The sequence below is a fragment of the Elgaria multicarinata genome, chromosome 9 (genome assembly GCF_023053635.1).
Source record: "Elgaria multicarinata webbii isolate HBS135686 ecotype San Diego chromosome 9, rElgMul1.1.pri, whole genome shotgun sequence".
NCBI lineage: Eukaryota > Metazoa > Chordata > Lepidosauria > Squamata > Anguidae > Elgaria > Elgaria multicarinata.
The window spans coordinates 76,971,897-77,043,985 of record NC_086179.1 but is presented as its reverse complement, the minus strand read 5'-3'; the positions used below and the strand labels follow the sequence as shown (position 1 = coordinate 77,043,985).

At 42.7% G+C, this 72,089-nt stretch overlaps 1 protein-coding gene and 1 pseudogene across 1 annotated transcript; one reads left to right on the top strand and one right to left on the bottom strand.

Annotated features, from left to right (window-relative positions):
- Window positions 1-21,936: 21,936 nt before the first annotated feature.
- Window positions 21,937-22,091, bottom strand: LOC134404348 (U1 spliceosomal RNA; annotated as a pseudogene).
- A 20,501-nt stretch (window positions 22,092-42,592) lies between these two features.
- LOC134404298 (ADP-ribosylhydrolase ARH1-like) lies at window positions 42,593-66,621 on the top strand. Its single transcript, XM_063135013.1, has 2 exons — window positions 42,593-42,700; window positions 65,711-66,621. Exons 1-2 carry the CDS (start codon window positions 42,593-42,595, stop codon window positions 66,431-66,433), a joined length of 831 nt encoding a protein of 276 aa, XP_062991083.1. The 3' UTR covers window positions 66,434-66,621.
- The last annotated feature ends 5,468 nt before the right edge of the window (window positions 66,622-72,089 follow it).

The following is a 72,089-nucleotide window of genomic DNA, read 5'->3' as shown; positions in this document are numbered from 1 at the left end:
TCAGCAAAGACTTGAAACATACCTACACCCTCGGTTGCTGTGTATACTTTGTTCTTTAGATACTCTGGATTGCTAGCCATGGTTACACTGATAAAAGAAATCCTTCAGTAAGCCCGTGTTTGAAAACATGACATGGGTTTGACAAATGCACAGTACTGGGGAGAGAACCTGGTGGTGGTCGGAAGGGCAAGGAAATGGAAGTGGAGCAAAAAGGGGAAGGATATGCCATGCTATCATTTCAGTTTCACATACTGAACTGTGTGTACAGTAGAACGTGGGCATCAGGGGTTGTGCCAAAGGCTTCATAGCAAAAATGTGGAGGAGGTATTTATAAAAGTGTCATTTTAATTTTATTTACAGCACTAGACCATAAAGATCAAATGGCCTAGCAAAGCAATCTTTAATCCTTTCAGATTTCATTCACCTGTAACCTCTTGCAGTGAGTCCGGACTGATTTCTGCCTTAAAACATTCTTTTGCTTCCTCCCAGTATATATTCTCTTAACAAGAAGTTGAAATATTGATGATATGAATGGAGCTCTTTGGCTGGGCAGTAGCCTTTAACTGTGGAATGCATGGGTCTATGCAATCTGTGGTAGATCTCCAACTCTGTGCTGTCTCTGACCTTGGAAGTTGTGGTTGTTGTTATTGTTGTGTTTTTGGAGCAATCCTATGGTACCTAAAACTCTCTCCCAGAGGCCACAGGATTTCTCTCTAAAGTAGTGTCACACCATAAAAATGGGTTCCTTTTAAACAGTCACAAGCATAGATCCACCAACATTTTTTGTGTGCATTGTACAGGTATCTTTTTGGATACCTCCCCACCTTTAAAGCAAACAGCAAGCTGATGCAGATGTGCTGCTCTCTGCTTTCAGTGTATAGAGCCAATGTGAAAGTGACTCCATGCACAGCCCTCGACTTCTACCAGTGTTTGCATTGTGTGTGTGTGTGTGTGTGTGTGTGTGTGTGAAGAAACGGGTCTTTTAAAGAAAATCCAAGTTTTTCCTATGCAATTCAGCCCCCCCCCCCCCAGTATGCAGCAAACTGTTCTGGTCCCTTGGCCCAGCACTTTTGCACATGAGGCAACCGCTTTACCAATAGGGGAAAGTAACATTCACACATTTTAATCATGGCCAAGTCATGTTTTTTTGTTTTCTGTTTAGTTTTGATTAAATTGCCCCATTGATTTTGAAAGGTTGTAGGTTCCATGAATGGGGCCATTGATCCATTTTGTCCAGTACTGTCTAAATGAACTGTTCTAATTTAGATCCATGAACTGGAGATGGCTGGATTGAACCTTGGAGCATATCCAGTGGAATTTTAGGATGCCTTTAGGATGTTTTTAAGGATGTTTTTAACAATGTATACTATGTTTTTAATCAATATTTTATGTGTTTTATACTTACTGTTGTTCCCCGCCTCGATCAAAATGGAGAGGTGGTTAAGAAATTTATTTTTATTAATTATTATTATTATTATTATTATTATTATTATGATGCATGCAAAGTTTTTGCCTTACCACTGAGTTTTACCAATTGGGGAGTTCCCTCCCCCCCGCAACGATTGACCAGTTCATGCATTTCCTAGAAGGTGGTTTCATTTATATGTACATGTCATCACTGCACTTACAGCTTACATGAGCAAATATACCCCAATATACTTGATTTCCTTCTGCAGCAAAGAGATATTTCTTCACCACACTGCAGTCATAAATCTGGTTTCCCGGCGATCTCCCTTGTGTGCATGGACCCTGATTTATGTTGTGAGTCTTCCAAATTGTTTCTTCTATGAGGGAAGAGAGGTGGATTCAAGAGACAGAATAATATGGCTGATGAGATTCTTTGAAGTGGAAGTGCTATTTGGGTGCTTGAAAAGACATCGCTTCAGTTGAGAAACTGTATATTTTACTGTGCTTCGTAACTGTGGGCAAGATCATCCCCTTGGCATTTATGCAGGAAAATGTATGGAACTAAGTTACTGCAGGCCTCATATGATTGGGGGCCTTATTGGGATGCCTTTTGATGAGAGTGCATCAAACAGTTCAGGGATTATTACAGGAGAAATATATAAAACGGAGAGAGAAGAGGAAGCCTCAGCAATCCATACAGCAACATGTTTTTCATCTGAGCTTTAAAGCAGTCAGGATATCTGGGAGAGCAGAAATCTAAAAAGACATCGTTCCTAATGAAACATAAACAATCAGGGTGAATTTATATACAGAATTTTAATGGGCAAATGCCACAACGTGACATCATCTCTTCATTGTTCTGCATCTACCTGTTATAAATGCAACCCCATGCAAGGGTCTCCAAAATTTTCAGGTTGGTGGGCACATTTGGAATTTTGAGAATGTCATGGGTGCTCTCACAAAATTACTGCCATGGGAGGGCTTGTCCATTCATAAAATGGCTGCCATGGTGGGCAAGGCCAGTCACAAAACTCTCCTTTTCCCGGAAGGCAAACTGGTGAGGCGAAAAGAAAAGAAACTTGCCCAAAAACATAAGTAGAAGACAGTGAGGGGGACTGAGCTCCGAAACAAAGAACCACCCTTTTTAAACTGAAATGAAGATGGCTCTGGAGGGTAGCCCATCATTTTGCAGTATGCCAGCCTCCCAGTTTTATATTGAAAAAATCTTTAAGAAATAAAATACAAGCCAGGGAACTTGGTGGCTACTACTAGAGGTGTCTTCAAGCACATTGGTGCCCCCAGGCACCCCAGCCATAAGGTGAAACAGAAAGGCAAACCCATGACATGCAAGCACCTTAAAATGGATGTTGCGATCTTTATAGTCATATTTCACTGGGTGGCAATGTATTTACAAGACTATTGGAATAATGATATGTGAAGCCATTCCCTATTTGTGGTGTTTCTTAGATAAAAACTGACAACTGGTATGGTGTTATGAAGAAGGTTGTAAGTTACATTCCCTAGCTTAAATCTCCATTTCATCCATGAGCTCACGAGGTGGCCTATTTTCAGTGTGGTGATGATAATAATACTGACTTACATTATAGAATTGTAACTTGTAAGGAGCATCGAGACAATTTATATGGAAGACTTTGAACATCCCTAAAGCAGGGGTGGGCAGAAAATAGTTCTCCAGATGTTTGGGACTTCAAGACTTCAAGTCCCAGCATTCATGACAATTGGCTATGCTAGCAGGGGCTTCTTGGAGTTGTAGTTCAAAACATCTGAAGATCTGCCTACTGCCCACCTCTGTCCTAAAGCACTTCCAAAACACAAACACACTTGTAGGCTGATAAATCTGGTCAGATTCCTGCAGGGAATCCAAGTAGGATCCCTTCCCTCCACTTAAGCGACTGAGGAAGAGAACTAGAACTGATCAAACTATCGTTCTGGGGGAATTACTTCTATCATAAGCACCTGTTCACCTCATTTGCATATAAAGCGGGGATGGGGTCTACAGCTTACACAAAAAGGCATGTGTAAAGGGGGCAAGCCTTCCTCTGCTCCAGCTCTACTCCAGAAGGATGTGCTGGGAAGTGCTAAGCTGTGTTGGCTGTGGTCTACTTCAGTGCATTCCCCCCATCAACCAGGCTTCTTTGGTGGAGGGTATCCAAATCACTGCATGGATGGCATTGCCATGGAGATCTCCTGGGAAGGATGCTATATTGACAAGTTATCAGTCTGTACTATGCTAGGGGATTATCTGATTATCGGTTGCCTAAAATATACATCTAAAGGCTTCTTTGTGCAGTTGCCGGGTATACATAAAATGGATGGGACTCAAAATGATAACTGCAGGTGAAGAAATTGATGGCTTTGTGGATTAGACCAAGAAGTTTCTCAAAAGCTGTGGATGGAATTTCTAATGACTGTTTTTGAATGCTTTCATTTGCCCGCTTAAAGTGAACTAATTTTCAGCATGTGACACACCAGTATGATATTGTACCCTGCCTCCAAAATAATCATCAGCATACTGTTACAATTGTTTTAATTCCCCCATATCTATTCAGCCAGGCCTGTTACATTGAACTGCCTTTTATTGGCAGAGATTATATAAGATTAATAGTAAATTGGTGCCACTTTATACATGGGGTTGTTAGCTCGTGTTTTTTTTAAATAGCTCTTAAACTTTGATTTAGATGGCCCACTCATTGTAAATAAGAAGTGCTTCATTTAAATATCAATGACTCTAACAAATGACCCAAATTAAAAGTAGTTTATAGATAGAACAAATAGTTATGCAGGCAGGCAGCTGATAATCAAGACTTGTGTGTTTCAGTGTCAGGGAAATGCAAGCATTAAAACCTAGAAACTAGGGTGACCATATGGAAAGGAGGACAGGGCTCCTGTGTCTTTAACAGCTGTATAGAAAAGGAAATTTCAGCAGGTGTCATTTGTATGCATGCAGCACCTGGGGAAATTCTCTCTCCATCACAACAGTTAAAGCTGCAGGAACCCTGCCCTCTTTTGTATCTGGTCACTCAGGCAGGGCTCCTGTAGCTTTAACTGTTGTGATGGAGAGAGAATTTCCCCAGGTGCTGCATGCATACAAATGATACCTGCTGAAATTCCCTTTTAAAGATACAGGAGCCTTGTCCTCCGTTCCATATGGAAACCCTATGGTTAATAGCACTCTTCCTTCCAGGATCCTGAAAGGTACCATTTAACATGGTCACAGTGGGAATCATGAGAAATTGTTCTTTCCACAAATGGAAGAGGAAAGGGAACCATCTTGACTTTTACTAGGGCTTCTCGGTGAGGTTTGGTCACCCAGGGTGTTTGCACCTCCCTCTCAGAAAGCAGCAGTTGACTTCAGCACTATTGTATTTATTTATCTGAAGCATTTTAATGCCATTCTTCAATGAAACGGACTTCTAGGGCGGCCTACTAAAGTAAGAGTGAAGACAGTCCAAGCCTGCAGGCTTACATTCTAAAAGGCATGACACAAAAGGAAAGGGAATTGGGAAGGAGGGATTTTTTTTTCTTCCTCTCCATTGCACTGGGGAGCAAAGTACTACCAATGCCACCAATACATTGAAGAGCAAAGTACTACTGATTGCTGTAGTTTGCACTCACCTAGTATTGAAGTAAACTACTGATGTTTGACAAGGTAAGGTAATGTGAGAAAAAAAAACATGCTCTATTAGTGGGGCATGGAGAGAGGCAGTTCTGAGAAACATTAGTAGGGAATGGAAGCCTAGGGAAGCATCCATTTGGGGATCAGTAGCTGTAAGAGTTGCTAAGAGTTGTTAAGCAAAGTTTGTTCTCCAGGTGTCTGATGCACCATTTTATAAAGCTTACAGCAGTGAATTTTTACAGGTAAGGGCAAACACTCACTCAGTGGATGACCCAGGCCTTAGCTAGACCTAAGGTTTATCCCGGGATCATCCCTGTTCATGTAAATGACACACAGGGGATCCCAGGAGCAGGCAGGGACAACCCTGGGATAAACCTTAAGTCTAGTTAAGGCCCCAGTGTCTGGTTCAGGAGCATGTGCTCTGGGCTTTCACTCTTGTGGAGTGGCCATTCCAACAAGGCTAGTTTTTCTTATAACCAGACCAAGCTCCACCCATCTCTTATAAATAGACCGAGCTATATTCCTCTCTTTATCAAGGTAACCCCCCTCCCCCCCACCACATTGGCTCTCCCTCTCTCAGCTGATGGAGTGAGTCACAGAACACAGGCTCTGTAAATTCAGCAACAGGATTGGTTGGGGATGTGCTTAAGCAACACCCCACCAAGGCTCAAAATGCTGTGTCCCGATTCACTCTGGGATAACTATTTAAACCTATCCTAGTAAAACTGGGAGAAATGGCTGAGCATTCTTCCAGGACACCTTCTCTGTAGGCATTGGTTGCATTTGATCACAGGGTTGTTTTCTCCACCCACCATCTCCGGAGGTGACAAGCCTACAGAGGAGGAACCACAGGAATGCCGGAATGGACTCTGAAGCTAAAGAAAACAAGTGGGTGAGCAGTGACTGTTTTTACAGGATTGGGAGAAGACAGAGTGGAACAAGGTCCTGGGTACTGGATGGGCAATGCCACCTTGCCCCTGATGAGGAGCTGCCCATCCATTGCAGCCAGGATACCGAGAAGCAGTTCTTGCAAGCAATGGAAGCTGGTGGCTCAGATTTTGTTGGGGCTGCAAATCCACTCTCGGTTTCAGTCAGAACCAGCCAGAAATCTAAAGGAATTTTCCAAGGTGCTGAGTCCAGTTTGGGGGGATTGGGTTCAGCACTTTGGACAGTTCCTTTTGCTAGTGCTTCTCAGTGGGGGCTTCTGATTGGTTTTGACTGAAACCCAGAATGGATTAACAGCCCCACAGAAATTCGAGGCACCAGCCCAACAGTGGCACATATTTAGTTCCTGATGTTCTGGGAATTGCAGCCAGAAAGTTGTGCTTGTGTCAATGGAGGGCTCCATTCCCATAGTACAGTTTCCCCATGTGAATTCATCACTGGAGCAATTAATGTACTACATAGTGTAGAACTAGGCAACCTATGCTCTCCAGATGTTTTGGGCTACAGTTCCCACAATCCCTGACCATTGGTCATGCTGGCTGGGTCTGATGTGAGTCATCATCCAAAGCATCTGGAGGGCAGCAGCTTGCCTACCCCTCCTGTAGTGTCTATTTGTAAGATGTGAAGTAACCCAAAGATGTTTTCATGTACAGCTGGGAGGCCCAAAACATGGGATAGTTCACTTGAAAGGTGGGTTATGCTTGGAAGGCAGTTAGGAAAGCTCTGTTTTCTGGTGGTAAGATGCAAGAAATCCTCCTGGCAGCCTTACAGTCAATAGGAAGTGGCAAAGACGAATGTAATACATTAAATTTAATACATTATTTATTTTATTTAATAAATAAAATATGAAGTGTGTAAAGTTTGGGAAATCTCACAGTAAAGCTATGCATTTAAGAGTTCGAGAACTGCAGACGTTAGCTGTATTAACACCAAGAGATGGCAATTACTGAAAAATGGTCTTGAAATCATGGCTGATCCTGAAGTGATTTTAGAAGGTGAATGGTTTTTATGGGAGAGGAAAAGCATTAAACTATTGGCTGAATTTCTTGCAATAGCTCTCATGGATAGTTGCTATATGTAAGCCTTACATGTAAGTTCTTGGGTACAGTCAGGTTTGTTCCATGATTAAACCACATTCTAGGTGATGATATGTGCTAAGCAACGGTCATAAGTGTTGCTAGAATTATTCATTTGTTTCTATAGTGTAGACTAGCAACAAGGGAGAGGGAAGAGGAAGTAAAAAAGTGTACGTGGCCCATTCAGGGGCATCTTTATCGCACCGTTTCTCCTACACACAGCAGGAGATAGTGGCAACTTCCATCTTTAAAAATAAAATGGACTTACTGGGGACTTATTTTTTTGTCACGCGAAGAAGGCTAGAAGGGACGGGAGGTGCGCAGGAGGCAGATGACATTGTGAGGGATCCACGAAAATCTGTGAGTGCCCAGTAACAAGTGTGCAATAAAATGCTCGTCTGATGGATCTCTGAGTGGCTCTAGACAGGTTTAACATACAAGCAGAAGGCATACAATACATATGCAGCAACAGTAAAGAGAGGCCACAAGTTAACACAAACGTTTGGCCTGATCGTACACATGTTCACTGAGAAGTAGGTTCCACTGAATTCCGTGGAATTCATAGGTTAATTCCAGTGAATAACTAGAGGAATACATAGCTCTATATGAGATGGGAATGTTATGACCCGGGCACTCTCTCCTCTATGCACGCACATGGCTTGTAGGACTGAAAGCTAAACAGGAGACCAAGCATCCTCAAAGATTTCATTTCGATTTTCCTTTGTTTTTATATGCTGCTTGCTTATCTGCTAACAGCTCTGCTAGTTGTGATAACGAGTAATGCACACATGTCTATGTTGTTTTCCAAGGCTGCAATCCAAAACTCAGTGCGTCAATGGGATTTAGGCTGCTGAAAGATTGCAACTTTTTCCCCAGTCCACTTGCCTACTAAGGAACCCCTATAGATAAAGCTTTTCTTTTCCCCAGCAAGGCCCCAACATAGAGTATAAACATCCAAGCCTTTCTCTCTGAGGAAAACCCATATGCACATAACCAAAATGATGTTTTTGAACCAAAAAAAAAAAAAAGATTTGCAAAACCATTCCATATTGGGAACATTTTTATTCAGAAAAAACAACGTCTGGGACATTCTGAATTTAAAAAAAATTGGCAGAACCCCCCCGTCTGTACTGAAGTCTTGGTATCATTTAAATATCAATATGGGTAACATAGGGCCCGTCTACACCAAGCAGGATATTGCACTATGAAAGCAGTATGAAAGCGGTATATAAAAGGCAGGGACCACACTACTGCTTTATAGTGGTACTGAAGTGCCCTGACAACTGTTGGGGCCCATTGACACATACCATAAACTGCTTTCATACCACTTTCATAGTGTTATATCCTGCTTGGTGTCGATGTGTCATAGGCCCCAACAGTTGTCAGTGCACTTCAATACCGCTATAAAACATTGGTGTGGCTCCTGCCTTTTACATTCAACTTTCATAGTGGAATATCCTGCTTGGTGTAGATGAGCCCATTGTAGGGTAAGGTAAATAGATATGTAGTGGCTCCTACAAGAGTACTTTGGGATTGTGAGGGATGACTAGCTGCATCCACATGCTTTCTCTAAATCCAATGGCAGGAGTTGCTGGGAGGTGACAGTAAAGTATTGGAAGAGAGAGCCATGGGTCACACAGGCTGCTCTATGCCCCCTAAGGTTGCCTGCTGTGGCAGAGGATGTTGTCCTATTGCTAGAGTTGAAGAAATGTTAAACTGCCAGTCTAGTTAGCTTTTCTACATGAAATATTGTGTCTCAGACAGCAAAATAGCTTGAGCTGGCCCTGCAGATTTGGGAGCCCAATTAGGCCAGTTTTGGCCCTCGGGCCTGAGGTTCCACCTGCTATAAAATGTGTTTAAAACTAAGAAGAGAGCGAGCAATGTCAGCCCTGGTGAGTCCCAGCATGCCCATATCAATCTAGCTGCTCATGCCAGGCCTATTTGCTACTGCCTCCATCACCTGCTACTCTCTGGGTAGTTACTTGCCCCGTCCCCCAGTGCTGCAGGGCCCTGGACTTTGGACCCAAGATCCAGGACTAGCAGCACCACAAAGATGATCTATGTGTACGGAGCACTTGTTCACACAAATGTTGCCCATACATGAGTGTGGCCTAGCTGAGAGTCTTCTGGTGGCCATTCATGTATCTAAGATGGTCATGCAAGGGTCATCACAGTTGTACAGGCATATGTTTTGAACATGTAGGAACAGCCTTTCATGTTTTGAAATGTTTATAGACTGCAGCACAGCTGGTCCAGAATACTTGCCAAAAGATTATGCAGTTATGCACAATTCCACATAGGGTCAGGCATGCTTAAACCCATTTATTTCAGTGGATTTAAGCATACTTGATTCTGTGCTGGCTGTTTGTGACTGCTGTGTCACACAATCAGGAGATAAGAAATGTTTAGCTTTGGTATCTTATTCAATAATATATTCCCTGTTCATAACATCCTTATTTCTAACAATACCAAAGCTTCCTAAATAAAAGGTTTGCTTGCAATATATGGAAAGGAACTGTATCATAATGGTGGCTTTAGATGAGACTGTTGGGCAAATTGTAGCTATCTATTAACATATATACTGAGGCATAAGCATCTATAGTGAGTGTTGTTCATGAAGACACCAAGTTAGTATACATTGATTGTTGTTGTTGTTGTTTATTCGTTCAGTCGTTTCCGACTCTTCGTGACTTTATGGACTAGCCCACGCCAGAGCTTTCTGTCGGCCGTTGCCACCCCCTGCTCCCCCAAGGTCAAGTCTGTCACCTCCAGAATATCATCCATCCATCTTGCCCTTGGTCGGCCCCTCTTCCTTTTGCCTTCCACTTTCCCTAGCATCAGCCTCTTCTCCAGGCTGCAAATGGTGCTGTACCAGAAATAGCATGTCTGATATCTGCTAAAGGAAGCTAACCTTGTGAACTGATAAAGGCTCGAAAGAATAACAATTTTGAGACTCTATATGGCTTGCTACATAGTGGCTAGGAGCCACTGTGAGGAGTAAGGGTGTGCACTGGCCATGATATTTGGTTCAGAACCTGATTCGGTGATTTAGAAACAACCCAATTTTCTTCAGATTGTTCAGGAGACCTCCTGGTTTGATTCAGGGCTGAATCCGAATTTTGATTCAGAAACCTGAAATTTCATGCCTCCCATTGATTCTCAATGGAAATTAACAAGTGACTATAACAGAGTTGGATGTACTTCACAGGAACGTTAGCCCCTTCTAATGGGATGAAACCTGCTTTTTGTTTGCTATTATTATTATTTTTATAGACAAATGGTTTCAGGAGGTTTTATGCTAGATACTTTTAAATTTTGATTTATTTCTTTGATTTATTTCTTTGTGGGCATAACAACAACCCCCTAAGGAGAGGAACAATTTTGTAAGGATATGAACAATGTTTTTTGGGGGAAGGAGAGTCTTTACATTTAGGGCAGAGAAGGGGAGTGATCCCCACAGTTTTTCTATTGTCATTTTCTATGAAAATGGCGGGCATAATAGAGGTGTCCCTTGGTAGGAAACCTGCAAAATTTCAGAAAGATAAGTTCAGAGATTACGGAGCTATGAAGATTGAAAAACAGTTTAAGATTTCCTTCACCACCACCCCTGCTCAACTGGCACCAAGGGCAATAGGATTGGGGTGGTTGATGGATGTGGAACACACAAGGGCAGAAATAGAAGGATGTTGTGCAGACTTCTACTGTTACTTTCTACTGTTAGTTTTACCCTACCCTGTGCCTGCTTACCCTACCCTGTACCTGTTTGCATTCTCTTCCCCTCCTTATTGTTTTACTATGATTTTATTAGATTGTAAGCCTATGCGGCAGGGTCTTGCTATTTACTGTTTTACTCTGTACAGCACCATGTACACTGATGGTGCTATATAAATAATAATAATAATAATAATAATAATAATAATAATAATAATGAACACCCAGCATTTCTAAGCAAGAACTCAGTGCTGCACATAGAATCACACAGTACTTCACCATCTCTGCTCCAATAACTCTTTTAGGGCACAATCCTAAGCATGTTTAACAGGGAAAAAAACCTGCACCTCCCAGCATTCCCCAGTGAGCATTGGCTGGCTAGGGAATGCTGGGAGGTACAGACTTTTGTTCTGATTAAATATGCATAGGATTGCATCCTTAATGTTCCTGGTCCTGGGAGTGAGAACTAGTAGCAAATATCAATGAACAGTAAAACAGTGCTGCAATATAGTACTTCACCATTTCTGCCCCAAAGCTCTGCAGGCAGAAGGTCCCATGTACGGTCCTCACCATCTCCAGGTAGGGCAGGAAAAACTCCTGCCTGAAACGCCAGAGAGCCGCTGCCACTCAGTGTTGACAAAATTGAGCTAGATGGACAAATAGTCTGACTCATTATTTGGCAGCTTCCTATGTTCTCATGTAACCGTCCACTGTGATTAGAAGCTGGAGCACAAAATGACACCCCTCCCCCACCCTGGCGGATTCCTTATAGGAAGAATGTGGGGAGAATTGTATCAACTTCTGCAGATGCTCTGTGCTCCTCCAAACTGAAATTGCTAACAAAGCTTTGGGAGGGTTCAAATTCAGCTTTGGGTCTGCTTTGGAGAAGTTCTGCATCAAACCTGACATCTCCCAAATCTGCCTGGTTTGGGATTCTGCCAAATCCAAGGCACACCCCTAGTGATAGGGCACATGCTTTGCATGCAAAGGGTCCCTGGCATCTCCCTGTAGGACTAGGAAAAGACTCATTTCTAACAAATGGAGAGCTATTGCTTCTACTAGGGCCAATGGTCTCATGCCATATCAGGCTGCTTCCTATGTTCCTACCAGGGCAACAGATATTGGTATAACAGCTGCTCTGGCACTGTAGATAAAATTGCCAACACAGCATAAGATGTGGTGTAGTGGCTAAGGTGATAGACTGGGAGTCAGGGGATCTGGGTTCTAGTCCTCACTCGGCCATGGAAACCCACTGGGTGACTTTGGGCCAGTCACAGACTCTCAGCCCAACCTACCTCACAGGGTTGTTGTTGTGAGGATAACATGGAGAGGATGATGATTATGTATTCTGCCTTGGGTTACTTGGAGGAAAAAGGGCGGGATATAAATGTAATAAATAAATAAGATTGTATTGCCTTCATGTTCTGTTTATAGATTTTGTGAAGACATCTGGCTAGACACCCTTGGAAACAGGATACTGGACTAGCAAGATTTCTCAGCTGATCCAGCAGGCTTCCTTTTATATGCATGCCAACAGGAGGTAGTACAGAGCCGTCAGGTTCCATGAGGCTGTTGCATGGCATCCAGTAGGTCACAGGAATGGCCCACCTAGCCCTTGGATATTATCTTTTTCTGTCGAGAAAGAATCACACCTTTGCTCCTGATCCTATCAAAGACATTCAGTAATTGGAGGTGGACAATTGGTAGCATATGAACCAAGATCTTTCCTATCCTTCATTCATGCTCAGTCCTGTCTCATGCTTTTGAGTAGGGATGTGCTCCGCTCCGATTAGGAGCGTAGAAGCAGTAGCAGATTGGCCTGCTCCGCCTTACCCAGAGGCGGAGTAGGAGCGGACCGTGGACCCCCTAGAAGCAAGGCGAAGAGAAGCGACCATTTTTCGGAGCTCCGAGTTCAGGCGGAGCGCTCCGGTCGCCATCTTGAAAACATTTCGCCATAGGATTGCATTGCGGCAAATAATCGCGCATAACTACGTTGTTTTTGAAGCTATCATTCTGAAAATTCTTGTGCACAGAGAGTCGTGGATGGGGGTCATTTTGAGACCACTCTCAACTTTCTGCGTTGTCTGGGTCGCGGGCTATATTTTTGTGAAAATCGGGTCAACCGCGCGGCTCAAACTGCGTTTTCGGCTTTTCGCCCATAGGATTGCATTGAGGGAAAGAATCGGGGATAACTGGGGGGGGGGTTAAGCTATCGTTCTGGAAATTCTTGTGCACAGAGAGTCGTGCATGGGGGTCATTTTGAGACCACTCTCAACTTTCTGCATCGTACGGGTCACGGGCTATATTTTTGTGAAAATCGGGTCAACCGCGCGGCTCAAACTGCGTTTTCGGCTTTTCGCCCATAGGATTGCATTGAGGGAAAGAATCGGGGATAACTGGGGGGGGTTTAAGCTATCGTTCTGGAAATTCTTGTGCACAGAGAGTCGTGGATGGGGGTCATTTTGAGACCACTCTCAACTTTCTGCATCGTACGGGTTGCGGGCTAGACGTTTTTAAAAAATCGGCGGGAAAAATACCTTTTTCAAAGGGCTGAGGGGCAGAGTCAGCTCCCGGTCATGATGATCCCAAAGTTGGAGGAGGGCATAGGCAAAACAGGTAACTTGGGATTCTGGGAAACTTCTCTTTCTTCATCTGAACGGGCTTTTCCCCGTGTTTTTTAACACAGTAGCCCCACCAAATGCACAAACACAACCTGAAATCATATACTAAGCCAAGAATAAGAGATAGAAACACAGCACTGCTCCCCACCCTAACCTTGGTGAACAACTGAATCGATGTGGTGCAAGGGGATGAGCTCCCCTAGGGCATCTCATCGTGGACGTGCCCCCACTCTCTCCTGCACTGGAAGGCCATTAGAGCCTTCCAAAGAGAGTAAAACGGTGGAGCAATGCCTATCATGAGTTGAAGTGAATGGTCACTTTTCAGTGGTGGAGCAATGCCTGTTCTGAGTCGAAGTGAGCGTTTTACTTCTTCTCAGAGCTGTGGCTGTCAGTGTCTTGAACTGGCAGCTACTTCCCCCTCCCCCGGGCACGTCCCCCTATTGCTGGTAAAAGACAGATATAGCCTTTTAAAAAAAGTTCTTCTTGTTGTTTATTGAGCAACACTGCTGCTTTTAATTCCACCCCTCCTTTGTTTATTGATTGATTTATTCCATTTTATATGCATTACTGGCTTATCCTTGGCTCACTTCCTTATGCCCCCAGAAATGCCAGCTGCATGCCTGCCTGCCTTCCCTCCCTCCTCCCCTGCCCACCTCGCAGGGATGTTGTGTGTGGGGTGCCCGATTTTCAAAAATTCGCCAAAAATCAGGGGATGATGGGATTGCTTTGAAACTTGGCATGCGTGTGTATATCCCCATGAGGTGTCATGGTGCCAAACATGAGGTTTCTAACTTGAACAGAAAAAAAGTTGTATAATTTTTTAGCTTTCAATGCAAGCCTATGGGGGGGGAAACGGAGCTCCGGATCCGGATCCGGAGCTCCGGGCGGAGTGGAGCGGAAGTGGGCGGAGCGGGGGCGGGGCGGAGCGGCCCGATCCGGAAAATGGCGGATCTGCAAGTGAAGCGGAGCGGGGGGTCTGTGCACACCCCTACTTTTGAGAGTCTTGGAACAATATAACTAGCAGCAGCGATAATGGTAAAACATATTTTTATTGGATTAAGTATTCTTATTCTGCTGTGAGCAAAATGCGGCTTCACTATCTTCTGGGAAACATGGGGAGAGTTTAGTAAATTGATCTATATTCATTTATCACACTTCTCAACTCATCTGCATGCCAGAATCCCTTCAGTTTTGATGTTGATACAGAGGACTGTTTAATCTAGGATAAGAGGGTAGAGTAAGAATTTCAGTGAACCAAAAGAGACTGAATTACAGGAAGAAAGTAAGGTGGGAGGAGAGATTTTCTGACAATTGGGAAGAGAGTATCTTCTATCAGTATGGTTTCATCCCTCAACAGGGTTCCCAAAGGCTTCTGACATTGACTAAATGGTCTCTGTTCTCTTGCAGCATGTGAACCAAGCCTTCAGAGAGTGATGCTAACTCAGTGAATATGTCAATGACAGCAATTCAATGCCAGCAGTTTTACTGCAAGGGGATTATCATGACAATCAATCCTTGGAAAAGATTTTGATTAGAAGCTTAACATAGGAGGTAGGATATGAGGAAGTGACAAATATACTCCACGGATTGACACTTTAAGAAGGGGGGGGGAAATCACAGCCAAATTTTGAGTCCCCCTATCAAAATGAATGGATCAATAATGTTCTAGAAACTTTAGCCATGTGGAAAGATATTGGACACCTTGGGACTGATAAAAAATATGACACCTCTGATTCCATAGACTAGGTCTGGACACCATCTGGGGTTAGGGATCTGGGATCTTTTGTGCTGTGCTGCCCTTTTAGAACCCAGCCTTGCTGCCACTGAATTTGTCACCATAATGGTTGCTGTGGTGGTGGTAGTGGCAGCAGCAGTATTGAAGTGCACTGACAACTGGTGGGGCCCATTGACACATACCATGTACCACTTTCATACTACTTTCATAGTGTTATATCCTGCTTGGTGTAGATGTGTCATGGGCCCCAACAGTTGTCAATGCACATCAGTACCACTATAAAGCACTAGTGTAGATCCTGCAGTGCACTTCAATACCACTATAAAGCACTAGTGTGGCTCCTGCCTTTTATATACCACTTTCATACCACTTTCATAGTGGAATATCCTGCTTGGTGTAGATGAGCCCTATGTCTTTATTATTTCCTCTTTAAACATTTTTACTCCGTTTTCAGTGCAAGTTTCTAAGGTTGCTAACAAATGAAAAAATCAAAAACCAATAGTTAATTTTTACAAAAGCAATTCAAAAATGACAGTAAGGTCAGTAAAACAAGAAAGGCAGGATTAAAATACATCATTCACTAAAAGCTTGGGACAATAGCATTGTGTTAATGTGGCATCTGAAGCTGGCAGAGATGGCAACAACTCAGTTTACTTGGCCCTATCGTTATGATGGCTCTATTTCTGAAAAGGACCCACTTCTGGTTACGACTTGCCTCATCTCTGAAGGCAATGGTTGAGAGATCATGGCCTCCAACAAAGATCTTAGAGAACCAGTGGGTTAATATGGGATCAGGTGAACTCTGGTACTGCTGCCAATCCACCTGGATGCACCAGGAAGAGAGGTGAGTCTGCAAGGTTCCTTTGTTGGAATGGCTGGAACCTCCTCCTCAGAGACCTGTCCCATGCAGTGGCCATGATCTGTTAATTCAGGTGTGTAGAGCCTCTTTCAGCTTAGGAGTCAAATTTCATTTAGGAGAAGCTTTCAGGGGCCACATTCTCATGGTTGGTGGAGCCAAAATACCCCCCCCCACTCACTCCCCCAAACCCCAGCATAGTCCAGGTTAAAACTCTTACTGCTTTAAGAGAAGCATTTCAGCCATTTAAAATGGGGGGGGGGAACTGCACAATAGCTGCGAAAACAGGGTTGTGGGAAAGGAGGTGAGGTCAGAGGAAGGGTGCAGGGTGATCTGTGGAACCCCAGGAGGCTGGATTTGACCCCCTGACCTGACGCTAGACACCCCTGCACTAATTTGTTCATTTTCCTCTTCCTATTTTGTGCTTTCCCCCCTTTTGTTATAATGTCCATTAAACTGTAAGCTGTTGCTTTAAACTGAGGCAGAATCTTAAGAAATCAGTTCAGATACACTGATTCCTGGGTTTCGTAGGTCAAAACCACCAAAATGACTTGTAAAAGAAAAGAAATAGCTAGTGAATGTTTATTTATAACATTCTATACCTCCCATTAGCGAAAGCTTTCTAGGTAGTTTACAAGATAAAGCTTAAAACCATAAAATACAATATAATATAAAGCCATAAATTTAAAGCAGAATAAAACCAGAGTAATAGGTAAAAGCCAGCAGCAGTGCAAAAATCTAAAAACGCCATTTTTAAAACTGAAGAGCTAAAAAGTCTGGGAAAATAAAAGACTACATTGTGTAAAATGTATAAGAACATAAGAAGTGCCACGCTGGATCAGACCGAGGGTCCAGTTACTCTAGCACTCTGTTCACACAGTGAACTGGCCATACCAGACACTAATCTGGTTGCTGAATTCTTGAGTACTCTTCAAGGGCAGCTCCATGCACAATATATTACAGTAATCAAGGCAAAATGTTGCCAAGGCATGGATAACCATGGCAAATTTGTCCAGGAGGGGTTCAACTAGTGCATCATACAAAATTGGCGAAAGCTGTTTAAAACCATGGATTACTTGGGTGGCTGTGTTTGTGTGTACACCCACACTCACACACCTAGGAAAAAGTGTTTGTTCATTTTAAGTATTTTTATTTCGCTCCTCATCCCAAAAGGCTCCCTGAGCAGTTTACATATAATCAGTAAAGCAAGACAGTCCCTGGCCACAGGCTTACAATCCAAAGAGACATGACACAGAACGAAAAAGGAAAGAGGAGGACAGGAAAAATTAAGTCTTTTAGCAAGGCTGGTAGAATGGCCCCATGTCTCCCTCAGTGCAGCCTGCTTATAAATTGAGTATTCTTCAAACAAATAACAAGTCTTTAATAGGTTGGAAAAAACCCAGCAAGAAGACTTGAAGCCTTTTCGATGTTCATCAATCAATTAAAAGTTAGCACCTCATTTGCTCTTTCTTTTGTTCTTTGTTACCAACTAGTCTATCAAGCCTGCTCTCAAAACTTGCCACAGTGAATGTTGTAAACATAAAACTCTCTGAAGATGGACACTGTAATAAAAATCAAACAGCTAACGCTAAGGAAAATCTAAGATAAATATCGACCTCTCTGAAAGTAGTATGACTCCAACACTGGTTGTTCCTGTGTTTCAGCAGTCTGGCTTGATCTATTGACCTGTTGGAGCACACCCTTGCTTGAAATGCTCGCAACAATCCCATCAAAGTCAGTGTGACTAATTATTGGTGACGAGTGCTAGTGTGCTTCCACAGGAGACTGAGGGCTCAGCGCTTTGCAGGTTCAAATCCGATATATGCAGCACTTTTGGTAAATGGACATTCTGGAAATGAATCGCTTGGTGACTTTTTCCTTTCTTAGCTATGAGGCAGGAGTACGGGCATAAGACCCAGCAATGAGGAAGCGGCAGGCCAAACCAAGTCAAAACCATTAGGCAATATGAGCTGAGCAAGGGAAACAACCCTTTAAAAATGAAAATGTTGTGGACAACAAGGCTAAATCCAGGTTTGGCAAAGAGATCTGTGATGATTCCTTACCCTTTTCTGTTTATGTGCATGCCCAAGAGAAGCAGAGGTCACAGGTGATAATGGATGGAAGGCAGTAGCATGCACAAGAGATGTGCACCTGAAATATTTTCATTTTGTGTCTGACATCCCAATTAGTCCCCTTTCCCCCCAATCGCTATTGCTTCGTTCATGTTGCTTTGTATCTGCTTGGATCACAGTGGAGATTCAGGCAGGATCTGTACTACTGCTTTAAAATGGTTTATAACAGCAGTGACAACTGTTGGAGCCCAGGACATACTCAATATACATTTTTCAAACCATTTTCAAAGTATCATATCCTGCTTGGTGTAGATCTGGCCCCAGCCTGTCTTCTGATGCCTATAACTTTGGTTTCCAATTGACACATTTTTAGGTGTTGTACTACTACAACAACAACAACAACAACAACAATAATAATAATAATAATAATAATAATAATAATAATATTTCTTACCCGCCTCTCCATTTTGATCGAGGCAGGGAACAACAATAAATGCTAAAATACATAAAACTGAATTAAAACATAATATATGTTGTTAAAAACATTCTAAAAACATTCTAAAAACATCTTAAAATTCCCCTGGATAGGCCTGCCAGAAGAGATCAGTCTTTATAGCTTTCTTGAATGCTAGTATTATTATTATTATTATTATTATTATTTATTTATTTAGCACCATCAATGTACATGGTGCTGTACAGAGTAAAACAGTAAATAGCAAGACCCTGCCGCATAGGCTTACAATCTAATAAAATCATAGTAAAACAATAAGGAGGGGAAGAGAATGCAAATAGGTACAGGGTAGGGTAAGCAGGCACAGGGTAGGGTAAAACTAACAGTAGAAAGTAACAGTAGAAGTCTGCACAACATCAAGTTTTAATTTTTGGGATTTTATTGTATTCAGGGGTATATAAAGATCACAAGAAAATAAAAACTAAACAGAAGTGTGCCTGCTACACAGGGAGCGTGTTAAGTTGATGAGTCTCCTCCAGCAGGCCATTCTACAGTCTGGGAGCAGCAGAAGAGAAAGTCCTCTGGGTAACAGTTGTTAATCTAGTTTTTGCTAGCCTGAAGTAGATTTTTCCCAGAGGACCTGAGTGTGCAGGGCAGATTGTACGGGAGAAGGCGATCCCGCAGGTAGCCTGGACCCAAACCATGTAGGGCTTTAAAGGTGATAACCAACACTTTATAATTTGCTCGGAAACTAATTGGCAGTCAGTGAAGAGATTTTAAAAATGGTGTTTTAAGGCACCAGACCTGTTTAGAACATGGCCCCATTGCCCCCCCCCTGTTGCCTCCCCAAATGTCTAAATAAATTTCCCCTGGAAAAGAATCCATCTGTAGCAGCTATGGAGCACCCAAATAGCAAAGTTTAGCTTGATTGCAAGCTAAATTTGGCTCTTTGGATGCTCCATAGTCAAAACAGAGGATGAAAAGGGTTAAATTTAGCTTGAAAACAAGCTAAATTTAATCTCCATAGCACTCTGTAGTTTTACAGAGTAGTTATGGGGCTAATATTCTTGCAAATTTAATCCAATTCTTTCAAAGAACAATAAAAAATACCGTTGCGTGTTGATTTCTAATGATAGTCATGGAGCTTTGGTTTCCAAACTGAGATTTGGGCCATAGCTAGACCTAAGGTTTATCCCAGGATTGTCCTGGGGTCAAACCTGTTCATCTAAGTGCCACACAGGGCATCCAGCGCTCAGGCAGGGACGAACCTGGGATGATCCTGGGATAAACCTTAGGTCTGGCTACTGCCTTGGATTTGGCTCCGAAGTCAAACTGAGCTGCCTCTGAATCAGGGCCTTGCTAGACCAGGCCTTAGCGCACCTTCCAACCCGGTTTCCCTGCTGTGCGTCCACATGACGCACAGGGGAATCCAGCGGCAGGCCGCGCTGAGGCCTGGTCTAACGCGCCATAAGCGAATTTGCTTATGGCGCGCCTTTTCCCCAGCTCCGGCCTCAGGCCGGAGCTGGGGAACGTCTAGGGACTTCCGTGGCTTTTCGCAGCTACTCGCTTACTCGCGAGTAGCCGCGAAAAGCCGCGGACCTGCCTGGCACAGTGCTCATACGAGCGCTGTGCCCATCGGCCCGGGGGGGGGAGAGAGGGGAGGGGGAAGGATGGCAGGGTGGGTGGCAAGGGGGCAGGGCGGGTGGCAAGGGGGCAGGGCAGGGGCGATCGCGCCGCGCGCCGCCCGAGCAAGCAGGCGAGCGGCACTTACCCGGGCAATTCCTCCCCATGCCAGGCATTGCCCGGGCAAGTGCCGCTTGCCTGCTTGCTCGGGCGGCGCGCGGCGCGATCGCACCCGCCCTGCCCCCTTGCCACCCACCCTGCCATCCTTCCCCCCCCCGTTTAAAAAACCCCCACTTACCTTCTCGGAGTCTTCGGGCCGCACCCGGCCCCTTTAACAACAACAACAACAACAACAACAAAAATGGCGGACGCTGCAGGGACTCGACGTCCCTGCGCGTCGTGCGTGTGGAAGCCTGGGGGAGGCGCACTAACGTTAGCGCACCTCGGCCCCGCCTCCCTGCCGGCATAAGCCGGCAGGTCTAGCAAAGCCCCCAGTCTGAGGTGTATCAGGTTATCTTCCAAATCAGGGTCCAAACTGAATCTTGTGGTCAGTACACACCCTTAGTTTTAGACTGTCAAGATATTTTCTATTCAGTCAGGCTTTGAATAGGTCTACAGTGTTTACTTTGCTGGCTGCTAATTTTATTTGGTTTCTTTTAGAGAAGTGCTTACTATTCTCAATTGTTAATGTCTCAGAACTCCATTATTATTATTGTGATGAGCCTTGGGGGCCTGAATGGTGGTGGAAGAAAATATGGTAGAGAAATGTTTCTATAAAAATAAATAAATGCAATTTGTACCAAATTTTCTGATACCTTGGATACACCAATGTTCTGGATTGTTCAAGGTCTAGAAATACTTTACAATAAATAATTTTTTTTTCCAAAAGCAACATTTCAAAAGGCATTTCTTTTCCAGGTTATTCCCCTTTGAAGCATTGCTTTAAAAGTGATTAGCTTTTTTTCTGCAAGAAATAGAAGATTTTCCTTGGAGTTGAGCCATTCTTTACTGAGCAAAAAAATAAAAAAGGCATTCAATTTTAAAACATCTTGCCTAAACAATCCAGTCCATTCTGTTTCTTTGTAGGATAAACCACTGCAGTTTACCCTGAATACTTAGTCGTAAATGTTCTGGAAATCATATGCAATCCTTCTTTGGACTGAGGTCAACTGTTTTCATTTGGTGAACTTGAGAGAACACAGAATTCATTTCAAAGGCTAGAAAGTTTTGAATTCTAGGCGAAACAAAGCAACATGCTACTCAGCTGGGAGAAATGAAAGCTAATGTGTATGGGGAAAAACACATAGTTTGCGGAATCAAAAGATGTGGAAAGTAGCTAAGCTTAAGAGAAAACTAGAGAGTGAGTGTAGATAGCAAATTGAACATGACTTTGAAATGTGGCAACAAAATGTTTCAACTCCTTTGATTCTCCGGAGGGAGCTGTGTTTCATTATGGGGTAAGTGGCGTAGGTATGTGGGCCTAATTCATATGTTGTGGAGCAGCAGGGGCCATGTTGAGGATTAGAGTGTGAGATATTTGAAGAACTGAAGAGTTTAAAGAAATACTACCAAAAGGAGAGGTCTAGTTTTCACACCAGTCTTTCAAGCTCAGCTATACCCCCTGTAATATGTGGAGCATAATAATAACCTCAATAATAATAATAATAATAATAATAATAATAATAATAATAATAAAATTTCTTACCCACCTCTCCGACTGGATCGAGGCGGGGAATAACAACAAACATAAAATTCTGATTAAAAACATGGCATACACTGTTTAAAAACATCCGAAAAGCATCCTAAAAACATACTAAAAATCTACCACAAATTATGCAGTCGAGTTTCCTGCATTTGGGGAAATCGCAGGGGTCAGCACACCCAGAGTGCAATGGATGAGCCTCAGCCTGGGAAAACCACCTTCGTGATCGTGGTGTCTCCCCTGCCAGGTAAGTACAAGTTACAGGATTGTTACAAGAATCACTAAAATGAAATATGGGAATCACTTTGAAAACTGAAAAAGCTCACTCTAAATGCTATGTATAATGTATAATGTATATGTATAAAGAGAATGTGTCTGTTTGTCCGTCCGTCCGTCAACTCCATAGTGCCGACCATGGAACCTAGACATATGAAACTTGGCATGCATACTAAGGGGACTCTCAGGGTGTGCACCTTGGGATTGTTTTTTTTAAAAAATGCATCAATTAATTTAAATTATCTTAAATGTGTTCATGAGGTTGAAGCCTGTATAACATCTCCCTCACCAGCACATAGTTTAGTAGTCCAATAGACAGAATTATATGCCTGCTCCTCCCCCATTTGTGAAGCAGCCTCTCCTTAAGGAAATGGAATAAACTGACCCCCCTCTCTTGGGGCTACGGAAGGGCACCATAGCTGAGGCCATGTCTAGAGTTGTCAGCAAGCATGGTTTCACACAGATGGGTTGGGGAATGTGTCCAACCCAGAGAGCTGTTTCTGTTTGCTTGAAGACGTTGCTGTATCAAATTTAGGGCTGGTCCAACTTACGCGAAGCCAGGCCTCTTTGAAAGAACATTTCATCTGCTCTTGAAACATGATCTCCATTGAAAATGAATTGTGAAGCTTTGTTACCGTCAACTTTCTAGCATCATATTTAGTTTGTTCCACGTGGCCAGGAGAAAGAGAGAGAAAATAAGTGGCAGGCTTTGTACAAAAAACAAATGGTAAAATGGAAGGATCTGAGTCTGGACCAACAATTTTGTTGCGTCTGAATGTTTCAGTATCTCCTTTACAGAGGGCTGAAGTGGGTTGCCTTTAAAAATTCATTCCTGCTTTGTTTATCCACTAAGCAGCTAGTGTTGTTTATTTTGGATCATCTGTTTAATTTATTGCTGCATATTCAAAGAGGACACCATTTTCTTTCATGACAACTTCATGATGTTGGATTTTCGTGTCTGTATCTGTCTGTGTACATGTGCCCTGGGCTGTGCCCAGAATGTCTTTCTGTGCAAGTGCAAAATGTAGGTTTCATTTTGTCCTGAGGAGCCAGGCACTAGTCCACTTTATTTGTTTAAAGACACTGAGGACAAGTTTTTGCATAGCTTTCTGGATGTCAGCAAGGATGAGAATTGGTGAATTTCACTAGGCAGCAAATTCTAACACTTCAGGGCACTGTGCCAGTGCAATTCTCCTTAAGGGAAGATTTGAGGCGGCACAATGAAAATTGGCCCATTTCCCTTGTGAGTTGCTGGATACAAACAGCTTGCCCATATCAAAATGGCTGGTATGTAGACCAGCTGAAAGCAGCCTCAATGTTGCAAAAGTAATTGGTGAACTGCATCTCAGTTGTCTGGGCTGCACTGATCCTCCAATCCTTACAGTTTACTAAACTGTATGTGTTCAACAGAGGGTCTCATAAACCAGAAAGCAAAGGGCTGTCTAAATTGCATTATTTTTCAATCTTGTGCTCTGAAGGGATTAGGGATATTGCTGAAATTTGGAAAGAAAACAGATTTCAGAAGTGGAATCTTTACTCCATTCACAGATACTTCAGAAGGAGCTCCTGAGGGGAATCTCTGGACAATGGAAGTGGTAAAGCCCCTCTCCTGAGGCAAGTCTCAGCAGGCCTGGGCCATGATAACAACCCACATTAGCGACCATATTTGTTACTGCTGCTGCCCCATGGGAGCAAGGCGGATGCATCCTTTACAGAGGCAAGACAGCTGCGGTGATGGCCAGGCCAAACTGATTGATAGTATCACTTAAGATTTAGTGATGTGCCAAGTTTGGCTTGGGCCTAATAAGTAGGCCTGAGTCTAGAAGTTACTCATCTGAAAAGCCCTTGGGGTTGGTTAATGTGGGGGTGAGTTTACTTGCTCAATTTGTAGTCCACCCCTAGACCTAGCTCTCTGGGCAATACACTTCAGACCCGGGCCAGGATATGACACCTTTAAAACAGTTTGAAAACTGTATATGGAGTGGGGCCCAACACTTGTCACTACTGTTATAAACTGTTTTAAAGCTGTAGTGTAGATTCTGCCTCAGAAGATCTCTCAACAGCACTCTTTATTCTGATATATATGAGAGGAGACTAGGGGCTTTGCTAGACCAGGCGTTAGCCTGGTGCGAGGACTGTGCTCGTCCCTGTGCGTCCAAACGACGCACAGGGGATCCCAGCCTCACGCAGGGGTCCCGGCGCCCTGGCACCACACTAACGGGAACCGCTGGTAGCGCAGTTCTTCTCATGGTCCTGGCCTCAGGTTGGGCTGAGGCCAGGACCGCGGGCATGTAGCCAGGTCCGCCGCTTTTCCTGGCTACTGGATTTACTCCAGAGTAGCCGGGAAAAGTGGCGGACGGGTTGCAGTGCTCCACAGGAGCGCTGCAGACATCAGGGCTATGGTGAGAATATCAGGGGGGATTGGACTTTGCGGGTGGGGGGTGGACAAGGACGGAGAACGGGACCTGTGGGTGTGGGCAGGATGGGACTTTGCAGGTGGGGGGCAGGTGGACGGGAACGGAGAATTAAAAAAACAAAAAACCCTACTTACCTTTTGTGGCTCCTGCTGCTTAAAAAAAAAAAAAAAAATGGCAGCCGCGACGGGTCTCCTCCAGAGCTCGTCGCGGCTCCCGTCTGAATAAGGGTGAGATCTCGCATTATTCCTGACGCGAGATCGCCCCTCCTCTCCTCCGGATTATCACACAGGTCTAGCAAGGCCCTAGCTCTTGAGGAGCTAAACACCAGATTGCCTGGCTCCAAGACACACACAAAGAGAAGAAAAGCTTCATCCAGGCTTCCAGAAAGGAAAGAGAAGCTAGCAGCTGTAGTCCTTTTAAAGATATATACACATACACATCACACCATCTGCAGTGGACCTGACAAGATATCTGAAATCATCATCATCCAATAGACCTGGATTATTTCTGGACTGGGATGGATAGGGTCTTCTTGGGATCTACCTGGGTTTGCAGTTTGGTTCACTTTGTGAGTATAATGGCCACAACATGGTCAAGAAATATGGCATGAACTGGGCTTTATCCTGTGAGCTGCACAAACTTGGATCTTATGATGATGGTCATGTTAATAACACTTTCAATTTGCAAACTGCATTACCGTTTTATCCTCCCAATCACTCAGAAAGGTAGGTCAATATTATTCAATAATAAAGCGGAAGAGAATTACTTTCCCTTGCTCTCCACTAATAGTATTATGCTGCTGTTCTGGCATGCTCAGAGTATTAAAGGCAATATGGGGAGTTAAGGTCCCTCTTCATTTGCTCAGGGGAAACAGCAAATTTGTATTAGAGCAATTTTTGGGGGAGGGGTCTTCCTGTGGGGCTTTCCAACATATTCCCAAGCTGCCTTTTAAAACTCGAAAGAGGGTAGAAAGCATCTCTGCATGTGCATCTGGATCTGGAGTGAGTTGGGAATGTAGGGCTTGTATAGGGTGACCATATGAAAAGGAGGACGGGGCTCCTGTATCTTCCCATGGTCCCGGCCTCAGGTTGGGCCGAGGCCGGGACTGCGGGCATGTAGCCAGGTCCGCCGCTTTTCCTGGCTACCGGATTTACTCGCTGTTCAATACAACAGTTGTATTGAAAGGAGAATTTCAGCAGGTGTCATTTGTATATATAGAGAACCTGGTGAAATTTCCTTTTCATCACAACAGTTAAAGCTGCAGGTGCCCTGCCCTCTCACAAATCTGGTCACTCTAGTATAGCTCCTGCAGCTTTAACTGTGGTGATGAAGAGGGAATTTCCCCAGATTCTCCATATATACAAATGACACCGGCTGAAATCCCCTTTTCTATGCAACTGTTAAAGATACAGGAGCCCTGTCCTCCTTTTCATATGGTCACCGTAGGCTTGTAGGGAACTGTTGGAGAATCAAGGGACTCATATACCACAAAGCATGTGGTACAGATGCAATGATAGGACACAGTTTTAAGTAAAGACAACCAATAGGACTGTCCATTAAGGATGTCAGACTTTAAAACTCCCCCTTTCCCTTTCTTACACATTTCCCCCATTTTAACCAATGGTAAATCTCTTCTCTGGCTGCCCCCTCTGTATTGATGTGTTATGTCTGGGATCTACAATATGGTGGCAATCTTGTTGTGCCCTCCAGGCTCCCTATCCCTCCTGATTTTTATTTTATTTCTTGAGAGTCTTTTTAGTTTATTTTTAATTGGGAGGCAGGTGTGATGCAAACTGAAGTGATGTCTTCCAGTGCTATCTTTTATTTGAGTACAAAGGAATGGTTTTGTGTTCTGGAGCTTAGAACTCATGCAAACCTGAGTAAAATGTTTACAAGAATTTCAAGCATCCTTTAAAACACAATCTACTTGGAAGTGAAATTAGTCTCATTACATAAAAATATACTTGTTTACATGTGACATACTCATTCACTGGAATGAAATAAACAGATGGTTATTAATTATTGCCATGTTTAGCAGCCTACAGTTTCTCCTAGTGAACAATAAAATATACCTCACTGATTCAGATTCCAGGCCTGCAGAAGTGTATTAATTCAATATATCATTGCTGCAAAAACAGTTTTGTACGTAGCTAGATAAAATAATACACCAGCATAATTTAGTGCTCTTATTTCCAAAAGCTGTGTGCATGAAACATGTTATAATGCTTTTTCTGTGCTTTATGTTCACAATTAGTAGAGAACAATATTTCTGTGTTAAGGAAACACATAATTTATTGATAACATCACAGGGTCCTAAAAGTGCATGATAATAAACAATGCATCCTTTTGTTTTCCATAAAAATCTCAAGATGATGCTGATGCTGATTTTATAAAGCCACCTACCATTGCTAGGCTCTGTATAAAAATTAGAAAGCATTTTCCTGCAAGCTTACCATCTAAAGCTTGCAATCTGCAAGAAATATTCAGGATGAAAGGGATGGAGAATCGATCAGGAAAAAGACATGGCACATAGTTGCCACATACTCTAGCAGTGTAGCCATTTTGTGGACTGCCTTTTAAAATGCTGTCCTTTTCATCTGAGTCTTTCGCCTGCTCCTCTCACTGGAGGAGAGGGTGGTCAGGATCCTGTGCTATACGACAACACTCTTATTAGGTTTTAATTGGCTTTTATCTGTGCAGGAAGTAGCTCATTGAGGAGAGGCACTGTGGGAAATGAATATGGATACTGCATGAGGTGTGGGCAGGGAGAAGTCCTCAGTCCAGCTTTTATAATATTCTTAGAACTGGACTGCGTTGGCTGGATATGCATTGGATGCACACATCTAGCTCTCTTCAAGCTGCTGTAGGTGGTCATACTCTCATCTTATTCTGTATCTATCAGCTCAGGATCGTTGAGGTCAATGGCTTGAAGTAGAAGCTCCAAAACATAGAGTCTGAAGCAAGACAAGCAGCAGCACTGCACTATTGGCCTAGCAAAGGCAGAAGGCCAGGCTCCTAGTACTTATACAGAGCTAGCCAAGCCCAGGGGCTTCCTACTGCTTGCCAATCCCAGGGGCTGATGTTGTACACCCCCATTTCCTTCTGTGTCTGAAGAGGACTCTGAGGGCTGGGAAGACCCTAGACTCAAAGGAGGCTCATTAGGCTTGACTCCATCTTGAGACCTGAGGTTCTGGGTTCATATTCAGCAGCCCACACTGACCCCCCCTTTACTATTCAGAAAACAGGATTTTAGCAACATTTGTAATAGAGATTGGCTTTGGTATACTGCAGATTTGTTCTGTTTGCAGTGCTTTGGGGGAGTATGCAACTGTGCCACTGCGCTAGTGCTGATGTTGTTGTGCTAGTGTAAATCATAACTAGCATTTGCTAGGACAATAGGAAAAACCTGCTAAATTTTGGTGGTGGTGCCAAATTTCGGCAGCAAATTGATGCTTTCCCTCCATTGACCTGGCAACCATTACTATATGTTGCATAAGTGTTGTTTTATGGTAGTGCAACGTTTATTAGCACTAGTGCAGGGGCACAGTTGAATATTACATTTGGACTCTAAATCATATTTTCACATCTACACCTTTTATTGTAACACTCGAACCAATTTGATAACAGTTAGTGAAGTTTTCAAGAAAAGTATGAAGTATGTTATGGAGACTTTAGATCAGACTTTTCATGTGTGATCAATATATTTTTCAGGTGTTTTGGCTAAAATAGTTCTGTCGATAAAGAAGTCTTACTTATAGGATACTTCCCTTAAAGGTTGAAAAACCATTGCTTCTGGTCATTATGTTTTTACATTCTAGTAACAACTAGTGTTAAACTCTTCCTAACATTGTACTGGATGTGCTCTGTAGAAAATCAATATGGACTAGGAAAAAACTCAAATCTAAAGAAGCACTACAGGTAATTCCAGCTTGAATAGATTTTTTTTCTTTGTTCTGATGTCTGGAGGGTGATTTTAGCCTGCTTAATTGTCAAACCGCCAACATTGGCTACTATTCGGATACTCATGAAGTATCAGCCACAAAACATCAGAGCCCCCAAGCTGTTTTCTTCTATGCCTGTTATTCATGCTCCACACTTGGAATAGATCTGGAAGTGAAGCAAGTAAATGGAAGCCCCACTTGATGCATTTGTTGCTAGACTGTACTATTTTAGCCTGCAGGTGGAGAATGGATATTTAAATACTCCCCCACATAAAATACTCTCCATGCTTGCCAAACACATAATATGGTAAAGAGAGAGGTGTCATGCTAGTTTCTGCATGTGCTGGGGCTAGATCGTGTGGGGGAAGCATCCTAAAATTCCACCACCTACCTGTCCTGAATCTCCCACTACGAAGCTTCATGGGATGACCCTGGGTTAATATTATGAGAGAGGGAGAAAAATGTCTCCCTATCCACATTCTCTACACTGTGCATCATTTTGTACACCTCCATCATGTCTCCCCTTATTTGCCTTTTCCCAAGTTAAACAAGGTCCATGATTGGCTCACCCAACATTCTTCTTTTTATTCTAATAGAGGTGAAATGGCTTCCAAATTTGATCAGAGCTGCAATGCTTGGGTGGGGAGAGAGAGTGTGTGTGTGTTCAACCCTTTTTGTCCCGGGCTGTTTTCCTATCTAAATTGCTCCAAATAGGGAATTTGCAGTAACTGAGATGACCAGAGAAGAGCATTTGGACATATATGGTCAAGGGGGAAACCCCATAAACAAAATATAAAAATTGCAGAACTTAAGGCAGTGATTATGATACATAAGAAATAGAATACTAGTTGAAATATCTGTACTTCTTGCAAGCAAATCTCTCTCTCTCTCTCTCTCTCTCTCTCTCTCTCTCTCTCTCTCTCTCTCTCTCTGTGTGTGTGTGTGTCTATACATACACACAAGGAAAAAGCAAGAGTGTGTGAGTTCAGATTTAGAGTTCTGCTTCCCCACCCTTTCGAAAATTAGAAATCAAGGAATGACATTTCAGTGTGGTAAATTTAAAGTCAATGTGCATTCTCTACAACTAGAAGCAGTGTGAGGAAAATTGCAATATGTTCTGCAATAATTTATAAGTTTTGAGATACTGAAGGAAGAAAAGGTGCAGGCCTACAACTGAGATAAAAAGAAGCTTGAGTCAGGGAAACCTACACTGGGAAGACAAGCTAACTTGGAAATGCCAAAGTGAAAGCAGAAAGATAGGTAGAGTATAGAAGGTGAGACGATAAAAAGTGGTCACACCAAAGAAGCGGTGAAATATTTAAGGATTCCGTATAGTTGACAAAATTTTTGTAAACCGCCCAGAGAGCTTCAGCTATGGGGCGGTATATGAATGTAATAAATAAATAGTAGAACTTTAAAAAGTGCTTGGGGGTGGGGTGTTTAAAAATCAGAGAGCATATCTGCACAACAAAAGTATATCAGTTTTAAGCCAGTTTAGTTCCTTCCTGGATTATTACAATGCAATTAATACAATTACAATTAATATGTGGAGTTACCTCCGAAAACTTCATATTACTCCAGTGCTTTGTCAACTGCACTGGTTGACAGTCAGTTTCAGCACTCATTTCAATAGGGGGGTGCACGGACCCCCCGATCCGCTTCTCTTCCAGATTCACAACTTCTGGATCGGGTCCACTCTGCTCTCCCTATAGTCCGCTCAGGTTCACTGCGAAGCTCCGGATCCGGATCGGAGCTCTGCTTTCCCCCCATAGGCTTGCATTGAAATCCAAAAAAGCCTATAACTGTTTTTCTGTTAACGTTAGAAACCTCAAATTTGGCACCATGACACCTCATGCACATGTACACATGCATGCCAAGCCTCAAGCCAATCCAAGCCTCCACTGATTTTGGGGGAATTTTTGAAAATCGGACACCCTATTTTCAGAAATGGGCTTTTCTCCGATATTTTGACAGATAACAACTTGGAAGCAGGCACATGCACATTCATGGCAAGTTTCAAGCAAATTCCATCAGCCCCTGATTTGGGGGGGGGCTTTAACCTCTAATGCAGCCTATGGCCTCTTCTCTTCGCCATGCTTCTCCAGGACCCCGGTTCGCTTCTGGGCAAGGCGGATCAGGCCAATTCACTCCTGATTCTCCGCTCCGAAGAGAAGCGGAGCACATCCCTACATTTCAAACCATTAGTGTTGACCTTAAAAGCTCTAAAAGGCTTAGGACTAGTCTATCTGAAGGAGCACCTTCTTCCATTTACTCCTGCTATCAACTTCAAAGGCTGTTCTCTGGGTGCCACCACCAACAATGGTAACGGCTGGTGGCTACTAGGGAAAGGGCCTTGTCTGTAGTGCTCCCCCCCACCTCTGAAATGCCTTTCTGAGGGAAAGCCACCTGGCACCTTTACTGTACGTATTTTAATGCCTTCCTCTTTAAGCAGGCATTTAATTTATTGCTTTATTAATTTAATTGCTGGCACCTCCATATTTTGAAATATTTTTAATGTTTAATTATTATTTGATACTTGCATTATTTATTTATTTATTCATTTTTTTGGTTGTTGTTTGGTTTTACGATTGTAAACTGCCAGTTGGGCGATACACAAATCAAATCAACGCAAATCAAAATAAATACAATAGCCTCCCTGAAAAATCCCAGTTGATCATTTGGTGTGTGCTTCAGAATTCACTGTTAGGGACTCCCTGTCCTGCTGATTTGAAATAGTTCTTGGACCTTGTTTAAAACAAGAAATTACACCAAGATGACCATTCCTGAAAGTTACAGTTATGATTAGAACTTCTTTCTATTCTTTGAATGTGTAAACCCCCCCCCCCCCAATGTGACTATTCCACCTATGTTCTTTTTTCCAACCTTTGAGGCATGGGATCTATGGAGCACCCTGCACCAATGTCTGATATAATTTTCAGATAGACATCAGATAAGGAATACTACATTAATTATAAAATCTTGAATAACTACACCAAAATAAGCCCTCTGTACTTTATAGAAAGCCAGTAGCTTCTTTCCTGTGGCATAGGCATGGGATTGATGCTACAACTAGAGATGAGCTAGTACAATGGGGGGAATTAGAGTGCAATTCTATGCATGTTCAGACAGGGGAAAAAATCCTACAAATTTTATTTATTGTATTTATATCCCACCTTTTTTCCTCCAAGGAACCCAAGGCGGTGTACACAATCCTCCTCCTCTCCATTTTATCCTCACAACAACAACCCTGTGAGGTGGGTTGGGCTGAGAGTCTGTGATTGGTGCAAAGTTAACCAGCTGGCTTCCATGGCTTCCTACTAGGAGGAGGGCTTTCTCCGCTGTGGCCCCCCAGTTGTGGAATGAACTCCCCAAAGAGGTCCGTCTGGCGCCTACACTGTACTCTTTTCGTCGCCAGCTGAAGACCTTTTTATTCTCTCAGTATTTTAACACTTAATTTTAACATAAATTTAAATTTTCTGTTCTAACTTTGTATTTTAATCTTATATCAATTTTGCTGCGTGGTTTTTATCCGGGTTGTGCTTTTTATACTGTATTTTGTATTTGTGCTGTTGGTTGCTTTATTATGGTTTTAATTTTTGTGAACCGCCCAGAGAGCTTCGGCTATTGGGCGGTATAAAAAATGTAATAAATAAATAAAAAATAATAAATAAATAAATAAATGGCTGAGTGGGGACTAGAACCTGGATCTCCCAACTCCCAGTCCAACACCTTAGCCACTACACCACACTGGCTGGGGAATGCTGGAAGTTGTAGGACTTTTTTTTTGTCTGAACATGCATAGGATTGTGCCCTGAAATGTTCATTAGGGAAATTGATTGCATACGTTAGTGAACAGATGCTTTTTAGATGGTAGAATGAGATTACTGAAGTGTACAGGGTTAAATATGTGTTGTGTTTCCAAGCCCTCCCACTGCGACATGAGACAATAAAGAGGTCTGCCAAATAATTCACAAAACTTTATTCAGCAAATAAACATCCCTTCACACCTGAAGCGAGTGTAAACACTAGGAACTTTCCTCTAGGCTAAAACTTTGGCTAACTATGCTAGACAATTGTCCTTTCAACAAAAGGGAAGTTTTTTTCCCTGAGCCACTTTACTTCAGGGAGTGTTCCTCTGAAGAAGCCTTTGGCAAGAAGCTAGCCAAGCTGCTAGATTTTTAAAAATTATTTTATTTTTATTTAAAGTGATACAAAAATAAGGAATGAATACAAACAATCCCCTAACAATTAATATCAAACCAACAGTTATGTGAAAATGTATAATATACAAAAAGGGAAAAAAAAGTTGATTAATACAACTTCTAGGGGAAGGAAGCTTAATCAAGTAGAGAGAGAGAGAAAGAGAGAGAAAATATAAAGGAAGAAAGGAGACAGAAAAGAGAAAAAGAAAAAAAAAAAAACGAAGAAAGAAAACCCCAAATCATAAATGTGCTGTATTCCTTCAGTTGTTGTTACAATGTCCATATATGTTGTTGTTACAATGTCCATATATTCAGAGCTGAAGCAGGCATACATTGCTGTACATTCAGATGTGATGCATACTGAATGAATCTCCCAAGCTGATTGCTTCTCGCCTTCTTTTAGCTCCGCCATTTGAGTCTGTGGTGGGCTCTGGGATAAGTCAACTCTGAAGTCCCTTCCCCCTCTGAGGAAAGCTGAGTTCCTACAGACTCTGAGTTGTTAGCATTTTCTCTGATAAAGTCTGGTGAAGATTCATCCCTGGCTCCTGAAGAGCCTGGGATAATCTCCTCCACCACTTCCTGTGTTGGTTGGTACATTTCTAGTGCTGTTTCTTCTGGTTCAGAATCTGATTCTAATGGATAGCCTGAAACTCCTTCCCCGACATTAAGGGTAATAGGCCTGATCATGACAACATGTTTTGTTTCTTAACATTTAAGAGAGTCTCCCCCTGCTAGGTTAGCTTTATCCTCAAACCCATTCCCCCTGATCTTCCCCTTGTCAAAGACTCACAGCCAGGAACAGAGATGAATAGCAGTGTCTTCCTCTGCCTCAAGCTCTCCTTGCTGCTCCTGACTTCTACAATAGTTCAGGGCCTTAGCTAGACCTACTGGTCTAGTGGGACGGCGTGCGACGACCTCAGAGGGAGAGGCATCGCGCCCAACATTTTGTGTTTTTTTCTTAAAGGGGGAGATGTACACGAGCGCTTCTGCACAAAACGTAAGCTTTTTTAAAAAAATTATTTTCCCCACCCCCACCCCCGACGGGTGCAGTACTCCTGAGGAGCTCTGCACCCCATGCGCAGGTCCTGGCTCCTTGCGAGTAACCACGAGTAACTGGGACAAACCGCGATGCCTGGCCACACATTCTGCGGTCTCGGGCTCAGCGTTGCACCACAGAAAAAACGAGCTCAAAGGGTAGAGTGAGATCCTGGGGCAAGGGAGGGACCATCCCTCCCAGATCCCAGGATTCCCTGTGCGTCATGTGGATGCACAGGGATGATCCTGGGGATCGCCCTGGGATTTTGCCCCATCTAGCTAAGGCACAGATGTTTCAAGAACTGCTTGATGATGTTTTCTCTCTGGTCAGACGTTTGCTCAAAACCTTCTCTTGCTGGGCTCCACTGTCTGCTTGAACATTCACCATGACCTCCCAGCATGGTTCCCTGCTGTCCTCAGCCACCAGTTCTGGTCTTCAAGCCAACTTCTAACAGAACGTTGGTATTCAGTACCTCTTCCAACCAACAGCCAACTCTCTCCAGCTGACAGAAGGACTTTTATTTGATCCTGGCTAGAACCTCTGGCCAATCATCTGATCAGGGCCTTCACACATTGGTCTTCTTTTAGTGACCAGTCAGTGATTCAAGATGGACCTTCTAGATACCAATCAAATTTGTCAACACCTTGACCAATCCCCATCTAATTGCAACTGCAATTCAGTAATCTTTCAACATGTTCCTAGTTAATACTCTGCCCAAATGCATAGAATCTGGCTGGTTTGTGTACAACACCCACAACATGTAGAACTTTACGTACTTCCACCATCCAATGGAGTGTATGTGGATTGTGCAGGTGGGGTATACATGCCATATATTGTACAAGTTGGTGTGTCCTTCTGTATGCGCAAACCTGAGGCTTGCTCCCATACCCACTGCCAGAGGCTAGGGTTGATCAGCCATGAATAACAGTGTGGAAAGAGACAGAGAGTGTTCTGCAGGCAGCGTCCCCCTTTCTTTGCTGTTTCCATTCTTCCATTTCAGCTGGAGAGGTTTAGAATATAAAAGGACGACTTGCACACTGCCATGTTCACAGTGCTGCAAGCCCGCCTTTGCAATGGTACTGTCAGACAAGCATGCCAGCCCATCGGTCTTAATCCCTCCCCTCTTCCTCCCACATTTTCTTCTACCGCTGCTGCCTCCTGCTCGTTCCTGCCTCCACTACCAGGGGAAAACGAATAAAGTGCCCCTTAGCTGGCTTGCCTGAGCCACCAGTCTCATTGTAATTCTTCATGTAAAAGCTTCTCCACTGGGGATCTGATTCATTCAGCATTATGCAAATCTTCATAGGCAATGCTTTTGTGAATGACTCAGGCAGTATTTATAGTTCATTGGGCTGCACTGCTGGTAGCACTCTTCTGGGGATAGTTCTCAACTCCCTAATTTACGGGAGTTGCAAAATTATGCAGCTAACTGCATCTAGAAGACTACTTAGGAGCCCCCTGGATTTCTCTTATGGACCATGTATCATCTTTTAACTGGGCCCGACTGACATTTGTTTCTTCCTTATTTCTTTAGACCTCAGGAACATTTTAGAAATATATATTTTCTCTACCTTTCTCTCCTGTTTCAGAGGACCATTGACTACTGATGTTGGCAGTTTTTTGTCTGCCTCTCCTCCTTTTTTAAAATGTGTATCACCTGGTATCTTAAAGGACTTTCACACACCAGGTCCAGAAACGTGGTCCAGTGAATCTGGCAAAGGGTTATGCCAGGGGTGTTGAATCTCTTTCAACCTAAGGGCCAAATTCAATTCTGGAGAAGCTTTCAGGGGCCACATTCCAGTGGTGGGTGGAGCCAAAGTCAAAGGGGGCAGGGCAAAAATACCTCGAATAGCAACATGGTTTAGCTTAAAACTCTTACTGCCAGTAACTTAGCCTTAGGATGACTGGTGGAAGGCTAATGTCCCTATCTTCAAAAAGGAGGAACCTGGGAACTACAGACCCGTCAGTCTGACATCCATCCCTGGGAAAATTTTGGACCAGATTATAAAGAAGTCATTCTATAAGCACCTTGAAAACAATGCAGTGATTACTAGAAGCCAGCATGGATTTTTCAAGAACAAATCGTGTCAGACTAATCTGATCTCATTTTTTGATTGGGTCCCTTGTGGACTGTGGGAATGCTGTGGACATAATATATCTTGACTTCAGCAAAGCTTTTGACAAAGTGCCCCATGATATTCTGATTAACAAACTGGCTAAAAGTGAGCTAGATGGAACAACTATTAGGTAGATCCACAGTTGGCTACAGAACTGGACTCAAAGAGTACTTATCAATGATACCTTCTCAAACTGGGGAGAGGTAATGAGTGGGGTACTGCAGGGCTCAGTCTTGGGCCCAGTGCTCTTCAACATTTTTATTAATTATTTGGATGAGGAGGTGCAGGGAACACTTATTAAATTTGCAGATGACACAGAATTGGGTGGGATACCTAATACCCTGGAAGACAGAAGCAAGCTTCAAAGTGATCTTAATAGGTTGGAGGATTAGGCTAAAAACAACAGAATGAAATTTAATAGGGATAAATGCCAAGTTCTACAGGATTCTGAACAAAGTAGGTTTCAACTGACCCATGTTGATCAACCACTAGTATTTGTGGGCTCTGGTGTCTGTGGGTCCTCAGATGACTTTGTTAATTCTTTTAGGATGGAGAGCAGATGCACAGCTACTGAAGGGTAAGCATGGTGTGACGGTAAAGGGTCCCAGCCCCCATGAAAGCCTATGCACATAGAAGTCTACATGCATAGGTTTCTCCAGCTCAGAAGGCCATGCTCAATGCATGGATATTGAGGGTCTGGGCTGGGGAGCTGCATGACCTTGACAGAAAGCCAGTGGTGTGGCCCTGCTGCCCCTTCAAAGTGTGGTTCCCTCTTCATGAGCAGATCTCCTAAGTCATAGGACTTGCATCCCATCACTACTTAACCAGATTGCCTCCATTCTGTCCCGTATTGTAGTTATTATTATTATTATTATTATTATTATTTATTTATTTATTTATTTATTTATATAGCACCATCAGTGTACATGGTGCTGTACAGAGTAAAACAGTAAATAGCAAGACCCTGCCGCATAGGCTTACAATCTAATAAAATCATAGTAAAACAATAAGGAGGGGAAGAGAATGCAAACAGGTACAGGGTAGGGTAAGCAGGCACAGGGTAGGGTAAAACTAACAGTAGAAAGTAACAGTAGAAGTCTGCACAACATCAAGTTTTAAAAGCTTTAGGAAAAAGAAAAGTTTTTAGTTGAGCTTTAAAAGCTGCGGTTGAACTTGTAGTTCTGAACTTGTAGTTATGAAGTTCCAAACACAACTGAGGTCTAGATTTCATGGAGGTGATAAGCCTGTATCTGATGTACACTACATCAGACTACAGGGAAACTAAAATGACGAACTTTCCTTCCCACTCCCCTCCCCACTCCCAGTTCCCCACAGATTGAAAACTAGAAGTTAGGAAGAAGAGTTTTAGACTAGCCTTCTTCTTAATACCCATGGTTTTTCTGTGGGGTTTCTTCCCCAAAGCGAGAGGAATCACTCAAGAGTTGCTCTAGGAATACTGACCCACCTCATCTGGCAGCTGTAATAAATGAGATTCTTCAGATGCACAAACAATGGCTGGCATCACATACAAGTGTTTCCACTGGGGAAAAAACCCAATGGTCTGACATAGAGCTGTTCACACATGCATGCACATCCCGTCATTTGGTTACTCAACAGTTGACAGGGAACTAAATATGAGGGAATGCTGCAGTGAACCATGTTATGTTTGAAGTAGCACTGGCTGATATGAATGTTTTAGCTGTTGTGTTAGATCTGTAATGGCTCATTCACACATCATTTCACTTTGATGCTGCAGTTGTCAAATGATGAACATTTATGTGTGAACAAACGACGAGCTATTGCCTTGTTGTATATAGATGTTGAACAAGCAAACCCTGGAAATTCTACTTAAGACAATGGGTTGGATCCAGACTGAGTAATGCATAGATGACCACTCGAAGAACTACAGTTACAGGTAAGCAACCTGCATTTTCATTGGGTGTAGCAGGTCTGCTCTAAGCATGAGTAAGTCTGGATCCTACTTATGGATTTCCATTGTATAAAGACCAACTGTATGTAACCGTATTCTTGTTTTTGAAGATTATCTCACTATCATAGCTGCCATTTAAGTATATTTGAAATATAGAAATGGAGTACATGCTATCAGTGTTTTGAATGAAACTTCTCAGTGTCTCCACTGAGGTTGCCACTTTACCAAAATCAATCTCTGTGTTTCAGTGTGTCACAATTAACTGCACTCATACATATATTACAAATAACCACACAGGTGTTTTACGTCCAGAACTATTCAGAAACTTTTTCTTCATTTATATACTTTAAATATACATATTGGAATTTCCCCATGTTATTACAGACCAACCTTTTGGGGACCAGGAAATCTTGCTTTGTTCCTTATATGATGCTCTTTTGTTTTATATGTGGCGACACTTTTACTGCACCCTTCCTGACTTTATGAATAATGTTATTAATATTCTCACCACGCAAAGCAGCAACATGAAAGAACTTGGCAGTCTTGGGTAAGCGTTCCATTATTTAAAATGTAAATAAGCTAGACTGCAAAAATAACCATCCTTTTTGGGGGGTGGAGAGGCGGGAAGGGAAGAGAAGGACCTAGACTTTCCCAGCTGATGAGGTCCCATCACAGTTATTTTCATTGGAACAACTGAAATAATTTGATGGGTATTTTCTGTGCTTTCCGCCAAAGAGGTTTGCTCACATTCAAAGTTTTCCTTCAACAGTGATCACACCCTTCTCTATTCTAGCCATGGAGGATAAGGCTAACAATGGCTACTAGTCATGATGACTATATATTACTTCCAATATCAGAGGCAATATGGCTCTGGATGCCAGATGCTTGGCAGCAAGGCAAGAGGCTGCTCTTGGACTCATGTTTTGCTCATGAGCCTCCCATAGGCATCTGATTTGCTATTTTGGGAACAGAACGGTAGACCAAATAAAGGCTTTTGTTTGATCCAGAAGGGCTCCTTGTATGTTCTTTTGGCCCGGGCTGTGGTGTTATCAGAAGGTGAGAAAAATGTGTCTCTGTCTACTTTTTCCACACCAAACATAATTTTATAGCCCTTGATCATGTCGTCCCTGAAAGTATGGTGGGTGGATCACCTTGTGGAATGTCTTTTTGATAGCCACAGTGGAAAGTGACTAAAGTGTAATTTGATCTTCAGCTTTAAGCCGGGGTGGCGGCAGCAGCAGGAACGAGTTGCTGTTGTTTTCAATCTACAGGCCATCTTGTTTTCCTCTCCCCTTCATTTCTCTGGGACCTAGGGTCTGATCTCTGCCACAGTAAAGTGGGCTGCCACTGTTATATCAATAATGGGGAATGCTCTGCAAAGCCTGTGGAACTGTGAATCAAGCCAGCCCTTGTTTGAAGTACTTTTGACTTCTTGGTGACGTTGGATTTGTGTATGACCAGGGTATGTTCCATTCCCCACATGCTGATAAATGTGCTTATATCGAATTTGCCATTCTGAAAGTATAAATGGAAAGAAATAAAGAAATCCATCAGTACTGTATAAAAATAAAGACCATTTTTTAAAAATGTTTAACCTCTTAAGGATTTTAGGGTCGCTTTAGGGCTTGGGGCATGCACAGTGAGATTTTGAAACATTTTCTCACTTGAAGAACATAATCTTCTCATCCCACTATATCACAATTAGTTTTCAAAAGTGTTTCCTTTTTAAAACGAGCCTCATGTGGTGCAGAGCGGTAAAGCAGCAGTTTCTGCAGCTGAAACTCTCCCCATGGCCTGTGTTCGATCCCAGCGGAAGCTGGTTTCAGGCAGCCGGCTCGGGTCAACTCAGCCTTCCATCCTCCCGAGGTCAGTAAAATGAATACCCAGTTAGCTGGGGGAAAGGTAATAATGGCCGGGGAAGGCAACGGCAAACCACCCCACTATAAGGCCTGCCAAGAAAACGTCAGCGAAAGCTGGCGTCCCTCCAAGAGTCAGTAATGACTCAGTGCTTGCACGAGAGGTTCCTTTCCTTTTTCCTTTCCTTTTTAAACATGTTTTGTATATAGCATGGGAGGAGGGGTGCTGTTATGGAAACACAGACCCTAAGACCCCTTGAATTTGTGGAAACAGATGTATGATTATTTGGGGCCCAATTCTAATACATTTTTTAAAAAGATGTTCTCTAGCAAAACACCTCTTGAAAAGATATCCTAGTAGCAGCAAATTCCCAGAAAGGAAAATGGAGAGGTGAGGATGGATTTGTAGAAATCAAATCTCCATCTCTCACTGTGAGCAATCACTGGAAACCTGATGCTAAAAATTATGCTCACCCAGTCATAAAATGGACTTAATGTCATGCATTGGGGGAGGTGAATCAAAGCAGTTTGTATTTCAGGTCTTGAATATGCACAAAATTGCCTCTTGGGCAATCTACAGACTGTGCTTGAGAGGGAAGATGGCAGATATATATATATATAGAGAGAGAGAGAGAGCAACAGAGCTTGTAGATATTTGCTCTTTTAAAAAATAATGGTATATGTAAAATAAGGTACAAGGCAATGAATGGCTTAAATTTTCTTTTCTGGAAATTGGAAAACTGAAAATGTTAACCACAGCTTAGAGGACTCTACAATGAACATATCTGACATCTGATTTGTCATCAGATCATTGGTCTTGGAATAGCCCCTCCGTTTGTTACCTATCATTTATTTTCCAGTTTACACAGCAAACGATTAATTGCTAACCATCATTGCCATGTCTACTGGTTGGCATTCTGACCAAAAGAAAGCAAATGTTCAGACCAGACTGCCAGCCAGCTCCATGGGATGGGGTTGAGGTGGGATGGGGAAACATCGATATTAATATTCTGTATGGCACATATGATGTCTTGGTTACAATGATAGAAAATCCTCACAAGACATTTTTGTACCTTGAGAAGAATGCTAGGGGCATTGCCTGTCAAAGCTTCTTCATTTTGTATTCCCCTCCTCCACTGGTTTCAATGTTATACCTTCTTTACAATACTGTAAATGTCCTTTCCTGCAATATAAAGGCACATTGTCAATTTTACTTAATCATATGAAAAAATCCTGTTAATTTCACCTTCTTTTTGATCAAAGGTTAAATTGGTAATACTCATTCACATCGTTGTGAAAGTCCATTTAGAACAGGAACTAAAAAGCTGGAGCACAGATCTAGCCCCTCTCCCCTTTGTTAAAAAAAGAAGAGAAATTCATCAGAAAATTGCACAAATTGAAAGAAAAGGCACATGGGATATACTTTTTAGGAACATATTCTGGCTTCAAAAATATTGTTACTTGGGATGACTTCTCAAACTGGATGGAGTAAAGAACCAAACGCAAGAGCAGAATACCAAATTATTCATATAATTATGCTACTTTCGGGAAAATTGGAATGCCCTTGTATTTAATGTTCTCTAGAGAAGTGGGTGCATGACCAAGTGTACATTTCATTAGGTAGGCCTTCCCAAGGAGGAGGTTTAATGCTATATTGGTTGCAAAACTTCCTCATTTAAATTAACATAATATTACAAATGATGGACATTGCATATTATAAAGCTGTATTATAATCTAAGATGGATGTCTAGAGAGCATACATATCAAAGAGGATGAGTCAAAAGTGACATTAATCACTTAATAACTCAATAACATCACTTAATAACATTAAAATATTGTTAAGCCTAGTAGACATTATGGATTGATTATATTGCTAATAAAGCCAATAAAAGGCCCTGAATTGGGCAGGGCTGATCTTGGTGTATTCAATATCACAAGAACACAAGGATGCAAGTGAGTTGAAAGGAGTTTTTTTTTCTTAAAGAGGTGAATGTTTAGTACTGTAGAAGTTCCAACATAACGTTATTTATATTGAATTAAGGGTGTACATTTGAGTAAGAACTTGTGTATTAATTTTTGTTGTAGCTAATATTGTGCTACTCAAGGATGTATCCAAGGAGCTTCTCCTCTTCATCCTGTAATGCTGAGTTCAACAGGACATCAATTTGACTTTACCCATTTAGTAAGCTTCTCATCTTGAAAACCTTTGTAACACTAGTTCCCATGATTGGGGCATGTGTGCTCAGCTGAATCTGAAGCAGATTTACTTGGAAGAAAGATCAACAAAGAATCTTATGGCATCTTAAAAACTAACACATGTATTCTGGCATAAGGTTTTGCAGATTACAGTCCACTTCATCACATGCATGAAGTGTTATCCCGAGGAACAGGAATATATCAACACAATTGGGGCCAAAGTATGAAATGCAAAAATATACAACTAGTGACACCTAGAATGGCCAGCTAAATCCAGTATAATGTATCATCATTCTGGACAATGAATCTCCCCTCTCACAGGCCTTGGGGTAGGCCTGTACTTGCTTACAGAAAGCCACTCAACCTAAAATAGCTACTCAACACCAACAATGGATAGGGTTATCATGGGCGCCTGCCTGGGTCCGGAAGTCCAATGAACTCCCTTATGTCAGCCACCCAGGACCCAGCTTGCCAGATGTGTTGAGTTCACAGGCCTGTGCTTTGAGCTCCTGCACAGCCCATCAACCACCCGGCAGCACTCCACTCTCATTCAGTGCCTCCATTACTGTGCACAATAGAGGCTTCAGAAAGAACGTATTTTCCCTGTTGCATAAATAGCATCCATAAAGGCCCCATTTATGCAGGATAAAAGGTGTGAACAGAGCATTCATGCCTTTAAACTTGCATAAATGGGGACTTTACAGCTGCCATTTACACAATGGAGAAAATGCGTATTTTCTGGAGCCTCCATTGTTTTGCACAATGGAGGCTCTGGACGAGGGCAGATGGGCTCGCGACATCATCGGATGCTCTCCAAGCCTGAAAGAAGCAAACGTGGAGCAGCAAGGACGGGTGGGCAGTGGCGGGATGAACATCTGACAAGTCAGATGCAGGTGAGTCTGTCCATCATTAACAACAGACCACCTAAGAGAGATACAATGGGCCCATTCAGAAGACACCTTAAACCATGGCTTTAACCATGGTGGTTAAGCCAGAAAGCTGGGCTGTGTTCAGGAGACACCTTAAATCACAGCTTTAACCAAGGTGAATAAGGCTTTTTGTTTTATTCACCATGGTTCTGAACGGGGCCGGTGTGTCTCTAGAGTTGTGTTTTGTTGTGCATTCTTCATTCCTCAAGCTCAGAATTTTCCAGGTACTTTACGTGTCCTCCAGTGGTTTTCCCATGCTTTCCGCATTCTTATCTTGTGTTCTTTCATAACAGCTCATTTCGAAACCCTTTATGCTTCAATGAGAATGCTTGGGGTCAAGGATCTGTAAGCCAATTCTTCTCTGGGCACTGACAAGAAAGCAGCCGTTAGTGTATCATTTCAAGAAACTATGTTGAGAGCTCCATAATTATATAATCAAAGGGGTAAGAGAATATCTTGCATTGAAAAAATAATTCTATATTTCATAATCTGATCTTTCTAAAAGCTCAAACAGAGTAATTCTAGGTTTTACTGGGTAAATATTTCATGAGAAGATGCCTGAACATTTTCCATATTTGGGGGGGAAATGGTGATGGGGAGGGGGAAGAGAGATTTAACCCCCTTCCCAGAGTGCTATGGTCCTGATTTGAATGGGGGCTGTGCTTGCTTTCAGAAAATTAAAAAAAAATGACCACATGTTGCTCCACTATGCATGATTAAGTGAATGTTTAGATTGGGTGCAACACATTGGAGATAGGAGACAAAAGAAATGAATAGGAGGCTGTTGTCTGACTGCTCTGTTTAAAATGTGAAAAAAGAAGAGAGAAAATGAGTGAATCTTCCAGATTTGGAAGAAGCTATAATTAGGAGTATTGATATATAAAGAGGTTTGCTAATCTCTTATTTATTTACCAAAAAATTAACATAACTAATTTATTGTTCTCTAAAATATAGTTGGGGAATCTTTGATATACATGCTAGTTCTTTTGCTTTCTGTTAGAATAAGCTTTGAATTACTTTTGTGTGAGACAGAATACATCTAAATCCTCGTGTGATACTGCTTAGATATTTTTCAAACATGAAAATAGTGTGGGAGTCCAGATGTGACTTGCTTTCAATGCTCCAGGCAGGTGAAGGGATTATTTTCTCTCTTGTTCATCTGTCAAAGTTGACTCTGCCTACATTTAACATCCAATTCTCAAGCCACTTGTGTGGGAATGATTCTATTTAAAAAAGGACTAGTCTAGGACGGAGGCCTTAGAAAACATATTTTCATAACTCTGATTTCTGTCATTAGATATTAGGTATAGTTCCCCTCCTCCCTGAATACATTTCTTCTGCAGGGCCCATTCCCACCTTTTGACCTAGAGATCTGTGTTGGGTGTAGGAATAATCCGTTTCAGTTCATTGCTGGCCAACGTTCAAGCTTTTAAAGTTCATTAGAAGAGACTGTGGTAGGATTGGACTAATCTGTCAGTTTTAATTCCTCACATATTTCCAAACTTAAACTTGGTTGGCCCCAAACTTTGTGAAGTCTTTCAATCTTAAATTGGGTATATCTCAAGGTCTGATATGTTTTTTAAAAGTTCGCACGAAAATTCAAATGCATTTTTGTGCAATTTCTCCTAATACATACATTTTTGCATGCAATTTTGCCCAACATACATTTTTTGCAAGCAATTTTCATCATATGATGCATTTTGAACATTATTTTCACTAATATATGTATTTTTGTGTGCCCTGAATATATGCAATTTTGTATGGATCTTTTGATTGGAGAACTCCATTGCAAAATTCAGAGAAGTGCAGACTTGAAAGATAAGTTTCAGTCCAAATATTGCTTCAAAAGTGTTAAATGAGGTAAGTGGGGAAGGAGCAGGAGCTGTTGATCTGCCCCTCCACTGGGAGATGAGAGGACGGAGCAGGGCCTTCCCACCAGCCTGAACAGTCTCCTTAATTTCTTTTTATTTTCTCCCTCTTCCCTCTCCATCACCTTTTCCTTGTGTGTCATGTCTTTTTTTTAGAATGTAAGCCTGAGGGCAGGGACTGTCTTCTTTACTGATCAATTGTAAGCCGCTCCAAGAGCCTTTTTGGCTGAGGAGCAGGATAAAAATGTTTTAAATAAATAAATTAAATAAATAAGTGTACATTAAAATGTGGACAGAATGAATTCCACCTCCCTCCCCATCCCTAGTTTGTACATCAGAAGAGTATTGTTCCAATTCTTGGTAACTTGTCTGTGAATGCCCTCAGAATAGCAGATCCAAATCATTACATGGGTTTTGTCTGTGAGCGTTAATTCAGGAAGGGATTTAAAATCACAGAATCCACCCTGGAATTCATAAATTGGGTCACAAAATGTGCCTTGTGGTCTAGACTCTATGTGACAAGTCACCCCTTAATGAGTTTTCCTTATTTCATGTAGTAACTTCATGAGAATAACACGGATCTGAAAATTTGAAATCTGTTTGTGACTCAGTCTTCCTTGGATTGGTCTTAAAAGGCCCATAATATAGAATTGCTGTTGTGTATTTATTTTGATTTATCCCAGTGATTGTTTTTTTAAAAAAAAATAATAGAAGAGGAATTGTGTAATTCCTCTTCTCCCAAAGTCTTTGGAACAAAAAAAAGGAGATACTCAAAGCAGTGGTTTAGCTGAAGAAATTGTTGAACCATTGCTTGGCATTGCCTCTTACAGTCATTCCACCACTGCGCTGTGAGCCTGGCCAGCAATGGTTTTGTTGGAATATGTTATGGTCACTTCACAGTTGCAGGACACATTCCCCAAGGGAACAATTCAAAAATGTTATCTTGTCTTAACGAACATTTATTATCTTGGGACCACAATACCTGACGGAATGCCTCTCCTGACATGAATCTACCCACACACTGCACTTTACATCTAAGGACGTCCTCCGAGGGAAGCTTGGAGGATGGCAACAAGGGAGAGGGCCTTTTCAGTGGTGGCCCCCCAATTCTGGAATGATCTCCCCAACGAGGCTCGCCTGGCACCAACATTGTTATCTTTTCGGCGCCAGGTGAATACCTTTCTCTTCTCCCAGGCAGTTAACAACATGTGCTGAGTTTGTTTGTTTCTAACTGACCCCAGAATAGCTGTTTTTATATGGATACTGTTGTTTTTATCCTTTTTATGTTCTTAAACTTTGTATATTTGTTTTTAATGTTTAACTTTTGTAAACCGCCCAGAGAGCTTCAGCTATGGGGCAGTATGTAAATGCAATAAATAAATACAAATAAATAAATAATCAATCTGTGGCTGCCACCAACCCTTTCTCTCTCACAAGTCTCTGACATGGCCAGAAGGCTTGGGAGAGAGGAGGAGGTGCTTTTGATGGGTGTGTGTGTGTGTGTGTGTGTGTCTTCTCCAAGCCGCAGCATAAATGAGAACTCCAGGGAAGAGATCGGTGTGCTAGTAGGTGTCCAGCTTGCCCTAGGCAAACTGATGAGTCGATTTGTAGAACCCCCCACTGCCCCCAGGACTTTCATGTCACAGAAACAGTTGAGGAGCTTATCCAGCATGAAACAAAGCAGCAACCACTGGATTAAAAATACTCAAAAGACCAGGGAAGCAATCTGGCCTTTATACCTGTTGATGGAAAGCACTGAACTAACTCCTACAGCATACAAAAGAAGGAGATGTTGTGCAGTGGGGGGAAAGGAGGTGAATAAAAACAGAATTAAACATCTGTAGGAAAACACACACACACACATCTTTTCTCTGTGTGCTCCTTTAACTCTGTTGACAATAGAGAGGATTATGCACATATATGAAGAACAGATCCTGCCGGCTCCTCATGTGAAAGACTCAATAAATACAAATACGACATGGCAGAGGCATTAAAACCGCATAAGTTCCTTAAGCCACCTTGATCCAAGGTTGGTGCAGTTCAGTAAGAAGGATTATGCTGACAGGCTAAAGTCTATTTCAAAACTGATATGCTGCATAATACAGTATATCAAGCAGCACTTTAACAATACATTTGAAATGACAAGCTGCATGCCGTGGCACTTCAGTTGAATAAATAATAGGAAGCGGCACACAGTTTAATGGGCAAAAAAACAAAAGATGCCTGGCTGCATGTCTCTGGCCAAAGCTGAAGATGCTGTTTGTCAGGCCCTCCAAAAAGAGGGATTGCACAAAGCCTTCCTTCCCTCTGTGTGTGTGTGTGTGTGTGTGTGTGTGTGTGTGTGTTGCAGCAGGGGTGCAGTGTCAAGTCTAACCCTACTGCCCCTGTTTTGGGAGAAGGTGTTTCAGGTAATCAATCAGAATCAGATTGGGACTTAGAGGAGGCGGTGCCAGACACCAGCCAGCCTGTACCAGTGGGGGAGGAAGCTCTCATGTGTGATACCCCAGCTGGGAGTCAGCCCTCTCCAGAGCTTATCTCCTCAAGGCCAAATCCTACACACTCAGTGGGAAGTGAGCTTTCTTCCAGAGGAGAGTGCCCTGACAAGCTAGCTGATGCTAGGGTCTGCTGGAAGCTATAACGCATGGAGTAGAAGGCGTGAGAAAGTCGGTCCGACTAGGATTGCACCAGATCCTGCCTCTGCACCAGGCTCTCTGAAGTTACAGGCATTTGAGAAAAGGCTTCCTGTTCTCCTTGGTCGGACAATTGTCTTGCTTAGTTTGAATAGTTTTGCCTAGGGGGAAGTTTCCAAGAGATTAGACTCTTTTCAGGTAGAAGAGATGTTTGTTGCTTAATAAAAGCTTTGTGGATTACCTAGCAGGCCTTGTCATTTGCCTCCCATCAAAAGCAGGAGTTTTCTGAGAAACTCAACATGCAGTGGGGACAGCTACATGGCTGAGGCATTGGAAGGAGGGCATGAATGGCAGAGGAATTCATTTGGGGTCGGATCTAGACTTACGCTAGATCATCTGTGTTGGAGGATGGGGACTTCCTCACACCCTCCTTCCCACGGCAGCTCCTCCAGCACCCTATAAGTGCTGCACAGAGCGCCAAGAAACCCTGCTGAGTGGGGAGAGCTGTGAGGTGTGGGCAGAGAGGAGACACCCCCCGAAAGTGGGCAGAGGCAAGAGTCCCTCCTTTCATGGAAGGCAGACCCCAGAACAAGTCCTTGGTTCACATTCTAATGCAAACATAGCTAATTTTGCACCTTCGAAATTTGGAGTTTTCTAATTTTTGCAATGGAGTTCTTTAATTAAAAAAAAAGATTAGAGTAGTACATATATTAGGGGAAAGTGGAAACATATTAGTGAAAATAACATCAAAATGCATTATATTACTAAAATTGCTTGCAAACGACTTCCAAAAATATATGTACTAGGAGAAATGTACAGAAAAGCATAGGAATGTTCATGTATATAAAAAAATTGTTATATGCACACACACACACACACACACACACACACACACTTCATGATGAACCGAACTTAAGACTGGATAAACTCTCAAAGTGTGAGATAAATGAAATTGAAGATGCAAATGAAAAACCGCCCAGAGAGCCCTGGCTATGGGAGCGGTATATAAGTGTAATAAATAAATAAATAAATAAATAATAAATAAATAAAGTGAGAGAACCAAAATTGTCAGGCTAGTCCATTCCTAAAGGAGGGGTAAGTAGACTGGAACTGTTTCCAAACTGCGTCTGCTCCAGTTGTACTGACTGAGGGTTTTAAGCTCCATTCTTAGATGAGGAGATGGGATGCAGATGTGTTCATCATCAGCATTCCCATCCAGTCACGATGTGAAGCTTTCAGTGCTAATCTCCATGATGCTTTGTACTCATAGGAATGCACACCCACCTTGCTATACAGGTGCGATCCGTGATCCTTGGAAACCCATTCTGTAAGCCCGACCAATTTTTGCAGTGCTTCTGGTTGGTAAGTGAAGGTAGAATGCATCCGATTCCCCCCTCCCCAGGAAAATTATGTGCATGTTCCCCACCGCACCAGTTCTGTCATTTGCATAAATTGTAATTTGCACACATCTTTATCTTTTTATAAAAAAATGGATCTTGAAACGTGCATAAATATTGTTGTAATTTTTTAAATTGTTGCTCTTGCACAACTGTGCACAATCGCTGGTCCACCTGTCCACTATGTAACCCCACAGAAGCATTTCCCACTGGCCTGCCAGTTACATCCTCTGCTCACATTACTTTGTTTAACACAGCCGAGCCATATCCTGTATCTGTCAAACAATTTGTCAATACCCCTTAGCTTGGGAAGTGTTGCCACGGTTACTGCAAATGGGAGCTGGGGAAAGGGTGGGGGCTACATCTGTGTCAAAAGCACTTGCTTGAAACTCAAACAAATGTGCAATAGAAGCAGGGTACCCCTAAGTGTTAGTTCAAGACTTCAGACCCTGAGTATCTGATTGCTAAGTGGGCAAACTGGTCTCCTTTTCCTGAGTTGTCAGTGTCAAAACGTGAGCAAATCACCCACTACATAGTGCACAGTTGCACAGAGCAGCAAATTTAAAAAAGAAACTATGACAATATTTGTGCCCACTTTAAAAAAACACACACAAAAAAACAGAACCTGGAAAAATGTATAAATTGCTGTCATTAATAAATAAATAAATCCTGAAATCTGCATATTGGGTCAACTCGCTACAGAGTGTGTTGATAGCAGCAGAGGGAAATGGAACAGAATCTGCCGGGTCAAATCAGAAAAAATAATAATCCATTGAGCTTCACCTCCCTAAACAGAATCCTCTGACATCCCTGTATTATTATTATTATTATTATTATTATTATTATTATTATTATTAGTAGTAGTAGTAGTAGTATGCAGGTAGATATGGGCATCTTCCCCAGTTGTCTTACTGGTTATCTAACAACTTACTCTAACCATGTCAGGAGCTCTTAACTTTGTGTGTGTTTAACAGAGCTCTGATTCTGCCTGTTGCTGCTTTGTTATACTACTGAAAAGCCATGCCCTTTGTTGACACCATCCTCTCTCAATTTGTGGATAGTTACTATACACTCTGTGCTCTAGGCTGTCCTTGGGCTTCTCTCCCATGGCACCTGTTCCAAGTTGCGGTGCTGTAGGGCTCACATCAGCTCCTGGAGATGGAACAGACCCAAAGGCCCCCTCATCTAACCATCTTTTACAAGGAAGGAAGCATCTGCCCAGGAAGTGGGCAGGAAATTTTGTTTTCATTGACGCTTCTGGTTTTATTGATTTCAATTGGTCATTTCTGTTTTTATGGATTTTTATTGAACATTTTCATGGATTTTTATTGTATCCACTTTGTGAGGTTTTTCTCTTTCACCCTTCAAGACCGTCTGAAAATATTTTTTGAGAGATAGAAATGTTCTATAGATCGATATGTGCATATGTTACAAGCCAAGGGCAGGTGGTGTTGCATGAAAGGGTTAACAGGGAAAAAAGCTTGAAGATGTTGTATTAGGCGAAAAAATCTAGCCATGTGTCAAGGCTTATCTCAATCCACCATGCAAGGGTGTCTTATCAAAGCTCAATGAATTTTGTTGTACTTTGTGGTAGGAGAGGCAGTTTATCTGACCTGGGCAACTTCATTGGTTGTGTTGTGATGGTTGTGGAGAAATGGTTGTAATGGTTCCTGCAGGTACTGTTACATGGCAACCATAGTCATCTATTACTGAACTGCTTGAGAAGATTCTAGTGATTTCCAGGGCAGCACGATCACATTCCCTCCCCCTCTCTCTTATAGTCCTCCTCTTCAGTCTGAAGTGTATGATACTGTTTTTCATTTCTTGGGGAAAAAATACAACAGAATGAAATTTAAAAGGGACAAAGGTCAAGTTATACACCTAGGAAAAAGAAACCAAATGCACAGGTACAAGATGGGGGATATTTGGCTCAGCAATTCTACAAGCGAGAAGGATCTTGGAATTGTAGATCACAAGCTGAATATGAGCAAACAGTGTGATGTGGCTGCAAATAAAGCAAATGCTATTTTGAGCTGCATTAATAGTATAGCTTCCAAATCATGCAAGGTACTGGTTCCCTTCTATTTGGCAATCATTAGGCCTCATCTTAAGTACTGGGCACCACACTTCAAGGAGGATGCATAAGCCTATGCGGCAGGGTTTTGCTATTTTATTGTTTTACTCTGTACAGCACCATGTACACTGATGGTGCTATATAAATAAATAAATAAATAAATAAATAAATAAATAAATAAATAATAATAATAATAATAATAATAATAATGTGGAGCGTGTTCAGGGGAGGGCAATGAGGATGATCGGGGTCTGGAAATCCCTATGTGGAGAGACTGAAAGAGTGGGCATGTTCATCCTGGAGTAGAGAAGACTGAAGGGAGACATGATAGCACTCTTCAAGTACTTAAAAGGTTGTCACACAGAGGAGGGCCAGGATCTCTTCTCAATAATCCCAGAGTGCAGGACACGGAATAATGGGCTCAAGTTACAGGAAGCCAGATTCCTGACTTTTAGAGCAGTATGACAAAAAAACTTCCTGACTTTTAGAGCAGTATGACAATGGAGCCAATTACCTAGGGAGGTTGTGGGCTCTCCCACACTAGAGGCATTCAAGAGGCAGCTGGAGAGCCATCTGTCAGGTATGCTATAAGGTGGATTCCTGCAATGAGCAGGGGGTTGGATTCAATGGCCTTACCCTTCCAACTCAACTATTCTGTGATTCCCCCTATAGAGGCTGTGTATATAATAATATCCACCACTGTGCAATCTTTTGAAGGGACCATGGATCCTGCTGTTACAGTTGGCTTCTTTAAATTCACCTTGGGGAATGTGTGAAATGTTTACTTAATGTTTTGTCACAATGTCTGTTGATGATAGCGATCATGTGAGTGGGGCAATGTTATCCAGGGATTCTTTGTGCCATTTTGCCTGGAGCTGCATCCATGAACATGATATGATAGAAATGGTAATTCCTCTTTGTGGGTGCATGTGGGAAAGGTTATTGCTTCCGGTGTGGATGAGACACTTGTGATCACTATGAAAAGTCTACTTGAGAACTCAGAACGTCATGTTGCAAGTGGCTTTTGAATAAATGTTGTAATGTGATTAATGTTCCTGTCCAGCACTGTGCTCTTAGCCCTCTTTCCTCTCATGAATTTGTTTGTTTGTTTCCTTCTTTGCCACAGCTTCAGGAGAATACATCTCTGGCGTTTCATCTTGCCAAATGACAGCTGTAAATCCCTCTTCGGCTTTCCCACTGACTTTAGAGCTTGCTGTTGTTGAGTGTGTGTGTGTGTGTGTGTGTGTGTGTGCGCGCGCGCGTGCTCACACACATGCACATACGAGTGTATCCATTCCTCCTCCCAATGTGCAAGAGACATTTGCCACTGTCGTTTTTTCCATCATCAGAATGAGTTTTCACTTTGCCCAAGGCCTAGCAATCTCCCTGTCCTCTTTTTGCCCTGAAGATACAATGACACATATGCTACAGAAGAAGACTTTCTGATTTAAGATTTCAGTCGATTACGAGCAAATCTCTATGGCCTTTCTCTTTTTCTCCGGCTATTCTACCCCTTCTGTCTTCATTATCTAGTTATCACTTCCTGCTGTTTTCATGCTTGTTTCACCCAGTCAGACCTCATCAGTGTCATTCCTTTGGGAAATATCCCTCTTCTCTTGTGGAGGCAGTCTCATCAGAACATCAGAAGAAGAGACGTCCAGGATCAGACCAAAAGCCCAGACAGTCCAGCATTCAGCTCACATAGGGGTCAACCAGCTGCCTGTGTGAAGCCCACAAGTAGGACATAAGTGCTATAACCCCCTCCTGCTCTTTTAGGGATGGGAGACCATTTTGTTCAGTTTGCATTTTGATACGCACTTACCCAATCGGCACGTCCCGAATCAATATGTGAACTGGAACACAGTTGTCTGTACTACTCAGAATGTTGCGATGTGATTCCTAAGAACCAGAAATGGACACAAAAATTGTGTCTATTAGGGAAATGTGCATGCAAAATGTGTGTGTGTGTGTGTGTGTGTGTGTGTGTGTGTGTTAGTGAAAACAGCAGGGGAAAACCCAGCATTGTATTAGGAAAATGTCTTGCAAAATAAATCAGTGTTAGGCAAACTTGTGAACAAAAATGCACATATTAGGAGAAATGTCTATGAAAACACAGGTGAATTTTCATGTGGACTTGGGAAGAAATGTCACAAGCTGATGTGGGAGTGGCATGTAATAAAGTTAAGATTGGGCAAATATGGAACTGAGAGAAATCAGAAATAACAGCTTTATTTATCCTTGGCCTCTTTGTTATTAAATCATTTTCATCACCATAGTGACCCTGTTCAAATGACACACTAAACCATGGTGACTAAGCATTTTGAGCTGAACATTATGGTTTAGACTAGAGCGTTGTGTGAACTATGATTTAGGCCGTTTCTACACCTGCCTTTTCCCCCAGGATATTCCTGGGATCATCCCTATACATCCAAATGACACACAGGGGATCCCGGTATGAGGCAGGGATGGCCCTCCATTTTCCTGGAAAAATCGTTAGGTGCAGAAAGGGTCCTAGCGTGTCGTGTGAACCACTCCTAACCATTGTGGCTACATAATCATGGTTTAAACATGCCCACTATCCATTCACTGCAAAAGGGTTAGTGGCCTAACCATGGCTTAGTGTGTCATCTGAACAGGCCCATTGTGTTTGAAGCCATCATCTTTGGGTCAAGAGCAACATGCCATCTTGCTGCCAAGAAGGGCAAAATGTTATGCCAAAAATAGATCCAGAGATCCTGGGAGGGTGTTATGTTTCTATTGGTTAAGCACCCTCTTTGCAATGAGTTGGATCTGGAGTGTCCTTTTTGCAACCTGAAGGGCTCCTTCCATTTGTAAAAATGGCTGAGATCCAGTAGAGGCACCACTGGAGGAACAGGGGTGAGGTGAAGGTGATTTACCATTTCCCCCTCCCCCTGCAGCCCTCTGTGTCCTCTGTGCCACTATTGGGGCGGGGGTATGGAATAGATTTTCAGGAAGCACAGGGGGCTACAGCAGGAAAGAAGAATCAGGAAGAACGGCCTCCTCCTTTCCTCCAGCAGGAGTTCCAAAATCTCTCTTCCAATTTCCTGAATGTTTTCTTTCTCCCATGAAAGAGGCTTCCATGTTTCTTCCTCATTCTCAGGGTGCTTTGGAATTTCTTTTGGTTTTTCGGGGGGAGTGTTTTGGAGCTTGCCTTGAGGTGGCCATGGGTGTTGTTGTTGTTGTTTTCTTTTTCTTTTTTGTAACACATCTCTATCGTTCCAAGTCATGCCTGGCTTCCCATGCTTCCTGATCTGAAAATGCCCTGTTGGGAACAAGTTACCTCATGACGTCTTCCCTTGGCCTTACTTAAAGTGTGGGAAGCTGGGGAGGCTGCAGGGTGCTGGAGAAATGATTGTACAATGATGGACATGACACACACACACACACTTCTCAGTCAGCTCATAAGTACAGTAAGCACAAGAACCCCACACCCCAACCATGAGAATTTCACTGCAATTTTCTTCTCCTTTTCCTCTCAAAAGCAATTCTTTTCTATCAAATTGAATAAGAACGATTTAAAAAATGTGGAAGAAATTTTTGGCACAGAAATATTCTATAGGACTATTTTTACTGGGTGGCATTTGTGATATGGGAAATAAATGGTTCCAGGCCATAGATTTCTGTGACTCTCTGATTTTAAGGAGCTTTATGTTTGGACTGTAAAAACCAGTGTGTGCTTTATTCCATCCCCTGTAAAACCTAACAAGGCAACAAATTCAGGTTTGGATTTCTGCATGCAGTTAGAGAGCCAGTGTGGTATAGTAGTTAGAATGTTGGATTGGGTCTTGAGAGATCCGGGTACTAGTCCCCACATGGCCATGAAGCTCAGTAGGTGACTTTGGGTCAGTCACTGACTCTCAGCCTAACCTACCTCGCAGGGTTGTTGTGAGGAGAAAATGGAGAGGAGGAGGATCATGTAAGCCACCTTGGGTTCCTTGCAAAAGGGGGAAAAAGTGGGATAGAAATGTAATAATAAATAAAATTAAAATACAGTACTATCACTTGCTTTTAGGTTGTAGAATTGCAAAGTTAAATAGGTTTGGCATTGTGGTTTATGCATGTTCAGACACACGAAAAAGGCCTACAACTCCCAGCATTCCCCAGCTAGCCATGCTGGCTGGGGAATGCTGAGAGTTGTAAGGGTCCCTGCCCCTGTCTAAACGTGCACAGGACTGATGTTCTTAGTCATTTTAATCCCCTCCCCCAGTTGCTCTGTTGTGATGCCATCTGTTCCAATCCTATCTTTACCCAAACCAAATGCCAGCAGAAGCTTGTACCTTTGGGAAAGGTCTACAGCTCAGTGGTAGAGCACATGTTTTCCATGCTCAATATCCTAATTATAATCCCCAACACCTCCAGTTAAAGGATTTCAGGGGAAGCATTGGAAAACCTGCCTGGGACCTCAAAAACTGCCCAAGGATCTGACAAAGTATAATGCAGCTTCATATATTCATATGATATGACAGAGCTGCTGTTAAATAATAATAAGACCTGTGCCCAAGTCAGCCTTTCCAACACGCTTATTTATTTCCATAATGTGCATTATTTGGTAATCTACTAGAGTACTTTTGGAGGTACAACCAGAAAAGAGAATCATAGAAATTAAAATCTTCCAGTTGTGACATTCTTTTCAATATGTCCCTTTGGGGATACATATTCATAATAATTTAATATGGATTGTTCATCCTGAAAAAAAAACACCTTAACCACTCTTTTGTACTAAAAACAGGGCATTTAAAGGCTGCATTTCCCCCGTTCTTTCACTCTATGTTCTAAATGCATGCCAGATCGCTTATGGATGTTGATTGCGTTTAAATCCACAGATTAGCAACTTTATTATCTATATATCCCTCCCTTTTTCACTATGCTAGGCCCCAATAACCCAATTCTGTTCCCTTTTCAGAAACCAACAAATAACCATCTAGTATCTTTAGTGATTTTGTAACACTCCTTCTTTTTATCCCTACTCTGTATTGTTTTATATAATGGTGTATCTTCTTGTTTTATATTGGTCTGTTGACTGTAAATAAAGGAATACAATACAATACACGCATGCCAGTGCAAGTATGAAACCAGGAGAGAAGGGGCTATTCCAGATTAATCAGTCTAGAAAAGAAGTGTGTGATCTTGTTGTAGGTGTTTCTAGTCACCTACTGTGCTGAGAACTGAGTGTTTGGAAAAATGTACTCATCCATTCTGTTTCCACCACCATGCTTTCACTTTTCACCTGAAAATTGAGTCATCGATATTTTTAACCGGCCATGAAACCAATTTGGCTAATTGGGTTACTCATTTTCACTCATTTAATTATTGATTACCAGTCCCACTGACAGTTAAAGGTTCACTTCACAATGCAATTACTACCTTGGACACATGTGTTGCGATCGTCATCAGGGTGATCTTCAACTAGGTAGCAGACTTACTTATAATAAAATAATGGTTTTTGAGTAGGGAGTTCAAATTGCGTGGAGATGTATGAGACAATGTGTTAAATAATATACATGAAAGATAAAGCTTCCTTCGATGTATATTGAACTTGCTTGCTTGCTATTGCCCCCAGCCTGTGACATACAATAGTATAGGTGATATATGCTAAACTTTTGGTGTTGAATTGGAAACGTGTGTCCATGTGTGCCCTATAGACATCTAGAACAGTGTTTTTCAACCTGTGGTAAGCGTACCATCAGCGGGATGCAGAAGTAGTAGTAGCAACTTTATTGTTTAGAGACATAGGCCATCATAAAATACATAAAAAGATAAACAGTACAATACAATCACATGTTTCTATATACATAAATGCACATATCCAACAGAACCAGAATCATCGCCCTTAAGCCATTTGGGATTTGGCACGTATTTTCCTCACTGCCAAGGTAAATTTTTCTACCTTGGCAGTGGCAAAAATATCAGTGCCAGAAAGAAAAGCACATATTTGTTCAAAGAGGGGTCCGTTTGACAGGCATCAGAGAATAATACCAAGAAACTAGTGGGAAATATCGTCAACCTCCCCAGTCCCACAAATACAAAGTCTTTTATGAACTGTAGTATTGTCAAATCGTCCGTCCAGAAAAGCAGAAGGCAGACATTGTAGACACAGAAGTAAGGTAGGTGGCCTATTCTAAGTAGACTATTGTTTTCACAAAAATTACTAAGAATTCACTCTCCCTCAATACCCATGTCTACCTGCAAGAGTGACAAGCCATCTCCTACCTGCCACGGATTATTTTGGCATGCTTGCAGTAGCCTTTTTAACTAGTAATGGAAATATTTTTGTTTGTTAGCATTTTAGTCATAGCAATAAAATTTATTCCCAGTAATACTACTACAACTTCTAATTTATTATCTTTACATTTTACGGTTACCATACCAGTAGAATTTATACAATTTTTAACTACTAATGGAATTATTATTTTTGTCTGTGTTTTAAAGCCATAGCAATACAATTTACTCCCAACAATACTACTGTAATTTTTATGTCCTTAAAATTTACCGTAATTGATAAATATAATAACAGAATGCTTGTATACATATAAACGTCCTTCTCGGGGAAAAGTAGGTCTTTTGTTTCGATCATGGTAGGACAGCTTCTTTGAGAGAGAGTGACTGGTGGGATGTAATATGTGAAAGATTACCTCTGATATATATATATATATATATATATATATATATATATATTCCCCTAGAATATGAAACTATTCTATAACCAGGGCTGTGTGTACTTAGCACTAAATAAAACCTGCACCAAAAATAAATAAATATCTGAATTCCTCACTCTCTATAACTTGTGTTCACTTGTGACATTTTCCTGATTGTGAATACTTTATTCTGCAAGATCAGTAGTTTTTATCCTTTTTGGTCTCAGAACCCACCTTTAACTAGAACCAGCAAAATGAGATCCACTCTTAATTGTTACTGCACTATGTCCATCTTTTTATGACTTTCTCAGCCAGTCTGATGTAGTGCTTAGAGTAACGTATGAACATCAGGTGCTCACCTTAACCAGAAGTTAAACAATGAGTGGCTACAAAGTTAAGGAAATAATTAAACAATAAAATTATAGCAAAAGCAATCTTTTATAAACCCCCCCCAAAAAAAGAATATAACGTGGAACACTTTTTGTAAGCATACACACAAAAATAATAAGCAATAATAATGCTTACAAAAAGTGTTCCACATAGTGCTTAGAGTTTCAGACCAGGACTGGAGAAACCCACACTCAGCCATGAAGTCCACTGGGGTCACCATCTTTCAGCTGAATCTACCTCACAAAATTGTTGTGAGGATGACATGAGGGAAGAACCATGAATGATGCCTTCAGGTAGGGTAGATGTAAGCTGTCTAATTCTGAGCCAGACCTTTGATCTATCTAGCCCAATATTGCCAACACTGACTGGAAACTGCTCTCCAGATTTCTTAGCCCTACCTAGAGATTCTGGGGATTGAACCAGGGACCTTCTGCATGCAAAATCATGTGCTTTACCACTGAATGACATGGATCTCTGCCCATGATCCAGGTATGGATCACAGCCTACCAGTGGAAGACTATTAGCAGATAAAAGAGAAGCTTTGATTTCCCCTCACTGAAATCGATGTTAGAAGGCACTGCCAATTCCACAAAGGATCAGGATCTGGTCCTAAATGGCACTTTAAAAGAGGGCTCTCTTCTTCACTTACCTTTGAGGAGGTTAGTGAAAGGAAGATGTGGAGATCATGAAATGAGGCTTCAAACTAGCAGCGACTGGAGTTCAAAAAGAATCCTTGAAACAGATCAAAAGAGAAGACAGAATTCCAAATCAACACTCCTATGAGTAACTGATTAAAAAGAAATTGCGGATGTTATCACTCTTCCTACCTAGCTCACCTCCTTCAAAATTCACCTGTAGTTTCAACCGTCTGAAGCTTCCTGCCCCCCCTCCCCCACCATCAGACTGCAGAGGAAGACTGAGAATGGAAAACACATAGGCCACAGTGCTCCAACTATTATTTCAGACAAAAGTGGTTTGAAGAACACAGCTTTAGACTCCCAGATTAAGCACACTTGCTTGCAGCCAAATACTATTCAAATTGTTGGGACTTGCTTTTGAAAAAAAATGCTTAAGTTCAGGCTGCCTACAGCAGGCTGCCTGCAATATATTCTATGAGTAACGTGCATTGAACTCTTGGCATTGTGGGTGGGAGGGAGGAAGGGGATACGGCAATCATCAAAATAAATCCACAGTTTAAAATAGACTGTGTGTCCAATGAAAGGCCTGTTTAAATGCCTTCGTAAATGCATGGGTAAACGTAAGAGGTGAAACTAATAGGTGCAGCTATAATTTTAATGAACTGCGCCAAGATGAATCCCAGAGTGTTCATTAAAATAGTATCTGCACCTATTGGCTTCACCTCTTGTTATTTTTGAGTGTTGCCAGTGCAGCCCTCTTTTCATCCACAGTCTCTAAATTTATGACAATTGTTTCCGAAGATGAAAAAGAAGGGAAAAATTAGGCCATTACTGTGTAATTTGTACTGCAGAAAATATGCCTTAAATCAGTGATTTCCAAACTGTGCTCCAGACAACTCAGTGCGTGCTTTCCATTAACAACTCTCCCCTGCAATGTGCAGTGTTGTGCGGAGAGTGTTGGGTTCATTCTAGCTCACGGCCTCAGATCCAGCAGGGCAATCATGAAAGCGGGAGGCAGGCAGAGATGACATCACAGCCTACTCCAGTTGGAGTGCCCCTCCCTCTCACAGGGACAACTGACATCGACTGTCCTGTGGGAAAGATCCCAATGACTTGTTACGTTTTAATATTGTTTTTATTAATCTGTGTTGATTTTACTTGTACTCCACCTTGATTCCTTAACAACCTCAGAGATGGTTAATGCCCCTTTGAGTGTGGTTGTGGACTCTATTGCCTTGAAGGAGTCCACCAGGAGAAGAACCTTCAGTGTAGCGGCCCCCTTCCTTTGGAATTCCCTGCTTTTGGAGGTCAGGCAGGCGCCAACGTTGTATTGCTTCCAGTGCCTCTTAAAAGCACTGTTGTTTCAGGAAGCTTTCCCTGAATGACTGTGGTTTTATCTCAACTTTGTTCTTTTAGAAATGTAATAGTTAATGGTGTTTTTATTTTGTTTTAATTCTTTTATTCTATTTGTTCACCGCTCCAAAGATGTCTTCAGAGACATCTTTTGATTGGGGCATGATGTGTTTCCACACAACCATATGGTGAAGACCAAACTCGCAACGTTTCTGATCCTTTATAGGGTGGGGCCTCCCAAACTCACCCCTGAAGAACTACCTAATTACTTAAACACATGATTCAAATTATTCACTTTTGCGCATACCCTGTTTCTTAAGTACTTATTGTTTGCCGAATTTATACATCATTTTATTTGATGTAGTGCTTAGAGTGTCAGACAATCATGATAAAACTGTTTAATTTCCATAATTATATTACGGTTCACAAAACTTTTCTCAACACTGTTGATTCTATTGTTGATTTTATTACTTAAAAAAAAAGGTTTTATTGAGCCTTGCTGTTTTAAATTTTGTTGTACACCACTTTATTATGGCAACTAGCTTGATTGATAACTGGCAAACAGAGGGAGAAAACGTGGAGGCAGTGACAAACTTTGTATTTCTGGGCGCAAAGATTACTGCAGACGCTGACTGCAGCCAGGAAATTAGAAGACGTTTACTTCTTGGGAGGAGAGCAATGACAAATCTTGATAAAATAGTTAAGAGCAGAGACACCCCACTGACAACAAAGGTCCGCATAGTTAAAGCAATGGTATTCCCCGTAGTAACCTATGGCTGCGAGAGCTGGACCATAAGGAAGGCTGAGCGAAGGAAGATAGATGCTTTTGAACTGTGGTGTTGGAGGAAAATCCTGAGAGTGCCTTGGACTGCAAGAAGATCAAACCAGTCCATACTCCAGGAAATAAAGCCAGACTGCTCACTTGAGGGAAGGGTATTAAAGGCAAAACTGAAGTACTTTGGCCACATAATGAGAAGACAAGATACCCTGGAGAAGAGGCTGATGCTAGGGAAAGTGGAAGGCAAAAGGAAGAGGGGCCGACCAAGGGCAAGATGGATGGATGATATTCTGGAGGTGACAGACTTGACCTTGGGGAAGCTGGGGGTGGCGACAGCCGACAGAAAGCTCTGGCGTGGGCTGGTCCATGAAGTCACGAAGAGTCGGAAACGACTGAACAAATAAACAACAACACAAACTTTTTAAATTTATTTATGTATTTAAATTCATTTATACATTTAATTTGCTAAATTAATTATAAACAATTAAATCAATTAAATGAAATAAGATACTAACAGCAGCCACAAAGACAGCTTAAAATAGAGAAGACTAAAGTATCAACAACAACAAATACTAAAAATGATTGAAAAATCAGCTCTAAGACCCATGATCATGGCATTCCCCTAGCCCCCTGTGATGCCCACCCTTCACTGGGTTTACTCTGGATCACTTTTCTTTGTTCTAGAACCCAAAGGACCCAGCTCAGGGGCCTTCGTCAGGGGTTTGGGATGCTAAAGTCATCCCTGTGGCGCACCTACTTCTGCTTATTCCCCACTATACAGATCTGCACCCTTGCCCCAAACTTCTCCCTTCCACTGCCACCAGAGATCGATCTGTACTCTAATGACCACACCAGGTGTAAATGAATGTAATTTATTAACAAGACATCAATGCAGGTTCAAAATCTTAATGGTTTCTCTCAGTTCACAAGCGTATAGTTTCAAAGTATAACTGCGTAACGGTTTCAGATGGTAATTTCACTTAAGTGTTTAAAATACAACTTTATAAGTACTCCTACCTTCTAAAACACACTATTCTCTCTCCCATACTCTAATCCACCAAAACAACAAAGCACGCAGACCCTATCTCTATTCTAAACCTCACTCTCATGTACTCTCATCTCATCTCATTCCTCTCTTCAGCATCATCATCCAGATGCTCCACACAAACATCCAATCAGCACTCTCCTTCCATCCAGCACTCACTCCCCCCTCTATGGCTTCATACGCTACAAACACACAGGGAGTACCTTCTTGAAACTCTGCAAACCTTAATAAACTTTCATATTAAACCTAACAACATAGCTACAGGCAGTAAAACATCACACACCCTCTCTAGGATAGGACTTGGTGGCACAGTGTTATGGTGGCCCTGTTCTTCCTAGGGAGATGATCCAGAAGATGGTAGTAGGTGACTTCTGTTCTGCCTTATGGCCATTGGGGTTCCTCAAAATTCTTTCTTGCCCCCCCATAGTCATTAACAACTGCATGAATCTCCTGGGAGAAGTCACTGCTTGTTCACTTGCTGGAAAAAGTGACTGCTGCTTTCCACTGTCTTCCTGTGCCACTTCCAGTTCCCTGCAACCTCTGGTCAAACTTTTATGCAGATATGTAGGAAACTGTAGCACTTTAGAATGCTTGAGGGAGTCCACTTGCTTGCAAGTAACCTCATCAGTGGAGGCTGGTGGCTCTGATTTTGGTGGGGCTGTGAATCTACTCTGGGTTTTAGTCAGAACAAGCCAGAAGTCTAAAGGAGTTATCTGAGATGCTGGACCTACTTGGGGGCCAGGTTACAGCACCTTGGATACCACCTTTGGAGTTCTGGCTGGTTTTGACTGAAAACCACTGGTCCCCATATCTGAATGCATGTAGTAAACTAACTTTTGATAAGTGTTTCACCTCTAAAGGGAAGAGGGTGACTTGGGGATGCTAGATGGTACAGAGGCCATTTTAAAAGAAAATGCTGTGGTTTGTACAAATGCAGAACAAAAAACATTTAAAATGTATTAAAATGTTGATGGAGGGGGAAAGTGTGGTGGGTTAAAAAAAATGGAGCACCTTTCCTTCATACAGTAACAGTAGCTCAAGGGGAGAAATAACCTCCCAACCAGGCCATTTCCCCCTGCAAGTTGATTAGCAATCCTACTAATGAATACCACATCTGACTAAAGTATCAGAGTTTTCAGTGGAGCTGCAGTGTAATATAATTTAAAATCAGATGTTGCCATGTGTTTGTCAAATATATTTTCCCCTTTGTTAGGTGGCACATTTTGACAAGAGGCCTTCCCCCCCCCCCAGATAACTTTCATAATTAATGACTGCAGCATGTTGAGTATTGTAATTGGAATTTTAATTGGCAATGTGTTAAATAAAAAAAGAACTTCAGCTAAAATATTCATTTTAACTGTGGCTCATGCACAATCAATCTGGTCAATTCATTGAGAGCTTACTTAATCGTTTGAATTAGAGCAAGTTACTTACTTTGAGTGATATAACCATAATGGAGGGCTGTGAAGTTAGCATGAAAACAAAAAATGGTCATAGGTGATGGTGAATCCCGATCACCCTGTCAGGGGAGACATGAACTGGCTTCCACCTTCCCTTTTTCCCACCTCATGCCTGGTCCCTCAGCATTTGCATAAATGAGCAAGAGGTAAAGATGTACATCTTTGTCTGCTGCAGTGGATTTTTGAGGAAAAGAGTGGTGAGGAATCAAGTGTGAATTTTTCACAGAGTCATATACACTGATCCTCTTCAAGCCATGGTGGTAGAACATTTTGAGGTAAATTTAGTGTCATGTGAACCATGACTTAGCGTGCCAAGAAGATAGTGCTCAGTGCGCGTCTTGTACATTTCATACTTTCTTTCTGATAAGACTGTACTTTGCTGTGAGGGATTTTCTTTCCTGCTACTAAGTTAAGACTCTCTTTTCCCCCCTTGGTGAAGAGAGGAATATGTGGGTGTCTTCTGACAGTCTTTAACTAGGGCCGTTGCTAGACAAGGCATGTGTAGCGTGGTGTGAGGCCCGGTCTCCCTCCTGTGCATCCAGATGACGCACAGGGGATTCCGGGGTCAGGCTGGGCTAAGACTTCCCTTAACCCGGGATAAGTGGCCTGAGGCCGGGGCTGCGGAAAGTCTAGTGACTTCCGTGGCTTTTCCTAGTTGCTCGCTTACTCGCGAGTAGCCGGGAGAAGCCATGCACTGGGCACAGCGCTCATAGAAGCGCTGTGCCCATTGGGCCAGGGGGGGGAATCACAGGGGGGAAGATAGGGGCCGGGGGAAAGGCCGGACCTGGCATGGGGGGGGAGAAGAATGGGCATGGGCATCAGGGATGGGGGCGGGGGAAGAAGAACGGGGGACAAGGCATGGCGGACAGAGGAGGACAGGCGAGCGAGCAGGCAGGGGGGGCATCAGGCATTGTGGGGGGGAATCAGGGGCAGGAGGAGCAGGGGACCCTATATATATATTTTTAAAACCTACCTTCTCCGGCAGTGCGCTTCTGCACACATGGCCCTTTAACTGAGAAAAAAAATGGCAGACACGATGGGGCTTCCCCTTGCCCCATCACATGTTACGTTTGGAAAAGGGTGATGGCGCGCGCTAGCTGTAGCACACCGTCGCCCCGACTCCCAGCCGGATTATCCGATAGGCCTAGCAAGGCCCTAAGTGAGACAAGTCCTCTAAAACCCTGGATGGATTGATGGATGGACCCTGTTCTCAACTGAGAGGGGAAGGGGAAACATGCTCAGGAAAAACAACCCTGGGGGGCAACGCCTGCTGCTTTAAGGAAACCAGGGCAGCTACAACTTCAAGTTGTGGGCTGTGTGTAAGCTTGTCTTTGCTTTTATTATCTGCATCCACTTTTCACCAACAAACAATGGCCCTGTTCAGAAGGCTTTTTGCCCTTTTCACTGTGGTTAAAGCCACGGTTTAAGGTGTCTTCTAAACAAGGCCACCCTATCATTCTTTCACACAAGAGGACTTGAGTCATATTAATATTCTCGAATCTGTTTAGCATGGGTCTGAGTGGATCAGGGCCCAGGTTTAAGACACTGTAAATGGATCTCAAGTAGCAGAGCTAGGAAAGACTTGTGCCTAAGATTTTGGAGAGTTGCTACCAGCCGAGAGTACTGGCATTAATAGATCAATGATAAGACATCTTCATATGTTTGTATGAAAAAAAAAAGTGTGTGTATGTGCGTGTGTGGTTTTTTGGAAGTTACAGCTTCATTTTGGGTGAGGGGCAGCTCTAGTTTTACTAGCTCATGGACAGAAAGAATGAAATCAAACTGAAACAAATCAGAGAATAATGTAGAGAACAGACAGAACTAACCAAATGAGTCTTCTAGGCCTACCAAGTTACTGGTATTAAGCTTTAAAGCAGTTGAGGCCGGTATAGCAGAAGGAGTGCTTCAGCACTCTGGCCTGATATGTATGAAGTAAAGCTTCAGCGCCTTAGGCCTCGTGCCATATTCTTTGAAATGAAATGGGTGGGCAAGGAAGACAGGGCCTTCTCAGCTGTTGCACCACATGTATGGCATTCCTTCCTGAAGGAGGCTTACTTGACACTGCTTGGTTTTTTATGGTGCTGCTGTTTTATGTCTTTTCCTGCTGTTTTATGGATTTCTATATTGTAAGCCATTGTAGATGGAGACTGAAAGTGCAGAGAATAAAACAACATAGTGAAAAGAAGGTTGATGAGAGATTTTATTTCACTTTATGGAAAGGAATATAGGAACATAGGGAGATGCCTTTTTTGAGTCAGACCATGGGTCCATCTAGCTCAGTATTGTTGACCCTGACTGACGGCAGCTCCCCAGGGTCTCTGCTAGTCCTACCTGGAGATGCCAGAAATCAAACCTGGGGCCTTCTGCATGCAAAACATTTGCTCTACCACTGAGCTATGGCCAATCCCTTAGATCAGGGCAGGAATAATGCCAATGTGCAACAAGGTATATACATCCAATATTTCCTAGTAGAATGCTCTCCTAATGTATCGTTAAGAACATGCAATAATGTACTAATTTTATTTTAGTCCATACTGTTTTGATAGGAAGCACATCAGGGGCACAACTAGCAATGGTTCCTATCTGCTGCCCTCCAGTTATGTAGTCCAACACATCTGGAGGGCACTAAATTGGGGAAGGCTGATCTAGATGTATTTGAGCCATCACTAAGCCACCTATATCCAGAGAGAAAATCCAGAGAGCTGGAAACCCAACTTCAATGAAGCAGCAGGAGGGTGTGGAGCAGCTATGAGATCCATGTGCATTGGACTGAGATTCTGTCATCCAGAACAGCTGGAAACCCTGATTGCAGTCAGCATAGAGAGCGGACGCATGACTCACCACCATCCCACGGGCTACCTTGGATCCTTGGCTTCTGCCCTCTTCACTGCTTACGCTCTTAATCACAAGCCACCGCACGAGTGGGGGAAAGGATTGATGGAGGTGCTGTCAAAGGCACAAGTCCATATCCAGAAGTCTGCTTGCTTTGTGGAAAAGAATTTGGAGCACTGGAACTACTTTGAAAACCAGTGGAAGAGGTATCTGAAAACCAGAGGCATTTCAGATGGCAAATCCCTTCCTTCCTTCCCAGCAGTATATGATGTGAAAGAGAGAGATCAATTCTATAAGGATTTGAGTTTTTCTGGCTGGGGAGGCAGCAGCAGGCATGATGCTCCCATGATTGCTTATGATGCCTTCCTTGGTTCTGAGAACTGGACTGAGCTAGCTCAGAGGGGTTTCTTCCATGGTGGGGACAGTGACTCAACCGCAGTCATTGCTGCATGCTGGTGGGGGGCAATGCATGGCTTCAAAGGGGTCAGTGCAAGTAACTATAAGGAAATTGAATACAGAGAACGATTAGAGAAAGTAGCAAAGGAGCTCTATCACCTTAGCTTGGCTTTAGAATAGTGCAGTGGCACTTGGAGATGGTGAGACCGAAGGGACTTGCAGAGATCAAGAATTTGCTAATAAGCTCTGCTGCTGCTTAAGCTTATCAAAAACACAATGCCATAAGGCAGAGATTTAAATATAGCAGAATAAAATGCTAGCTGAGTTAACACTGGGCAAAATCCAATGTTGTGCAAGTGGAATTACGCATGTGATTAATTTTTGTGAACCGCCCAGAGAGCTTCGGCTATTGGGCGGTATAAAAATGTAATAACTAAACTAAACTAAACTATATTGGCCCAGGCATAAGAGTTAGTTGACATTACTTTTAGGAATATGGTGGCCACTTGAAATGACTGAGTAAGACTCTAGTCCTCTTCACATACTGCTGCTCCATCTCTGAGGTCATACAAGTCCCTACCCTGGACACCCATGTGTAAATTTCCTTGACCAAATGTCCATGCTCAATGTGTGGATGTCAGGAGCTGGGCACTTGACAGCCCCTTTCAGTGTCTGGACTCTGTTCATGTGACTGAAATGTGAAGGGAGCTCCTGACTATGGCCAATTTGTCCTGTGTAGCCATAATCACACACAGTATTCTTCAAGTACATTTGTAGCCTGATCCTATGGAGTGAATTCAATAGAGTTTCTGCCTAAATAAATGTGCATAGGATTACCTTCTTAGATGACTTATAACAGCATGCATAGCTTGTCCATGGTGATGGGCTGCACATGGCTGGCCTTGGGGCCAGCACCCACTACAATCTGAACCAATCCGTGGGGGTCTGAGTCATGGGAATCATTGCCTGATGTTTCATACTTCGATTTCAACAGTTGCAAAGTGGTCTTTCCTCGCATGCCAAACTGATGCTGCTGCTGTGACCTCATTGCTATGAGCAACTCTTCATCTCTATTTATGCACACCCTGTTGGACCAGAGTACAAATTTGGCTTGGGATAGCAAAGCGTCAAAGAACAAGCTGACAAAGTACTTCTTTCTTTCTTTCTTAGCTATATTTCATCCCATTTGGATCTAGCTGGGTCAAAGTATGTCCTTTTGGGGGGTCAGTTTAATATCCTTTTAAAACGACCATCTCTTTCAGAAGGTTACATTAAGCTCTCAGGGTTCACAAAGTTGAGCAATTGGAACACAACAGTCACTTTGGCTAGAATAGAGCTTGAGTCTGATTGTCATTTTTTTTAAAGGCCTTGAACATTTTGTGTGTCTAAAATATGGAGCAACTCTGAGACGTTTATTAGATACGCTAGACGAAAGGGAGGCAATGAAGTGCTAAAAGTCTCATTTTTCTCAGCCTCGTTCCTCGTACAATTTTGTTGTTGTTGTACTGTGTGACATTTATTTAATTATTAACATTTCTGATTACAAGCTTTCTTCAACCTTTTCCCGAACTCTTAAAAACAAAACACCCCACTACACACAACAAAACAGGTTAACAGTTTTGCAGATGGAGGCATCACTTTGTAGCACATTTTAAAGGAAGGATTACATCTGCTATTCACAGTTTGTCCTGACTTTGGTAACCTACATCTTTTGTATATACCACACAGAACAATCAGGAAAAAGGTAATTATGTTTTCAAATTGCATTTAGCAGCATTCATTTTTCTTATTATTATTTTTAAAAATCTTGCTGTCGCCTGGTGCTTCCTATGATAGTGAAACTATTCTTTTTCTTTTTATCAGAGCATAAAGTATGTGGTACAATAATACTCTCAAATGATCGTGCTCAATATAAATCTCCACACAGAGAAACTGAGGTTAAAGACAACTAATCCTAAGTGACAATTCCCCTAAAACGGGATAAAAGAGACCATTTCAATCATTCACAGAGGGATATGATAGCATTAGTCTTCGTTAGCTTTGAAGCACATATTCTTTGTTTTCTTCTGCTTAACACCAAACCTTTATTAGCAAGGATTTATTCACATGGATCCTGATTTGACAGCTGCTAACAACCAAATCTACACAATGCCAGTCTCCAAATGGTGAAAGACCCTTTTCGTTTAACAACTATTTTGCAACAGCCATCACTTCTTAATTTTACATTATTACTGCACGGGGGAGGGGGGAGAACGCGACACTAATTGCGCTGATGTAAAATGAGGAAGAAGTGAATCTGAGATAAATGTTGGAGATCTAGACTGTGGCCGTTGCTAGACGAGGCGTTAACGCGGTGTGAGACCCAGTCTCCCTCCTGTGCATCCAGATGACGCACAGGGGATTCCGGGGTCAGGCAGGGCTAACGCCTCCCTTAACCCGGGATAAGCGGATTCACTTATGGACCAGTTTTTCTAGCGACTTCCGTGGCTTTTCCTGGCTGCCCGCTTACTCACGAGTAGCCGGGAGAAGCCACGGACTGGGCATAGCACTCCATAGGAGCGCTGTGCCCATCGGGCCGGGGGGGGGGGGAATCACGGGGGAGGAGATGGGGGCCAGGGGAAAGACCGGACCCGGCAGGAGAGGGGGGGAGAAGGACGGGCATCAGGGATGGGGACAGGGCATGATGAGCGGGGACAGGCCTGGCGGGCGGGGACAGGGCATGACGAGCGGGGACAGGCCTGGCGGATGGGGAAGGGCATGATGAGTGGGTCCAGGCCTGGTGGACGGGGTGGGGGAAGAAGGATGGGGATGGGCATCAGGGACGGGGGGGGAGAAGAAGGACGGGGATGGGCATGGTGGATGGGGTGGGGGAAGAAGGACGGGGACAGGGCCTGGCGAGCAGGGGGAGGATGGCCGAGCAAGTGGGCAGGGGGGCAACAGCCATTGTGGGTGGGGAATCAGGGGCAGGGGGAGCGGGGGAGCCTTTATTTTTTTAAAAAAACACCTACCTTTTCTGGTGGTGCGCTCCTGCGCACATGGCCCTTTAACTGCAGAAAACCCGGAGCGTGCGACGGGGCTTTCCCTTGCCAAGTCGCGTGTTGACATCTAGAAAAGGGCGACGGCGTGCGCTAGTTGCAGCGCACCGTCGACCCGACTCCCCACCAGATTTTCAGGTAGGTCTAGCAAGGCCCTGTGTCTAGACTACAAACTTTCAACTTGCTTTCAATGTTCTGCCTGCTGGATCGTCATAGTTTTTTCTAATAAATCCTGGGAGTTGTTGTTCGCTGAGTGTGCTGAGAACTAGATTAGGTTGGAAACCCTTAACAACCCACCCCCACCCAGCATCAAGAGCTTCAGTTTCAAGGGAAAAAATGGAATGACTATAGAGCTTTACCTGCATGCATCATGGGTACAGTAGTTGTGTGGAGTGGAATAGGGCTGGGCCCCAGCCTATGCATCCCTCTTGTCTCTGTGTTTCTCCTGCCCCCATTGTTCTTGTGTTGACTAGGATGTGTGAAAGGAGCATCCACTCATGTGTAGCTCAAGGCCACATGACTAGAACTATATGTGGCCTGACTGCATGGGATGCCTGCATGTGTACAATTCTATGTGCATTGGCACTCCTTTCAATTGTCACATTCACACTGAACATGAGGACATTGCAGGGAGGGGTCAGGGGCACTGCAGCAACAAAAGAGATAGATTGGGGATGCTAGTCCCCTATCTCAACACCCCCATGCAATTATTGCACATCTGATACACACTGGAAAAGGACTTATTAAATCTGTTTATCTGTAGTGGTGTTTTTTCGCTCCTAGAAAAGGGATAGACAAGCCTTTTGAGCAATTTGAGAAACTATCCTGGGTACTACTACAAAATAGCTGCCATGGGAAGCATGGCTAGTCACAATGGAGTAGTAACCTGCCTCAAAGACTTGAGTATAAGCGAGAGGTTGAGGCTGAGCCCCAACACACTAAACAACTCCCTTGAACCCACAGTTTTCAGTGGCAACAGAAAACCTATTTTGCTGAAAACAAACTCTTTTTATCTCTCCCCACTCTACCAGCCAACTCATTTCTGGCATCTCTCTCTCTCTCTCTCTCTCTCTCTCTCCCTCCCTCCCTCCCCCCCACTTCTCTATGAAGCAAACCCAGCTACCAGTAAAAAAATGTGTTAACTTAAAAAATGTGGGAAGATAGGGCACATCTGCAGGTGCCAAGAAAAGTCTTCAGGGGTGTACTGGTGCCCACGGGCTCCAAGGGGTGTACCCCTACCTTAGAGGATTACAACGCTAAACATGAGTAACAAATGCAACAAATTCATAATGCCAGGACTGGCACCCCACCGTTATACCAGTGTAAAACTGCACTGCAAAAATATAAACGTTAACTCAAAATATAAGACCACGAGCAGTGCACATCCTTCTGGCCAGTGCCCTGGAAACTGTTCCTGTGCCCAAGACATTGAACACAAGCACAAGACAGAGAAGCAAACATATCTCAGTGGGGAAAGGGGCTCCCCAAGCCCAATATCAGTGCAAAGAGATGGCATGCAGAGCAAAAGGTAGGATGATAACCAAGCAGGCTGAAGGACAATAGTAACATGCACAGGTACAAGCAGATGTGCGGTGGCAGCCATCTTAGCTGAAGCATAGGATTGTTCTACCAGGCCCAATATAATGTAAAGGCAGCAATTTTCCAAACACATCTCTTTATTTTTATTTTTTTACCCATTTTTTGATCTTATAGAACTACAAGTTATAGCACAATAACCTTTCCCTAATATTCTGTATCCAAAAGGATACTCTCTTTGCTGGTCAGGCTCTTGCCAGCGGAAAACAGCAATTATCGTTCTTGAGGGAATAAGGATGTTACAATTACATAAGGGCGTTCCTATTTCCAATGGTGACATTTTGAACAGAGACGCTAAGTGGGTGGCCTTGAAGCAAGCAAGTCACCGTCTCCCAGCCTGACCTAGATCTCGGGATTTGTGAGAGGATAAAACGAGATGATATATTGTTGGCCACTCTAAGTCCCCGAGGGGACAGCACGGGCAAGAAAGCTGGACAAACAGCAGCAACAACCTGGGCTTCCTCAACTTGGGACTATCTTAGAGAAGCTGTTTTTTTAGAAATAAAAAGAGAAAGTCACAGCTATTCGGCAGTTTGCCAGATTTCAAATTTTGAATGATCTGCAGTAATGTGTCTTGCTTTCCACATTCTTCACACCGGCTTACCGTCTCCGTGAGCACCTGTGGTAGGAAGCTGCAGCAGATGGTAAAGCTCCATAGGATTAAGCATCCTAAGCCACAGATCCCTGGCTGTATCAGTTCTCTGTAAACCTACTACTGGACCCGATTAAGTGGGTTTAGGTGAGGTAGGAGACTGGAACAGTGGAGGGTGACAGTAACAGAAGGTGGCAAAACAGGAGACAAATGTCGATGAGGCCTATTTATAGAAGCCTAAGGAGCTTGAATGGCATTGTGAACAGAAACACCTGGCGTCTCTAAAAACTAGTCAGATTACTTGTAAACATGAGGGGAAAAAATAGACAGTATATTAACGTATCTAGCATGTGCGGGGGGTGGGGGGAAATGCAACCCGAAAAAGCTAGGTATAATAAATATTCAGTGAAGCCAGGTATAATAAACATTCAGTTATGTGAAATGGCGAAAGAGATTGTAGAACATGGTGCCCCCAATACTGCCACCCATTCCCTTCAGCAGTAGGTTTAAAGGCACTGATACAGTTACTGGCTTAGCAAAATTACTCCTATGGAGCGTTATCATCTGTGGCAGCTTTAAAAGGTATGGACAAGGAAATTGTTCATATCTGTAA

Bases quoted from the DNA above. Each gene is read 5' to 3' on its own strand.
- LOC134404298 (XM_063135013.1), top strand. From the start codon at position 42,593: ATGGGCTCGCGACATCATCGGATGCTCTCCAAGCCTGAAAGAAGCAAA. The intron at 42,701-65,710 runs GTGAGTCTGTCC...ACCTATATCCAG, and splicing joins ATCTGACAAGTCAGATGCAG to AGAGAAAATCCAGAGAGCTG.